The following is a 72089-nucleotide window of genomic DNA, read 5'->3' as shown; positions in this document are numbered from 1 at the left end:
CTTTCTGGAATTTTTAGTGGCTACCTGAAGCCAGCTGGTTATCCTTAGCCAGTGAGCGGGGTCAGGAATTTCTCTCTCTCTCTCTCTCTCCATTGGCATCTGAGAATGTGGGCTCCCAAATGTCAATTCTGGGGTAAGAGTCAAGAAGTAAGAGACCACCATCTTGTCCCAAGCTTGAGAACTCTCTTTCTGTCCAGATATCACCTGCACACTGCACTGGGATAGTGGGTTCTTCTTCTTTTTTTTTTTTTAATATATTTTTATTGATTTCAGAGAGAGGAAGGGAGAGGGGGAGCGGGTTGAAATATCAACGATGAGAGAGTCATTGATCAGCCGCCTCCTGCACGCCCCTGACCGGGGATCGAGCCCACAACCCAGGCATGTGTCCTGACCGAGAATCGAACCGCGATCTCCTGGATCCTAGAGCGATGCTCAACCGCTGAGCCACGCCAGCTGGGCAGGGATAGTGGATTCATAATCGGTGTACCCATAGCCCATTGAAAAGGAAGCATGAAAACAAAAATCTTTCTTTGCTGCTGAGTGAAACCTATGTATAAACCCCACCAGGAGGAGAGAATGGCCCTGCAAACCACTGTTCATGCAGTGGTAAAAGAGTCAGGAGGTCAAAGGAGGGGCATAAACAAACTATTTGGGCAGCTCTTGCAACAAAGGACAACATAAGACCAGTTGGGGATGATGAGAGGGAAGTTGTCTGATAGAGTGGGGGGAGGTCGGGTTCTCTGCAGACCATAAGCTTGGACCTTTCCAGCTTGTCCCCTCTCACTGAGAATCAGAGGTAAGGTTTTCTGTAGTATCTGTCCCTAGGGATACAGAGTTCTGCTTATGTTGTTTTTCCAGGTCACCCAACACAGGACGTCGGGGCCTACGAGCTGCCTCCCACCTGAATACTTCACTGAAAAACAGCCTGCACTTAATTTGCTGGTAGATGACCTTCCCAGCCCACCCGCCCAATGGGAAACACTTCTTGTTGAAGACGGTAGAGAATGGGGAACATTTTCCAGTCAAGTTTTACTAAATATATAAATGAGCCGGCCTGACTCATTTAAGCCCTGTTTTATTTTCTTGGCAAATTATTCTTTTTAAAAATTCATACATTTTTGTTGCCTCTGTTCTTTTGTGTTAAATCTCAAGTTCACACACAAAAAATAATCAATGTCTTAAAAGTGGTTTGTTAAAGAATGAGTGTAATTAAAACAGTTATATAAATACTACAGTTCAAAATAACATCATAAATATAAATAGGCAAGAAGACTCGAGTGGTGTTCAAATATAGAGTATAATCTGCATGTGCTGGAACAAGTGATAGGCAAGTAGGTTTTCCACAAACTACCCCAACCAGAAAGTCAGATGGAAAGGCTGACCATGGAGCTTTAACTCAGATCTCATTGAACCTAGGAATTTGTCTCTACTCTGCAATGATTTGTCTGTTCAGAAACTTAAATAAAAATATGAAGATTTTGCATAATTTCCCCACAGTGACCTTTTTAATAAACCTACTGAGAATGTTTTTTAAGCACAAGTACAAAATATTGCTTTCCAGTTTTAAGTTAAATATTTTTATCTAAGAGTCTAAAACTTCAAAGCCTTCTCAAAGGCATGAACAGGTTTGAGTCCAAATATTTTCCCAAAGTTTATAAAACCAGTTTCATGGTTTTTGACACTCGTGCTGAGGGAGAAAGTGGACCAAGCATGTGGAAGTCATTAGGGCGGTTCACTGCTGATTTCCAGCCTGTCACCTTCACCTTCTGTGTGCGTGGCAGTGAGGCATCTCCCAGCCGCCTTTGAGGTCAGGCACAGCCACCTGACCTGCCTCAGCCAGAGAAGCGAAAGTGGAAAAACAACTCTAAGAGCCAGTGCGCGCCAGCCATGCTCTCTCCCCTGGCGGCCTCGACAGCTTGTCCATGTTCCAACACTGGCTGTCCTGCCGATGAGGGAGACGTGCTGCTGAGCCTGCAGCTGACCCGCGCTGCACGCGGGCTTTACCGAGTGGGGCTTGGGGGCCATTTGTTACTGCAGCATAACTTAGCCCGTCCCAAGTGATCCTTAGTGATGGAATTCTCTAACCGGTGGACCCAAGTCGGGTGAGGCAGAGTATTAATAGCATAGAATATGGAAGAGCAAGGTCATGGGGTTGATAGCAGGGCTTGTGTTCGGTTTTGGTTTGTGGTTAGATTACACCACTGATGCACCAACTTTTGAAGCCCCTCTTGGAAGATGAGTGGCATATATTCAAGGAAGAAGAAGCTGGAGATGTTTTTCTGTGGGAATCTTATAGTACGGGGGAGAGGTGTTTATTTTAATTAGCACTTACTGTGAGTCACGGTGAGACCTGGAAAATGTGTGTCAGGGTCAAGGTACATGGAACACTAGCTCAGTTGGCACCGAAGAAGGCAGTTGCCATGAAAATAGAAGAAGTTGCTCCTAAATGTCATTCTGCTCTATGTTCAGCATTATACATACTAATCCTGTTGCGGTAACACAGGAAATACACTAAAATTGGGGGCATTAAAATTGAGTGGTGCCATGGCCATTTTTCTCAGTGGTTAGAGCATCGGCCCATGGACTGAAGGGTTCCAGGTTCGACTCTGGCCAAGGGCACGTACCTCGGTTCCAGGCTCACCCCCAGCCCGGTTCGAGGAGAGTGCAGGAAGCAACCAATCGATGTGTCTCTCTCACATCTATGTTTCTCTCCCTCTCTCTCTCTCTCCCCCCCCCCCCACTCTCTCTGAAAAGCAATGGGGAAAAAATATCCTTGGGTGAGGCTAAAAGAAAAAAAAATTGAGTGGTGCCCATTGGTATATTTCTTTTCAACACGTGGTGTGAAGGTATTGACAGAAAGTACAAGACTTTATTTCCCACACTTGCTGGGTTGGATAAAAGACTCAAATGGGTATTTGAAATAGAAATGAGTTTTGGTTTTGTGTTTTTGGTGTTGTTTTAAGCATTACTCATGGCACATATAATGTCAGTTAAGGCCATTTCACTGATATCAAGTGATTTGCCTGGGTGGTACGTGGAATATCTAACTATATATTTGGCAATTTATGGAGATTCTTAAAGAGACAGACGCGGCACAAATGACTTAACCACGAAGAATTTGAATCCTCCCTGATATTTGATGACTTTCTTCAGTCCCTACAGGGAGAAATAGGTGACAGTATCTTAGACCTGTAACTAAGAGGTTCCATGGAACTTTTAAAATTCCAGAGCTCAAGTGAAACTAAAAGTGCATTAGTATCTATCACCTCCCAGCTTTTGAGCCTGATGTACCCCATACTGTGCTTCCAGACGCTTTAGTTGATACAGAGAGTGGGGAGGGCTTCTCCCGAGCTGTTTGTTTGTCCATCAGGTGCTTCCTGACAGAGCTGCCTAGAATTTGCTTCGAGTTTCATTGGCCAATAACTGTAAGTTAGAATTTTGTGCTTTTTGATATCTTTATGTTATTATTACATATCCTACATTTTCTTTTTGTACAGTCATGTTTTTGTTAAAACCTGTAATCATCTAGAATTACATAAAATTACATTTTAAATTTAATTTTTTTGCAAATAGCCATTTATTGACTACCCCACCCTTTCTCCAACTATTATGAAGCCTTGGTTTTATTAGATTCACATATATCTGTGGACCTATTTTTGGATTTTCTGTTTCATTGACCTGCCTGCCTATCCCAGTTTTAATTACTATAGTTTGAAAGTATTGATTCTGAAAAAGGAAACAGGTAAGAATGGCTGAATGATATTTTTAAGGATACCGAGAGGTCTTACCTTGCAATAAACGGTTACCAAATCATTTGTCTATCACCAGAAGATAGCATGTACAGTATGACTCTTCCAAGGTGTGTCATTTCTCACTCTCCCCATCTCGGGTTCTTTCCCTGCTTGCAAACGTGAGCACATTTTTTCCTGTGTAGGAGAAGCTGGGAAAAAGCATTGGCTTTCTTGTTTTCCTGGCTGCTGCGTTTCTGTCCTTCCTTTCACTTCCGCTGCCCATGGGGCACATTCCTCTTGCCCTTAAATCCCTGTTATCTGGCTACACTGTGCTCCCCAAAGAGAACTATTCAGCGTTCTCAGCAACTCCTTCAGGTCCTTCAGGTCCTTCGAGCCTATTTCTGAGCTTCACCGCCCTGTACCCCTCGCTGACGCTGCACCTCTCAGCACATGGCCGGGACCCCCCCACCCTCTCGGGCCGCTGCCCTGGCCCGCACCTCCTCTCACTTTGGGGGCAGCTTCCCTACCTCCTCCCCTGCCTCCTGCTCTTCCTGTGCTTCTGTACACACTCTTTTTTTTTTTTTTTTTTTAATGTATCTTTATTGATTTCAGAGAGAGGAAAGGAGAGGGAAAGAGAGAAACATCAGTGATGAGAGAGCCATTGATCGGCTGCCTCCTGCACGCCCCCAACCGAGCCCACAACCCGGGCATGTGCCCTGACCAGGAATCAAACCCCGATCACCTGGATCCTAGGTCGATGCTCAACTGCTGGGCCACGCCTGGCCGGGCTGTACACACTCTTTTATAAGCATGGATGGGTGGCCCCCCACAAGTTGCTTAACTTTTCTCTCCCCTAAATCCTAAGAGCATGAGATAGCTTAGCTCGCATGGTTCAGCTCACATAGCTCGTGTTCATCAGGCACAGCCGAACATTTTCACAACTCAGCGCACTATCAGTTAGCATCTCCCCATCTTCCCGGCCTAAAAATGAGCTGCTGCCTTCCCTGGGCTCCGGGACAGCTCCTCTCCCTCACATTCCAATGGCCCTTGTCCCCGCTACCTCTGAGACTCCTGGGTGTGGGAGAAAGGGGCCTCTGAGTTACCTTGAAACCTGGTTTTTCTTGGAGCCCTCCCTTCTTTCCACTCAACACCACCCCCAGCGTAGTCTTCCTGTCTCCTACTTCCTCAGTGGCTTCCGCCGAGAAGTCCATTAGAGGCTTCTCTGGCCAGTGGATCAAATCCAAATTTCTTAGCCTGGCACTCAAGACCACCAAGGCCAGGCACACACTTTGCAGCATCTGCACCCACCGCTACTGTAATTAAGGTTCAGGTCGAAAGCATCTGGTCTTCTCTGGACTCAGTCTCTTAGTAGCTGTGCGGGCTCTGGCAAGTTGTTACCCTCACTCCCACCAAACCCAAGGACCTTGGAGCGGCGTAAGGGGTGAGATCTAGCAGCCTGTGTGTGTCAAGCAGCAACACACCTCCAGAGCTCAAGAGCATGTAACGCATAGAGGCAGAGCCTGACTCACCTTGTGCAACAGTAGTGGGGACACCTCAGACTCCTGCTGGGAACACAGGGACCCCCTTTTCCTCCCTTGGTGCTCTAGGAGGTCCAAAGAGCTCTCCCTTCTCTGCTCTTAGGGGTCAATAAGTTGATTTTCTTTTCTTATTGCTCACCCCTTTGACCCTATTTTATTTCTTGGCATCCCCAAAATAATCATTACACTTAACAGATGCTCTATAAACTTTGAAAATAAATAAATAGAGACACCCCATTTATAATATAGAGAAGGGATCACTGAGAGCCACACAACCTGGGTTTATATCTTTACTTGCCCTATTCTGGCTCTGTGACATTGAACCACTAAATAGCTTTCCAGAGCTTTGGTGCCAACATCCTCACGTGAGCTCTAGCCAGTGTCCAGTAGCCACCCTTGGCTGGTCGCTGCCATTCTGGACAGAGGAGACAGAGAGCGTTTCCATCGTCGCAGAAGGATTTCCATCGTTGCAGAAGGATTTCCATCATTGCAGAAGGCCCCAGAGGACAGTGCCCGCAGGGAAAGCACCACAGGAAGACTGGCGTGAGTCTCAGCAGTGTCATAAAATAGTGTTTATGGGAAATGCCTAGAACAGGAGCTTCTCTGACAACAGAGCAGGCCACGGTAAGTGGAAGAGATGGCCGAGCGTGTCTGGGATGTGCACCAGTGTATCCGAGGAATTCGATTAGTGGAGATTCAGACAAGCAACTGAAAACGCTCATCCTGATTGTACGGGAGTTATCAGGGCTTATTCAATAATAGGAAGGAAGAAGGAAGAGTAGCCCCCACCTTATGTGGGAGTGTCTAGCCTTAAGCCAAAGATAAGAGGCAATTCCAAAAGTTACTACGAGGCTTCAAATGTGATGTGGTAGTTTTCAGATCTTTAAGCTTCTTAATTGATTTAAGAAATTGAGCCTTGAGTTGAAGAGGCAGAGGGAATTGGCATTTAACTCAGAGAAAAAGAGACTGGGAGAAACCGTGTACAAGATTACAGCTTTTCTTAGCTAGGAAATGTCATTAGATGGCCGTCCCCTCACTTTCCCAGGGTCTTCTTCAATATATTTCTATATCGTGTTAACTTTTAATAATACCCCTTGGCCAGGTGTACTACAAATTTCTAAAGGGCAGTGATAATGTCCGCCCTTCTGTTCTTTACATCATAAGCAGAGGGTCCTGCAAGGATGAGATTATGTCCCTTCTTGCCTAAACCCTCCTGCGGCTACAGACAGGGTCAAGCTCCCACATCCAGGACCACCTACATACTTTGAAGGGCCCAGTGCAAAATAAAAATACAGGGTTCCTTGTCCAAAAATGGTTAAGAATTTAAAGATGGTGACCACAGAGCATTCAACCCCGCATGAGCCCTCTGAGCCCAGGGTCCTGAGTGCCCGCTCAGGGCTCGTGTGCGTGCAGCCGGCCCTATCGGACCCGACCTAGCTTCTGCATACAGGGGGAGCAAAAGTAGGTTTACAGTTGTGAGTACACAAAACACCGAGTTTATTCTTGTATTACTATTTATTAATTATTATTTTCCATACAAACAACTGTAAACCTCCTTTTTCCCCACCCTGTATAGCTCCTCAAATTTTTAGTCTTTTAAAATGTGATTGTCTCGACCTAGAACACCCTTGGGGGCTCTCCCACCCCCACTGCATTACGTATATTGATTTTTTACCTATTCGGACACTTGCTTAATTGTAACAACTTCAAGAAAGCCTTCCGAGGTCTAATCCCTCTCCTGCGTTTTCATAACTAACTTAGTGCTTTGTGCGATTATTAGGTTGTCAGCCTAATCCACTGGACTGCAACCCCTGAGGGCAGAGGCCGTGTCTGTCACAACATCTCCAGCGTCGGATGCAGCTGCCAGAGGGCAGGCTTGCAATAAACTTCTGTTTGTTCAGCAAGTGAACAAATGAATGAATTGCAGCTTCCGTATGCTGTGTCTTGAGAGAGCTGGCTGGGGGGGTGAAAGGCGGCCTGGGGGAGGGCCTAGCCCAGCATCCAGCAGTGTCACCCGCACCGTGTCCGGCCAGACAGCGGGCAGGGACGCCGAAGAGCAAAAAGCCAGGATCCGCTTTACTTACGACTGAACCCTCCCGCCAGCCCTCCGCACCTGCCAGCGGATGTCACTCATTTATATTTTGTTTAGGCATTTTATTGGTTACATAAAGTACTTAATTTCGTAAAGTCCTATAGGTTGTTTTAAACTCCTGCTTTAAAGGGCATAGAAATGGCTTCCAAAAGGTCAGACAAAGCAGTCTTTCCAACCAAAACCACCAGGACGTCTCAAACCCCCGAGACTCTCCTCTGAGGACAGAGAGGTAATGTTTTATTTTTAAAGAATAACGTTTTCTATGTTATATAATTTTAAGTAATATTAAAACATGAATATAAGTCCTTCACTGAACTGGCCATAAAAATTTAAACTCAAATCCTTAAAAGCTAGGATGCCCTTGGCCTATGTGCATACATTTACATCGCTTAAATTTAAAAAGGAAACAGCAGCTTCCTTTTAGTGACTTTACTGAGCTTTTCGTCACTGGATTGATTTGTTGACTAGTTTAATTTTGTAGTTGTTTTGATCTTTTTACTGAGCCAGTGTGATTTTAGTAACACCAATTTGGTTTTCAAATTTTTATTTGGTGTTTCTGCATCTCCAAGTTATACTCTAACCATGAAGCCTTCTGTAATTCATGCAAGAATAGGTGCCACCAGCTCCTTCAGCATGACCAGCTTGGGGTTTGTACAGAGTCCCTCAGTGGCGTGTGGCCTACATGTGCCTCTCCCTGTCGCTGTCCCTTTGCCACCTCAAACTTCACACTGGAGAGCATCGGGCTCCTTTTATTCTCATAAATAAAATCAAACTTCATTGTCACACTGCTGTGTATACAGGATGGATATGTTTGTACTCTGGGGTAGGCCAGGCTGATTTCTATCAACTGTGGACTTTTAAAGCTATTTTATAGGTCCTGGTTCTCCTGAATGATTGTGATCCAGCTTCTCGTGTTCAGTGGAACTGTACCCTAGAGCAATAAATTAAAACTACTTAATGTTACCTGTCTCTGTTGGTGCATTCAGGGGTTGGTTCATCTCAGGGCCAGTGTGGCCACCAGCGATAGAATTTCCAGTGTGAATATAATAAACCTGCGTTCCAGGCCTGAATGAGAGTTCCACCCCCACCATCACCCTTATTATTAAGTTGCTTTGTAAAACAATCATCTGAACATGTTATAGTGTTATTCCAGTCTCACACTCTCTCACTTCCCCAAGCCAAAGCCTCTTGACTCTTACAGGGTTTAAATAACCTCAGCAGCAGGCACCACAGAGCCAGCCACAGGGAACCACGGCCTGCTCGGCAACACTGGCCAGAGCACAGTGCGGGCTCCCCTATGAGATGAGCACCCCCTGTTCAGTGCACCCCAGGTCTGCCTTCCAGCTCCAAACACTCTGTTGTTTCCCCAGCACAGAAGTGGAATTTCAACCACCATTTATCCTCAGGACTGCACTGTGGTCTCCTTACGGCAAAGGTATAGCAAGAGGCTTAAATAACCTTCATTTGTGTGTCTTGCCTGGCCCAGCAGGGTTTGAGCTGGCCACCCAGCTCTAGAGCCCCTGAGAGTTTTGACCGTGAAGGGTCCTGGATAGTGTTGGCTCCTCTGTAGGCTTGTAAACCCCTGTCCTCCAGGCTGGCTGCCCCTTGGCTCGGAAGGCCTGCCATGCCCCACATCCAACCCTAAGTAAGTGCAAGAGGTTTTGTCATAGCAGCCGTTTCTAGGGATGGAGTGGGCACGTGCCCATTGCTTAGTCAGCACCACTGCTTGTCTGGGAGGGTAAGGAGTCTGAATCCCACAGTGAGAAGTGACAGGTCTCTGCATCAGCTGTTCCCTGCACTGCTTTACTGCATCACGGGAGTCGCTCAGGCTGGGCTGGGATCAGCTGTAGTAACAGACAACGCAAAAGTGTCATGGCTTTGAATTGCATAAATATATTTCTTACACATGGAATGCGGCTGCCATGGGTGAGCAGCTCAGCTCGGTTTAGTGTAGCTGCTCCAGGAATTGGTATTTGAATTGGTGGACAGAGTGAAGATCGCCCTCCCCAATGCAGTGGGCCTCGTCCGACATGGTGAGGGCCTGCACAGAGCAAAACGCTGAGGAAGAGCAAAGCCGCTCTTGCTTGAGCTGGGCCATCCATCTGCTCCGTCCCCTGGACATCAGTGCTCCTGCTTCTCAGGCCTTTTGCTGGGGCCGAATCACACCCCTGGCTTTGCTGGCTCTCCACCTTGCAGAAGGCAGGTCATGGAACGTCCTGGCCACTGTAGTTACGTGAGCCAATGCTTATTCCATGTGTTCAGCAGTATAACTTCATATATATTGGTTCTGCTTCTCTGGAGCACCCTGACTACTACGTCATGGGAGTCTCGTGCTGGCTATGAAATTCTCAAGCCTAAAGTGATTCCCGTGCCTCCTACTTGTGACTCGCTGTCCAGAGCTAGTCCCGTGGATGCATCGTCTCTGGGAGCCAGGGAGGAGGAAGGAGGGAAATTACTGATGTATTATTGATGTCCCTGGGTACTTGTTCCCAAGGACAGTGGCTAAGGGAAGGGCATTACTGTCCTCGATTCTTCCCTGGTTACAGGTTTGCCGCACATGCAGACCAAACGATTATGCGACTGTCTCATGTCCACATTTTGCCCTGTGGGGTTTTTTGTCTCAAACTTATATTTTATATTTTTGTCTCAAACTTTATATTTTACCAATAGCTCTATCTTAGTCTAATTCATACTAAAATTCTTTCCTATGGAAGCTAGTCATTTGTCTGTCTTCAAAATACTTCTCGCATAGGTAGCCTGGAAAACAAATCAAGCAGCTCAGCAGCATGCCCCGGTGGGTGACTATTGCTCAGGCTTCTCTTCTGTAAAGCAGGGACAAAACTCCTGCCAATAATCACTTCATAATGTTGAAACTCTCAAATAAAAACAGAAATCAAACTATTCTTTGCTGTATGTCTAACCATGTCGTCAGCCAGTGGGATCCTTTCCAAGGAATAGGTCTGATAATCTTTTTGTCTTTAACGATTGCAGTCATTCAAAACCATTATAAATTTTGAATGAACTCATATTTTCTAATTTTTGAACAGAGATCTCTTTAAAAGCAAATCCAAACTCCTGATAATAGTCCGCTGGTTTAGACTAACCATTTCTTACCAACATGCCACCTTCGCACACTTGTAGGTGGGGTGGTGGGTTGGCTCCCTCAGTGTCTGCTCAAACCTGTCTGCTCTGAAAGTGTGCCCCACTGTAGCGCCTCTTTTTAAAAACTACACTGCCCAGGCTGTCTTGCGGCTCAGATCTGGATGTGCTTTGGGTTCCACTGATCAGATTGCAGTTGTGTGAGGCTTGACTTCGGAACTCAGCTATGTGGGAAGAGGAGAGGGTGTGAGGGGTGGGTTCTGCTCCTGCAGACGACAGCGGTCGTGTTCCTGGGCTCGGTAGCTGTGTCACCGCTTCCTGATTGGCAAAGGTGGCCTTCTGATCCCAGCGCGAGTGGCACAGCTCTGGGTCTGGGAGCTGCGGTGGCTCCTCAGCTGGGTGGGGAGCGTCTCTTCCTGATGAAAGGACCTTCCTTGGTGGCCGACTTCAGCAACGCGGTTTGGGAGCCACTCGGGAAAGTCTGTTTCTTCAGCTTCAGCAGTGACGCTCGGAACCATTTACTACCCCACAGCCCTGGGGCGTAGCTGGGGGACATTCCTCTCGCGAGGCTGAGCAGTAGAGGTGGCCCTGATGCACCACTCGAGGGGTTTTGTTTCATTCCCGAGCCCCTGAGCTTCCCTTCCCAAGAGAGACGCTTCCTCCTCTCCTTGAAGGCCCAACAACTGTCACATCTCAAAACTTCCATCCTTTGTGGAGGTTGTTTAATACCAAACCACTGGAACTCAAATGGCTCTTGGGATTCTCACTAGACAGCTCTGTGTCTGCAGATTTGGGGATTTCATTCACCCCCCATCTCTCCTTTTACAGCCGGGCTCCTTCCCACACTCCCTAGCACTGCCCCCCGCAAGGCCTGGCACTCACTTTCCTGAACATTCCTGTACCCCGAGCTCCCTGTGAGCAAAGAAGTAAAGGGCCTTGACGTCCACGTGATAAAATGAAGAGACTAAGCCAAAGTGAAAAAGGAAAGAACTTAGTTCTCCATTGTCTTTCCTCTCTAGAGGAAGTCAGCTATTTTTGCAGCCATAACTCCAGCTCAGACGACAACCTAAAATGCACACATACGGGATAGGGCCTGTTCTGGCTGCCCCGCGCCATAACGTTCCTGTGGCGTCACCGCACACCAAGGCCTCGCGCTGGGGACCGAGCGCTGCTTGGGAGAAGCGCGCAGCCCGCAGCCCGGGGCCTGGGCGCGGAGGGAAGGCCTGCGGCTCCTCGGTGCCAACGGCCACTGCCAGCAGGATGCCAGAAGGGGCTGAGTGAAGAGTACTATTGGATTTCTAGAATTAAGCACCTATTAAATTGTTCAAAATTTTTTCTTCTGACAAAACAATTAGCGACAGAATCCAAGAAGTTCAGAGCTAAGACTTTGCAATACTGTAATAAAATTATTGTGTTGATGAGACTGATTATTCAAAATATCACACCTTCTTGGATATCTGTTGACAAAAATAAGACATTGGTTTTAAAATAATTTTCTTTTCAAAAAACACAGAACCTTTGAGAATGTCCAATTCCTTCTAAATAGCTTAGAAAGTGACAATGAAAGTTTGGAGAAAACGGAGTTCAGCATCTGAGCCTTAAAACTTACTAGTGATCTGACTCTGGATTAGTCCACTTCTTTTAACCCTTAATTTCCTCAGTTTTTAAATGTACATAAGTAAATGTACGCACCCTAGGGAGTAGCTGTGATGATGAAATAACACATGTAAAGTTCCTCTGCTCAGGAGACCTTAACTGTCATTGTCATCATATGTATCGACCTCAAGATGTGATCAATGGCCCAGAATCTGGATCCCACTCCTACTTTAATTTTATACAAATTTTCCAAAATTGAAAGTTTATCAGTGTTCCTGCCCTCAAATCCAGATCCATCCATGCAATTGTTTTGCACATTTTGATGCTGCTGGTTAAGAGCTCAGACACAGTGTCAGATGAGGGGGCTGACCCTAAACCCACCAGGACCTATCTGAGTAACCAAGAACGGCTGCTTAGCCGCTGTGGGACACTTAACCTCTCTGAGTCTCCAATTCCCCATCTGCAGAATGGCAATAATAGCTATCACATGAGATTGTCATGTTATATGATGGAAACATAGTAATAAGCACTCAACAAATATTAGAGTCCCTTTCTCTCCTGGTATTTGATGTCTGAAAAGCCAATGAAAACGTGTTGCCTATAATTGCATAAAAAGTATCCAAAAACTTAGTAGTAGTTAAGACAATTTATTATTTTGTATGATTTTGTGGATCAGCTGGATAGTTCTGCTTCACATGGTGTGAGCTGAGGCGCTGAGAGAGCGGGAAGATTCCCGTCTCCTTTGCCCGGCTGATAGTGGCAGCACATCTGTGGCTTTCAGCTGAGGACCCAGTTCTCTTGCACATAAGCCTCCGCCTGTGGCTGCTTGGGCTTCCTCACAGCATGGCGATCTCAGGGGAGACAGAGTTCTTACATGGCACCTAGCTTTCAAGAGCATGAAAGCAGAAGCTGCCGGGCCTTCTAGGCTGGGGGAAGGGAGTGGATTTTGCAGGAACTAGAATATTTGGAGGCATGGTTATTTCTCCTCAAAACCCTGAGAAACATCTATTACATTTCCCTTAGGAGACTGGGAAAGTTGGTCGCCCCATCCAGCATTATGTTAAGCAACAGAGCTTTACTCTTTCATAGTGTATATGTGTGATACTCTGGGGTCTTACCTGTGGCCTTGGATTGTTATTTTCCTCTCCAGTTGCTGGCCTCATCTCTCTTAAGGAGCCTCTTCCTTTGCTACACACATTAAGTGGACCAGGGTTGGAAGGTGAAACCCACCAGCTTGTTGCAGATAAATGAATATTCCCCAATAGATATGTAGACTTTTATTACCAGTAAATACATAGGTTTTCATGAAGAGCAGGGTCTCAGGCAACAGAGCACCATCTGGGGGAAGTAGAGCAAGTCCTTGTGTCTGAGTGACCGCGGGGCTAAAATACCCAACATGTGAACTTTGAAACTGAGTCCAATGATATAACTTGGTCTTACAGGGAGAAAGCAATTACTTGAGAAATAAAAGTAATCTCATGGTCCCCACAGCCTTACACATATACAATGAAATACCACTTAGGATAGAAGTGACAGGCTTCCTGTCCCCAAGAAGCTTCCTCCTCACTCTACCAGAACACCACTGGAGTTGCTGTTTGGGTCATAGTGAGCTCTTTAGAAGGTCCTTGCTAACAGAATAATCTGGCAGCAGAAAGCGTTTCCCATTAGCTCCCACAGCAAAATAGCCTACAGCAAGGTCTTCTGAAGTTGAAAGATGAAGATCACAGCCAAAGGAGACTCAGGGACATTTGGAGCAGGAATGGCAGTATTTGTGCTGCCACTTCTCCATCCTGGACCCCCTGCGGGTAAAACTACCCTCTGGGGCTTCTGGGTTCTTACCTGGCTGAGCTCACACATGGCCTCAGATTCCTTCTCCATTCAACACTCCAAATAAGCACTACCGCGGTCAAGAGCTAGTCTTCAAGGTGAAACAGATTTTGCGTCCCTGATAAAGAGATTGCGCACTGTTTCTTTTCCCTGTGAACACATGTGTCCTAGTCTAGGATTCAGAGAATACCCTCAGGCACTGCACCGAAGGCTGGTGTTGGCCGTCACGACGGCGGTGAGGCCGGCACTGCTGGGAGCAGCGGGGGGGCCAGAGCTGGAAGAGTGGAGACGGGTGGGGAAGATTTGGCACAACACTGAGCAGCAGCTTCACTCCCTCCTCTGGCTTTGGGTCAGCCCTGCACAAAGGGAAGGAAACCATCCCTGTTTTCAGAGCAAAACAAAAATTATAACCTAAAACCAGACCCCACCTCAGCTATTTACAGTGTGAACTCAGGATTCAGAAGTGCCAGGTGAGGTGTTTATGACAGCACTCTCCAGAGACAGAAATGGAAATGACTAAAATTATAGGTGACTCGGCTATTTAGGGGCAGTTACACACATTTCTAAATCGGAATGTGCTTGGGCAGGTGGAGCCTGGGACACTCCAGCGGCCCTTCTTAAAGCCACACAATATTAAAGATAGATGGGGCTGGATATAGAGCCAGGTCACCTGTTGGTCTTCGCAGGCCTGTGGGGCGTAAACAGGACCCACTCTGTGAGTCTTGGCCACTCATGGACTTCAGCATTAGACTATTCGCCCCCGCCCCAAGTAGCTGCAACATCTTAGACTAGAAACCAAATGTTTATTTGCGGAATTTAGCCTTGCCCACAGTTTACCAAAATAACCGGAAAACTAGCCTTTTTCTATGTTTGAACTGCATTTTCTTCCCACTACATTCTTGTAATGCCGGGAACATATGTTTAAGGAAAAAGACTCCACCAGCATATATTCCTCAAAAAAGATTAAAAAAAATTATAATTCATGGAAAAAGTCAGCAAGATTTGCCCTGAAAAATGTAACAGAGGAGAGACGTGCGCAGTTTGTTTATCCTTACTATTGTCTAAAAATGAGAGCTATCAACGCGTGACCACTGTAATTGCTAAGTTTCCAGTGGCACTGACAGCTTTGTTTCCATTAGAAGCCAAGAGAGAAGAACAAACCTACAATTTTATTTCTAAGATGACTTACTGAGACCACAAAGATAACCCTAGTAGAGCTTATCATGTTTATGTCAGCTCTACCAGCATTTGGAGGTATTTTGCAAAGTTGACTAACCAAGGCCTGAAAAAACTTTTAAGAAGCAGACGGAGGGGGAGCGATGGGACGTGGGGTTCCCAGGCAGTGCTGAGGGCTGGGAGCAGGGGGACACGGGTGACAGGGAGAGGCCCTGGGGGGGGGGGCGTGCAAAGAGCAAGAAATGTGAAAAAAGAGGGAAACCCTTTCCCTCTGGTGATCTCATCTTCCCATTTCAGAGTCTAGGTCGAAGGCTTCAAAGCTAAATGTATCCACATCCTATCAAATCGAACTCTGGATGGTTCGTCTAAGTTAAGAAGTCATTAAAAGAATTAGAAGAAATTACAAGTAAATAGCCTTGGGAAGAGGAAGAGCTTTCCTGGCAACTCCAGAGGCATAAATCATGAAGGAAACACTTATGCCTTGTATCCTCTATGTTAAAACCATCAACAAAATGCAAAGGCAAGTGGCATTTGTCAGTGTCTGTGATGAAAGTGTCGTGTGACTGAGATACAGGGAGCTCAAAAATAAATGACAGATAAATACTGGGGGAGACAGGCAAGTCACAAGGACAAGCGGTGGCCAAGAGAAACTCGCAAGCCCAATGAACAGAGTTCACAGCACTAGCTCCCAAAGAAAGGTGTTAACACACTAAGACCGTCTTCACACTGTCAGCCAGCGACGGAGGAGAGCACGGGCTCTCGGAAGCGCACCAGGCCTCTCCCGGGCCGCTGGCAGGGGGGCGGTGGCGCAGCTCCTGGAGGGCGACTTGGCGACACGCCGTAAGCCTTTAAAAAGTGTGTATAACTTCTGATCCAGTGATTCCACACCTAGGAACTTACCTAAGGAAAAGATTCAAGATGTTTGCAAACACTTAGCTAACAAGAATAAGTCATGGCTACATTGTTTATCATCGAGTAAAGCATGAGATCAATATCCAGTGATGGGAAATTGATTAAAGAACATTCTAGAACCTTGGTACAATGAAATATTAAAAAGCCACTAAAATAAAGTTGTGAAAAGATGTTTAAATACATGGAAAGAGTGCACATAACAAGGACAAACGGTGCAAATGCGTTGAGGTGAGGAGGGCTCTGAAAATGGTCTGACACACGGTGCTCGAGTACCGGCTGCTCTCCTAAGAACAATTCCATTCCTGAGAGAAAGCTATGTACATAAGCAAAGAAACAACATCTGTCCAGATCAAAAGATCTAGTTAGTTTAGAGACATGGAAGGTATTTATTTTCTTTTTTTCTTATCTGTATTTTCTAAAATTTCTACTGAAATAAGTGATGTTTATTGTTTTTAGAGATAAAGAGGGAAGGTTTTAAAAAATCATGTTGTGTATTAATAGTTAATGCAATGGAACCCACTTATAATATTTGAATAGGAAAAGGGGAATTATAAATCATCAGTGTAGTCCCAAATATGTTATTAATTAAGTATTTAGATATGAACATTATATATTATACATATATATAAACATTATAATCACCTATATATGTAATAGCTATTATATACATACATAGTCATAGAAAAGAGATTGAACGCATATACAATAAAATGTTGAAAACTATGATCATTTTGGGGTGTTGTAATAACGAGGGCTTTTTGGGAGTTTTGTGTGCGTGTATCTTCTCTATTTTCCAAAATATTTGTGTCATGCAAATGCTTTCTGTTGTAAAAAAGAAACATTATTAAACACCCCGAGAGACTGCAGAACGTCTGAGAAGTCCAGCCCAGCCAGGGTCAAGGCCGCCTCTCTCAGGCCCCTCCGCACTCCCTCCACGTGTGGTTTCCAAGTCCGTCCATTTGTTACAATATGTTTGCGTTTCTGCTGTTTCTACTGCCATCGGTACAGTTCGGACTTTCATTGCTCACCCGTCGCTTCCACAGGCCATTTCCCTGCTGGGAGAGACCCATCAGTGCCCCCACTCCTTAGCCTGAGCAAAGGCCCCACTGTTCCAGGCACCTCACCGTTGCATCTAGTCCCGTACGCCCTGCCTTACGAACCGGCCAGACAGCTCTACTCAGCGCGGCTCCAAATGCACTCTGCGCCTCTCCACCTTCGTTTTCGCTCAGACTACCCCAAACTACCACATCCCCGGGGGCCGTGCCCGCCTCTCCGTGTTTCCTCTGAGGCATCGCTCAGAATCCACCGTCTGTGATTCCTGCTCCTGCCTCCCCGGGAAATGCTTTTTTCCTTCCCAGACCATTCAGGTTACACCGGGACCAGAAAGCGTAACGCGAATAAGTTTCTATGCTCTCTACTAGATCGATTATATTTCCCTATATCCTGCCCTTAGCTCAGAAACCTAGTAAACAGAAAATTAAGGTTTGGATGCAAACCAAAGGCTTTCCAAGACAGGAGACTGGTACGTTTCCATCAACACAATCCTTTAATGAACACACACATTGGCACTGCGGGCCGCCGCAGGGCCCTGCCGCTGCTCTCCCAGGGGCCGCGCACCAGCCCCTGGGGTCCCTAACAGAAGCCCACCAGCCGGAGGGTGCTGGGGAAGCTCTTGCGCATGCCCATGCACTTCTCCCGGTCGATGTACAGAGTATTGGCTTTGACGGCCAGGTCGTGCTCCAGGGTGGCTTTGGTGTGGACCAGAGACTGCAGGGTGTCCTCGGCCTCCCTCAGGCGCTTCTGCAGGGCCTGGATGGTGTCATCCACCTCGCGCACCTCATTGACAAGGCTGCAAGGGAGAAGCGCCGGTCAGGTTAGCAGAAGTCACGGTCCCAACCATGATCATTAGCTGAACTAAGGGCTTGCGTGGTAGGTGAATTCCTGCTGGAGGTGTGGCTGTGCGGGGCTCAGGTGGAGCCCCAGCCACACACGTTGCACCAGCCTCAGAGCTGCTTCACACTGTGAGGCTGCAAAGGAAGCAGAGCTGGTGTGTGGTTCTAGTGTCAGGCCAGGGCCAGTCCCATTAACTACACCCAGGACCCCAAAGGCAAACTAAGCACAGTTTGGGGACACTAGCAAATTTTTACCCGACACACACACACACACACACACACACACTATTTAATTATTTCTTTTTAAAAACAGTGAAGCTTTTAATCATTTGATTTTTTTAAATTAGTAAAAATGGGAAAAATCAAAACTTAGCTGGACTTTCTTACATTTATTTTATCATTGAAATTCTTTTTGTAGTTGGATACCCAACTTGATTCAGTGACTAGAATTCAGCCCCACCTCACCATGTGCTGGTGGGGCAGAGAGAGGGATTAGTTAGTGGGGCGCTCCTCCAATTATAATGCGCCTCTCCCCTCAACCTCGTCCCAAGGTAATCCTTCACGGTCCCAGAGTAAGTATACTTGTAATTGTCGAAAACTTAATAGAACATGAAAATGATCATGTGTAAAATCAGCTACACAAACTGTGAAATAAATTGTAGTTCTGATGATGCTGTGATGGTTTCTTTAAATGACACATTTTTCATTAAAACAAAAAGGAAAACGTTTTTTACTTCACAGATAAATCTAGCATTTCCTCAAGTTATATGAATTGATATCGTTATAATTTTTATTTCTTTATTAGTGGACCTTTCCTAAATATCTGTTGGTCATTTTGCATTTCTTCTGTGAATTGCCTCCCTCTGTCCTGGGCTCCTTTCTCTATTGAGATATTTCTATTTATCTTAGCCATTTGTAAAGAGCTTTTACAGTTATGAAGCAAATCGATTTTTTTAATCTGTTATGCTTGTGGCAAATGTTCCCCCAATTTGTTTTTTGCCTTTTAACTTTATGATGTTCTTGTTATATGTAAGCGTTCAGTTTTTACTAAGCCAAATTTTTCTCTTTTTTCCTTTCTGATTTCTTCTATTGTGTTTATATTTAGAAAGTATTTCTCTTCCTGAAGAGCAATTAAGCAAGGGCTCCTTTGCCCACTGATTTGGCCAATAGTATCAAAGGGAGATGACCACATGGTCACTCAAGAGAAAAAAATAGGAAATAGGTTATAAAAAGATAATAATAGCAACTCATTAACTACATTATTATATGTATAATATAGTGCATATTATATGCAAATATGTAGGAAATACATAGACTATCCTAAGTACTTTACATGATCAGACAATTTAATCCTAATAACAACCCTCTGAAGTAGATACTGTGGTTATTCTCATTTCACAGATGAGGAAACTGAGGTACAAGGACCTTAGGTTAACTCTCCTTACAGTTTTGCATGGAACCGCCCATCCACTGCTTTTAATCACCCTTCTTGACTCTGGACAATTGAAAACCACAACTTCAAATTTACCAAATTGTAACCAGTTATTCAAAGTTAAGGTTTTCTTTATTTTGGGGTTCATTTATCAGCGGACTGGAGGTACATTAAAATATACAGTAATAATTAAAATATACAGTGATATAAAGAGGACAGTGACAATGAACAAAAAGGGATGTGGACATCCCTAGAGACAGAAGAAGATTTTGTGATCATAGAAAAATACTCAGACTACATTAAAATCATTGTACCAAGGCAATTTTATAGCTTCGCAGAACTTTGCAGCTGGAGATCAATGTCAAAGGTCATCAAGCCCAGCTTCCTGTTTTACAGACAAGGAAATCGGGCCCAGAGGACTGTAAACTGCCTTCTCAGGGGTCCAGGGCCCATGTGTGTTATAAGCTGCACGTGGTTGTCCAGGAAGCTAAGAAGGAAGTAAGGAGGCTCAGTGGCCAGAATGAAGAACGAGGCCCCACCTCCTGCCCTGCTTGGTGGCAAATGCGGCAAATGCTAACGCTGCTGATCCTTCGACCGCAAAGAATTGAGGATGGTTTTGATTTCTTACTCCATTTTCTAACTGTTCTATCCTGAACTGATGCTACTCTCACAGGCAGATAGGAAACAATAAATATTGTTCAAAAAGGAAACACAATTTTGAGGGCCTGACCTCTGTTTGACCTTCAGGGAGGTCTCTGGACTGGCTGGCTGAGCGACACACCTGGAAGCACCACCTCTCACCTGGACACACAGCCATCCCATGGTGACTGCTCACAGACTCCCCAATGGCTCCACCACGCCCGTGTTCTGGGCACACCCTTCCTGTGGCCCACGCCAGTACGTGGCTGACCCAGGCCCAGGCAGGGTTTGGAGCAGGGGAGCCACCAGCACCCCAGGCCCCCTGTGTGTCCCATCTCAGGCAATGGAAAGGTAATGGGGAGGATGCTGAAACCAAAACCTTCTGCTGGCCTTGGCCCCGCCCTCTTCCTCATGGTCCCACCCCTGGGTCATAGAGTCCCCTGTTCTGTCTCCCAAAGAGCCTGACCATGCGCCAGGGTCCCCCCCCCCCCCCCCCCCGCTGCTCCGCAGGCACGTCCTGGAACGCACTCGCTCAGTCTCTGCCATCAGGCCTCGCCCTTCCCATCCCCTCAGCCCAACACTCTACTCACCACCCGCCCTCCCACCCGCTAATTTATGCCTCAGAGCCCAGGGGAACAGGTGTCTTCCTCAAGTCTCTCCCTGAACCCTGGACCAGGCAGCTGCCCAAAGTTCACAACAGCACTGTTCCAAGAGCCCCAGCCTCCTGCGGCCCGGGGAGCCTGTCGCTGCCTGGTCACTGTGTGGGCCCTGCAGCTTGGCAGCTCCCAGAAGCACAGCGCCCTGAGCCGAACTTGCTTGAGGCTGAACCCAGCAGCCCCTCCCGACATTGACGGCCACCAAAAATGCTTGTTGTATGAAGACCAATGTCAATTTCCTCGGTTAGGGAGGTCACTGTGGGAGGGGGGCGTTACCCACAGGGCCAAGTCCACAGGGTGTTTCAAGAACTAGGACCGGACCCCAAGGAAGGGAGACTGTGCCAGAAAGAGCCTGGAGGGAGCCTTCAGCTTCACTCAGACCTGCTCTCCCGCCCCCACCCCTGCCCCTCCAGAGGCTCACAGAAGCCATGAGAAGCATCCAGACCATATATCTTCTTTCATCCTAGAACCTGTATCTGTTTTCTTACTCTCAACGGGCACAGAAGGAATGGAAACTTAAGAGAAAAGTTTCCCTTGGTCTGGGATTGCTAAACACAAAATCTGAGAACTGATATAAAGCATATTTTGTTGTTCTTTAGATCAAGTGGGATTAAAAATAAGTCTTTTTTGATGATCCCAGGGCATAAAATATCACTAGGAAAGAAACAGATCTCCAGGGAGGCTGCTGTCCCTGGCCGGGGATGGGATCTACGCCCAGGGCTGTTAGCAGTCACACGGGGCCTGCCTCCCGTCTCCCACCACCCCGTGCCCCTCCCGCTGGCTTCAAAAGAAACAGCAAACCCAAAGGTAGGAAAAGGAGCGGAAGATAGATGTCTTTGCTCCTCACAGTCAAACGATAGTCTACTGGAAGATTTCTCTGAGGGGACTTCTGAAAATATACACATTAAAACATCAGTGTTTTCTCAAGAAAAGAATTCAAGGCCCACAGAATGCAGGCAGTTACCATGCTGCTTCCATTGCTGCGTGGACTCAGCAGGGAGATAGATGCTCCCCTTCCCTCCACTTGTTCCCTTAGAAATATGTTTCCTCCTCTCGGCCGCACGTCACTCTGGTCTCCTTGTTCTTGGCAGATCAGGGAGGGTCATTCTGCTGAAACCACTCATTTTTGGGGGATTACAGAATTGGAAAACATTTTGCATTCAAATGCAAATAAAGCTGCCATAGTTGAAAAATGTATCCAGATTATTTAAGTCAAGCGGAGCCTGGTCTGGCCTGCCACCAAAGATGCCAAGAATGTTTAGAATTACTTTTGAAAGGACCCATTTAGAAAATTTTAAATGAAAATAAAAGTCTTGCAAGGAAAACAGCAATTTTTCTCAGCCCCCACTCCCTTGCGTCTGTGGGCTTGTTTTTTCTTCACCTAGCGGCCAAAGGGCTGCTTTCAGAGTGATCAGTTGAAGAGGAAAAGCAGCCCCTCCCCCAATAATAATCCTAAATTCCCCTGTTGCTACTCTGGGACCATATTTTTGGCAACGCTATTTTAACAAGAAATCTTTATAGAAACAAAAGTAGGTTTTGTCCTGAAGTCGATGAAGGAGCAGAGGAAATAGACATACTACAAAGTGGACAGGAAGTCAAGGAAAAGCCACTTCTGTTTAGCTGTGAAGGAAGAAAAGAGTGAGAACCATTCAGCTGTTCAGAAGCGGCCGTGAATGCCCCATTGTCTGATCGCTCCAAAGCCAGACAAGACCGAGGCTCTCCTCAGACCCTTTTAGGGAGCCCCCTGGGTTTCTCTCGTGGCAGTCTGAGTTCCTGTCCCTCTCGTGAAGACTCGGGACACTTCTTCAGAGCGTGAAACTTCAGTTCAGCTTGTCTTAATCACATTCGCAGAGAGCCACAACCTGTGAGCCAATCCTAACTGGCCAAATGCGTGCGCTCTCCCTGTCCGGCTCCTCAGGAGCGCACAGACACTGCAGACTGGCCAGCCGGGGCCCACCTGGCCTCTGGGGGGAGCGCAGCGTGCCCCAAATAATGGGCTCTGTGTGAGCAGGCGCTCTGTGGAACTCACTTTGAGAAACACGGCCTAAGACAGCAGCTCCACTGGGAGAAACGCAGCTACCCCGCTCTCATGCGTTCTGAAGCGTGCTTCTTAGCATCCGAGGCGGGCAATCCCGCGCCGCGCGCTGCAGTGTGGGGCAGGAACGGCCTCTGGGGGCCCGCGGTCTCGCCCTCTGAGACAGAGTGGAGGATGCAGCACCTGCTTCGCTGGCTCATCCCACGTGGGCATCAAGGTCGGACGAGATCAGACACGTGGCGGGGAATGGTGAAAGAGCACCGTGTGGAAGGTGGGGAGCAGAGGGGCGCGGCTGGCCTCCCCTCCACCAGGGGCCACACGGGCCAGGCCACTCGGCCCCCTTCCGCCTCAGCTCCCTCACTGTAAACCGCAGACGCGCAGGCGGCCAGGTGAGTGCTCGGGGCGGCGGCCGCACAGAGCGAGCCCGCTGAATGGCGGCAGCTGTCTCCTTACCTCCGCCATTACCTGTACTACCACTTTCATCACCGTGGGCCCCACAAAGGTCACCTTTTCCTCTCCCTCCAGAACACCTGCACTTGTTTCTTTGGTGAACCAGTCGTTTTACCCCTCGGATAAAGCCTTTGTGATGATTCGGGAATTGCCCCAGGGACCAGGGAGACGGACTGGTGGCATCTCCCCCCAGAACACGTTTGGATTTTCACTGCTGCCCCTTTGTTCCTGCAGCTGCTCTGCCTCTGCGAAGAGGCATCTACGCCCTAAGAGCAGCAATGAGGAAAGGCAGGCAGGACAGGCAGAAGCAGGCACTGGGAAATCAGGAATAAAGCCAGAACTGGAACGGGGATGGGGACCCTGGCCAGTTACTTACAAGCCCATCCTAAAAGGAATCTTCAAAGTTAAAACAGTAATAAAATACGTGCAGTGCTTAGTAGATAAACTGTGGTGTCAGATTCCTCCTGCCATGTGTGTGCTGGAGACGTACTTGACGAAGACCAGCTGTCCTCAATTTCTACTGAGAGCAGAACACACTGAAATGACCCTAAAAGTCCATTAGGGCTTTAGGGGATCTCGAGGATGCTCTTAACGACAAGAGCAGATATATTAACCACCAACGGGGCCAATGAGAGCGAACGGATGTGAGCAGATAGACGGGTCAGCGGATTGTAACGCAGTCCCTTTTCTGACAAGCCCCGGGCCCTGGGAAATGCGCAGCCGAGCCAGCGCGCCCTACCCTGCCTTGCAGAGAGGGGGTCCAACACGCCGAAGACCCCAGGGGAGGCTGAGGAGCCCAAATCCACCTTGGCCTCACTGAAGGAGGCCAAATGGCTATCGGTTTTTTGTGTGTAGTGTTGATGTCATTTCCTTTTTTAAAAAACTATGGTAAAATATATATAACAAAATACACCATCTCCACTACTTCTAAGTGCACAGCTCAGTGGATTAAGTGCACCCACATGTGCGTCCACCAACATCCGTCTCAGAGCTTTTTTCATTGCGAGCCTGATCCGTGCCCATGAGCACCAGCTCCCCACTACCGGTACTTTCAGAGATCCTCACGGAGAGCGTCACCGTGCTCCTCCTCATCGCCAGCGTGCTGGCCGAGCACTTTCATAAAGAACATGCGCCAGGCAGGCCGGTGGACTGTCCCAAAGGGGCCCCACATCCCCCCTGCCCAGGGCGCGCCCCTCACCGCAACTGCGCCATGTCTCTGCACAGCTCTATGTTCGGCCTCCTGGTCCGCTCGTCCAGCCTGGTCTGGGCCACCTTCAGGAAGGCGGATTTCTCCTTGATGGCCTTCCGGATGGATTCTATGGTCATCTCCGTCTGGAAAATCTCCTGCAGTGTCTGTGGAGAGAAGCAGATGCCGGCAGTCACGCTGTGCCGGCTTCCCACCTGTTCCTTCCTCCTGCCTGCCATGCAGGGCCGGCCCCTGCCTCCGGGGGGGGGGGTCCCCTGAGCAGGCTCTGCTCCTTCCCAGCCCCAGCGCCTCCCAGGGAGCCTCAATGCGAGGCCCCAGCTCTCCCGCTGCCCCGGGGAGCGGACTGCACACGGCTTCCCTCCTGACTCCCAGTGAGGGGACATCAGCCAGGCTGGGAGTTTACAGCAGAGGGACAAACGCTACAAATTGGAGTGTGTCTGTCTGTTTGTTTGTTTGTCCAGATCACCAGTTGTTCAATATTTACCAGCACACGTTTGTGTGTAACTGAGAAAAGTGATGCCGTGAGGCTGGCGGGGCCCTAACCTCCCTCCTCACGTCAATGCTCCCTCGCCTCTTCTCTTCTGCTCTCTCCTCACTAGCCTCCCAGAGATGTCTTCCTGCCAGTGGAGGGGTTGCCTTGAAGCAAATCAAGGTGAAGCTGGGGGGGGCTCACTTGCAGGGGAGGAGCACTGGCAGTTTTAGAGCCCTGGTTCTATACCCTTTATTCTTACAGAGGTCCCCCAAATTGCGCACGGCTGGACCTCTCCTGGTGTCCCCCTGTGAGCCCGTCCTCTGTGCTCTGAAAACCCTTCCTTCTCCTCTGAACTTGACCTCTGCCCTCCTGATTCTCCGCATCCCCTTTCCATCGCTCTCCCTCTTCCCCTGCCCCTCTCCTTTGGCCTGGAGACACACCCAAGCCAAATGCCTTTAAAACCATGTGCCTTCCCCACCACTCCCTCACCCAGCGCCATCCGGGAGCTTCCACTTGGTGCTCTCTCAAGTGCACTGCAAATGTGCTCTCCAGGGGCCTTGCTCACTCCTGCACTCCCGCTCGCCTAATCTCTCAGTGGCCTCTACTGTCTCTGGCCCTCGCTGCCCTCACAAGACTGTGCTCTCAAAGCCAACGACAAGGCCCCTCTGACATCTCCCCTCCTGGAATCCCTCGCCTGCTTAGTTTCTCTGGCCAATTGCTGTCCTAATTAAGTGCCTCTCTAACTCCTGCTCACTTCCAGGCAAGGGGCTATCCCCAGACCATTCTCTAGCCCTCTGCCGAGCTCTCATGTAGCGCACAGATTCAGCGCTCGAGTGAGCCAGGAACTCAAATCTGTCCCCTAACCTTTGACCTCTCCTGCGCTCCAACAATCTGCTTCTACAGTCACTACACTGTCCCTACCACCCAGGCCAGGCTCTGGAGCTTCCTGTCTCTCTCGGCCTTGGAAACAACTGCTTCTTCTGTTAAACAATCAACACAGTGTCCGTAGCTCCCGGGTTTATCCTGCACCTTTCCGATGGAACTCACCGTTTTCTACAGATGTCGTCTCACTGCGAGATACAAGACAGCGAGGTCACCGTGTCGTCATGTGTGCACACCCCAAAGGGCCTACCTGGAGTGTAGCTTTGAGAAGCTGAATTCTACCCTCTTGTCCACCCCCCAAACTCATGTCTAACCCCTAGTACCTCAGAATTTGACTGTATTTGGAGATATAACTAAGTTAAAATGAGGTTATTAGGCTAAGTTCTAAGCCAATATATATGATTGCTATCCTTATGAGAAGAGATTAGGACAGACACATGCAGAGGGAAGACCGCATGAGACACAGGGAGAAGATGGCCATCTACAAGCCAAGGAGAGGGGGCGGAAGAAACCACCCCCACTGACACCTTGACCTCCAGCCTCCAGACTGTGGGACAACGATTTCCTGCTGTGTAGGCCCCTTAGTCTGTAATGCGTTGTTTGGCAGCCCCAGCAAACGAATACAGTAGTAAATAAAATTGGGGGGAACAAAGGGACTCTGTCACGTCAATCTTCCCAGAGGCCTTTAAGCAGCCTCTTGCTGCCTCCAGGATACCTTTCCATAAATGTGCCCTATAGTCTGGCTCCAACCTACCTTCCCAAGCTTCTCTGCCAGAGCACACCGTCCGTGCCAGCGATGGGTCCCTTCACAAAGCCGAATTCAGGGCTGACTGGCTACCCCCCGAGGCTTCCTTCAAGATGCTGCTCACCTGTCACCTTCACTCCCTCTTCCAGATTCCAACACACTTCCCACATTTGTTATTTATTTCGCAACCACAATTTGTAATTTTTCTGTCGTTATTAATTATTCACAAGCTTTTCCTATGTATGCACCTCTTCTCTACAAATATAAGCTTCCTGGGAACAAACACTGCATTTTATACTTTGCTCTGCCCCTCACAGTAAGCGGCGCACTGTCTGACTCAATAGTCTTGCCCGAAGGAGGCGCCATGAGAGGGAAGGACAGACCGCTGCACCCCGAGAAAACATGGTGCCCTCGACTGGCTAGTATCACCTTCGAGGGACGTGACTGACTTGTAAGATTCTTAAAAATAAACGCTAAACACATGCAGCATAATCCACAGAAATAGCAAGAGCTCCAATACTAAGGAAAGAAGAACTCCTCGTGACCTTGACACACGGATTCTGATCGAAGCCTTCATTTTATTGTCCTTGTGAAACTCCTACTTAGAGCACTAGAAAAGCTTAACATCAGAAACACTTTGAACTACCTAATAGTTTGCAGGATTTGGCTTGTATTCCAGAAAAACAAAGTGCCTGAAATAATTTAACAGAAAACATTCCTGCCATATGTTCTAATAATAAATTCACTTCCTAGTTACATACAGTGACTCATTAAACTTTAATAATATTTTTGTTTCTGTTAAAAATACTAGGAAGCTTTTATTACATAGTGCATTCTTTGTGTTCCCAAAACCAGTGGATTCCAATTTCAATTTGACACCTGGCTACCTTGCTAAAATAAACGGTGCAATTTGTACTGTTTTTCATTTCTCTTGGTCGGTACGGCCAGGAGGTCGTGTGCCTCATGACGGCTCTCGGGAGTGGTGAGAGACCTGTGTCCCAGCACCCTGCTCTACCCATCCGGGTCGGCGAAGGGGACCGCCGGCGCTTGACTCACCTTTGCCAAGTGAACCTGAATCTTGTTCTTAGCGTCCGCAGTCTCAGCAATGCGATTAGTGAAGGCCAAGTTCACTTTGTTGAACTGATTCCACATCTCATTGGCTGTCACCACCAAGAGGTTCTGAATGTCGTCCCTTAGTTTGGCTGAGGCCGTGCGTTCGCTCTGAGAGCGGAGAATGTTGTCATCTGTGAACTTGGCCCAGGTCTCGGGCACTGAGACCCTGGAAAAAGGATATGGAACCAGGCAAGGTGACAATGATGAATCGACAGTCACTCGTCCCGTTCAAGAGAACCCACGCCGCTGACCCTGACTTTAGTGCACAAAGAGCAAACATCGGAGCAAAGCTTATTTTAAATGTTTCTAATTGCTCCCCATTTTACTGCTGACCAATTTTCTCTAAGTCCGAAGCATAAAGGGCCTCCTCTGCCAGTGTGGGGAGGAAAAATGGATTGGCGAAGGGTAAGGGTGGTGGGTTGGTTACAAAGGTGTCCCACCAGCTTAATAAGCACGTGAAAGCACTTGACCTCAGGAATAATCAGAGACGAATGAAAACAGCAGCACAAAGCACGGAGTGATGAGAACACGGACTCGCTGGTGAGCGCGTGCAGGGAAAGATCCCCACCTCCTGCGGTCGGAGCGCTGAACCCGCACCACGCGGAGGGTGCAGTCAGCGGTCACCAAGGCCCTCTGCATCCTCCAGTGCTCACCCCAAATGTCACCTCGAGCAATATTTTCATTCAGACATAACGGACTATAACATTGTATTGGTTTTAGGCAGATGATATATTGATCTGATATCTGTATATATTGCAAAATAATCAGCACAATGATCACCTCATATGATTATACACTTTTTCTTGTGATGAGAACTTTGAAGAGTCACTCTCTTAGCAACTTTCAAATATACACACAGTGTTAACTGCAGTCTCTCTGCTGTCCAGCATCCCCAGGGCTGGAAGCACGACGCTCCCCGCAGGCCCGCGATGTCCTCGCCCGCGGGCCGGGCTGACGCCTGCCTTCCAGCACTAAGCGTGCTGACCGAGCAGGCAGGTGAGCTTTACCCCGAGGACACAGTGCTCCAAAGATGTATATGTGAAGGTTCTCCTTTTCAGCAGTATTTATGCCAATCCCTGAAAAACCGGAACAGCCCGACGCTCAAAGGCAAAACTGAGTAAATTAGGGCGCACTTTAAAAAGGAGCCCATAGCGCGGGCAAACGCGTGTTGCAGAAGAACACTCCCACCAGCCATGGCTACGTCGCGAGGGCAACAGGCAGACACGCTCCTCAGGCAGCAGGCGCCAGAAAGCCTGAGTCCGTGTCCGCACGATCGGCATGGCATCCGAAGGACGGATGGCTAATTGTTAACACCGAGCATCTCCAGTGGCAGGCTCACGGGTGACACTTCTTTGCTTGTTGGTGTAATAAGGTATCAAACAAGACCCCTACTGCTGGCCAGAGGTTTTAGCTCAGGCCCCAATGATCCCAAGTGGCGCCCTGTCTACTCCATACCCTGTCATTCTGAGAGGCGGCGAAGAGTTTGTGCTGCAGACAGAGGAGGCCCCGTATGGAGGGCTCCATGGGCAGAGTGTGTGGCTCCACCATGCCCACCCAGCCCCTGAGGGACGGAGGAAGGTGCCTCCTGCTCACCTTGGGCCAAGGAAGAGGCACCGCCTGGGGACCACTTAGAACGTGTGGCGTCTGGTCTGACTCACACCTGCAGAATCTAAGTCACACTGCTCCGGCTACAGAGGCGCTGAGAGGGGGCTGCTCTGGGGTGACCAGCCCCACAGGACAGAATCCATTTGGGGTTTTTATAAGGGGGAGGGGGCATGAGTGTGGAAAAGAGCACAAGGGAACTTTTTGGGGTGATAAAAACATTCTTTATCTTAACTGTGGTCGTGGCTACATAGGCATAGAACCTGGTCAACATCTATCAAAATGTACACTCCTACCAAATGCATTCAGTGTGGTGAGCTTCATCTTAATCGAGTCGATTATTTTAAAAGGGAATGACTGGAAAACACCATGAACCCAGGATTGCGCGCCAGGCCGGGCGAAGCAGCCTTAGACAGAGTGAGTTTACCCCTCAGTGGTACCAAAACCAACAGCTGTTTTCGACCCGCCCCCCACTGAGTCCAGGCCATGGGGCACAGGTGGCACTTTTCTTTACGTTTATCTGTGCTTTCTAGGTTTTCTACATCAAGCAGGTGTTACTTTCACAGGTAGAAATATGAATAACAAGCACTCTTTTCCAAAAGAGCACAGGATGCAAGCGCCAAGGCCTGACTGCGAACCGGCGAGCTGGCGGGAGGCCCTGCCAGGCAGGCGCGGCGGCCACCTTTCCGCACCCCCCCCCGTCTTCTGGTTTAGCCTGTACGCTGCACCATTTAGAAAGAAAGGAGAGCAGATTAAACAGCATCAAATCCCAGAAGGCGTGCGCTGACTTACGTGGCGTCAACCCGCTCCACTCCACGGAAGTAGCTGACGCCATCCGACGTGTTCCGCAGGTGGTGGCACTTGTCGTCGATACGGTGAGCCACCTGTTTATCGTGCAGGTCCTTCTCCAGCTCGTGCTGGGACGCTCTGTTGGCTCTGCGACACGGAGGGAGGAACGGAGCTTCAAGGTCAGGTAATGATTCTCTAAGAGGAAGGGTGACTGCCCTTCTGTGTTGAGACCCCCCTATTACTGCTCTCCAGGTCTCTCCTTTTAACAGTGTTCAACTTCTCATTAAAGGGAGCCTTCCCTGGAGATGGCCATACATGTGAGCAATTAGAACCCTGCCCGTAAGGCCCCTTCCACAGGGCTTGGAGAGGAGAGGCTCAGGTTAACAGAAGCCAGGTATCTGGAGCCCCAGGACCGGAGCCCGTCTTCCTAAAACACAAATTGTTCCAGATAGGACACTGGTTTAGAGTAATCTGCCCACATCTGTGCTTCTCTTTCTGTCTCCCTTCCGACCTCTACATCCTAGCCCCTTTCTGCTCCATTCCTTATGAGAAATTACAAGGCATTTACAGCCCAGCCCCTCTCTATCTGCAATCTGTGGCCATGAAGGCCTGAGAAGTTGTCTAGGAGAGAGAAACCAAGCGTCAAAATTAACACCCAGGGCAGTAGTCAGAGTGCTTAGAAAAGGTCGGGGTGGGTGGGCTCCCAGGCTTGTGTGCCTCCCCAACCACACTCCTGGGAGGGAGGCCTCGCTGGGCTCTGGGATGCATGGTGCTTCCTGCCATGGGGAGCAGAAAGGAGCCTGGCAGAGGCAGGCCCAGGGCTGGCCATCAGCGACAGGTGAGCGGTATCTTCACCCAGGGAGTAGGTCATTCAACAAACACCCAATTAGTATTTGTTGAATGAACTACCACATTGCAGACACTGTGTGAACCACAATTCATTACTCTTCCAACTGTTGGGCTGAACATACACAAGTTAATCTCTTCTCAAAAAATAAGTCTTTTGAGTTCAAAGAAATCTTAGCCACACTCCAAGTTACGGAAGAGATCCTTTCTATGAAATCTCAAATTATTTTTTTAAATAAAAATTTAAAGCAAGTACTCCAAGTACTCATTTTTACCTCTAAATAAAAATGTGTGTGCATGTATGTGTGTGTTTGTGTATCCATATATAAGAAATCCTTTCGTAAGAAGCTAAGAGAAGTCTGAATGGGAGGCACGGAAGCAGTTTCCTAACAGATTCCACACTGTAGAGAGGGGCAAAGTGCTTACGCGAGCTGGGCAACGGCCTTGTCCAAGTGCAGCTTCATCCTTTCTTGACAACACAGAATACTATCAACTTCCTACTCAATTGAAAAAACACACATTAATGTCTGTTATTGGGCACAGCATTCAAAGTCAAGAGTGTAATAAAACATCGATAAAGGAAAACTCTGTTTCTGGTAAAACAGTCAAGTAAAACAAGCAAACAGCTTCACATCCACTTATTTACCTATATGCCCTGTACTACTGCGATCTAAATATCCCACTGAGATTCCTCCTTCGTGGGGCTATAGGGAAATTATATTATGGAGAAAGTTGGGACAGGGGTAAAATTTTAGGGTTTTTAAAATCCCTGGTTCTAAACAAACAAAATTCTGGCGATGTGCAAGGTTGAATATAAACTATTTTTCCAAGACACGGTAAATCAGGAAGTGGAAAAGGGCAGTGAGAAGGGACTTGCCTCTGGCAGTGCGTGTAACCCCAACTCGCCCAGCTCTTCGGCCCAGACAGAGGTGGCCTCCCCGCCCCTCTGTCCCGCCTGAGCCCCGCAGCCCGGCTTGCAGCCTTCTGCAAACACCTTTGCTAGCCACGCGCTCTGCCTGACCACACACGTGGCGTTTTGATGCTGCTGTGATGTCAGAGCTTTTTAAATAAACATTCAGTTTCTTCTGAAATTCGTATTCATGTTAGAAGATCTAGGAACTCAAAATAGTACCAAGAAGACATTTAAAGAGTGCACAAAATTGTTACAACTTCTTCAAGTGAAAAGTGAGCATATTATGCATACTCCTTTGTGGTTTGCTTTTTAATTTTAAACTTGAACATTTCCCCATGGCGTCAAACAGCATTGTGATGAAAAACTTCAATAAATATTTAGACATTGCCGAAAGACCCTTTCCAGGTCTCAACAAGTACAGCCAAACTGCCCTTCAGAAAAGCTGTGCCCATTTACAATACATGAGTGTGCGTTTCCTGAGCTCGCACACTGAGCAGCCATCAGGACTCCTCTCGGTCTCCGCTAAGGTGACAGGACACCCTCCAGAAAGCACGTTTGCCCGATTTGTGGGTTACTTCTAGGACTATGCATCTGTCCATCGTTGGCTTTCTTCTTTTGTGCTTGTTTACTTCTTCTGTTGTGTTTTTTATTAACTTATGTGTTCATATACTTAAAGTCAATCCTTTCCCATCATATATGTCATGTATGTGTTATATATATGGTTGTGTTTGGTATGGGGTTTTTTTTTACAGTTTGGCCTTTGTCTTTATATTCTGTGCATGGTATTTTTGATATATAGACATTTATGATTTCTATGGTGTTAAAATATCAAGTAAGTATCTCCTTTTGGTTTCTGCCTTTGTTAATTTGATTATAAAGTCCTTCATTCCAATATTAATTATTACTCAACTATATAGTCTTATCTTTGTTTAATTTTTTTAACATAAAAATATTGAATAAGCCTATAGTTATTTCAGCAATTTACTGTCTGACTTCTTGATACTCTAAATTAATGAAGTAAATGAAATACTAAATCCCCAGCACATTCAGATCCTCCTGCCCTTACAGGCAGCGAAGGTTTCTCCCCCATTCTCACAGCAGGTTGTGCATCAGTCTTCATTTTTAGTGTTGTCAGTCTTCATCTTTATCCCTTGGGGAGGGGGCGGTGTGCATATGCGTGTGTGTGTGTGTGTGTGTGTGTGTGTGGCTATTTCACTGAGATGGGTCTTGACAGAAGATGCATGGAGTAATTCTTTAAAAATGCCACTTAACCCCCAAATCCTAGCGAGCTTTTATACTATGTGTACACAATGCACACAGTGGGCATTCCTAGGACTTTTAGTGGGCACTTAATGAGACTTTATTACAAAAAATACTTCAACAATAATTTTTATAGCTAAATTTAAATAATGTCATATGGTGAATGTCAGATGATTAGACACAGAAAGATCTAACTGTCTAAAACCAAAGATCTTTGACACTGTCCCCATTGTTAATTTATTTATTAAAGGTTTATTTGGCCTCAAAGTCCAAGAGTTAGCATGGCCTGGGAATACCATCACTACAGTATCCTGATCAATTCCCCAAGAGGAGCCATAAGGTAAGAATTTGGTGACTACCGCTGACTGTAACAGTTATCGGAATTCATGAGAAAATACTTCATTCTACTCACATGTCTCAAAAGCAGGCCTTGTAAAGCTATCTTTTTCTTTTGTGATTATTATATTCATTTAGTTATTTTAAAAATTGAGACCTGTTTTGGTAATATAAGAGATGTGCCAATATCATTACCTTGAGTGGGTACAAGACACATTCACTACATGAATTAATTGGCAAAGACTATGGCACCCCCTCAACTGATGAACCATCACTCTAACTGCAGACTCAGTCATGCTGGGGTAAAGCAGTGTCTGCTACTGACCTAGGAAATATTTACCTCTAGGCCCTGATTCTTGTTGGGTTTTTTTGTGTGTGTTTTTAAATATATCTTATTGATTTCAGAGAGAGGAACGGAAAGGGAAGAGAGAGAGAGAGAGAGAGAGAGAGAGAGAGAGAGAGAGAGAGAGAGAGAGACGTCAATGATGAGAGTCATTGATCGGCTGCCTCCCGCACACCCCACAACGGGGATCGAGCCCGAAACTCAGACATGTGCCCCGACCGGGAATCAAACTGCAATCTCCCGGATCCAAGGTCCATGCTCAACCACTAAGCCATGCCTGGCTGGTGGTTGTTGTTTTTTTTAATAGTTTTATTAAGATACTGTTCACATACAGCAGAATTCACGTATTTTACTGTACAATTCAATGGTTTTTAGTATATTTACAGAGTTGTGTAACTATCACTAGAACCAGTTTTAAAGCATTTTCATTACCCACCAAAGAGGCAACAAACCCCTTAGCAGCTCTCCCCAATTTCCAATCCCTCAAGCCTCCTCCTGGGCACCCACTAATCTACTTTCAGTCCCTCTAGATCTCCCTAATCTGGGCATTTCGTGTAAAGGGAGTCGCATGATGTGGTCCTTTGAGGCAGCTCCTTCGCTTAGCACACTTCGCTCAAGGATCACTCATTAGGATGTGGCCCCACTTCACTCCTCATTACGGCTGAGTCACATCCCATTGTGTGGAGAGGCCACACTTACTTAATCATTCACCAGCCGATGGGCATTTGGGCTATTTCCAAATGGCTGTTATGAGTGATGCTGCCGTGAACATTCATGTACAAGTTTTCGTGCGGCCAGGTACTTTCTTTTCTCTTGGGTTAATACAAAGGAGCAGAGTTACTGAGCCACACGACAACTCTGTTCAACCATTTTCCAGCAGCTACATCACTTGACACTCCCACCAGCTATGTATGAGGTTCCACTTTCTCTAAGACCTTCTCACCAACACTTGCTATTACCAGCGTTTTATTGTAGCCATCCTAGTGGGTGTGAAGTAGTATTTTATTGTGGTTTTATCTGAATTTCCCTGATGACTCATGTGGCTGAGTATTTTTTAATGCTTATTAGGCATTTTTATACCCTCTTCAGAGAACTCTCTATTCAGGTCCTTTTTTGAACTGAGCTATTTATTGTTGTTGTTGTTTTAGTCGTAAGAGTTCTTTATATTTTCTAGATACAAGTCTCTTATCAGATATATGATTTGCAAAGATTTCCTTCTTCCATTTTGTGATTATCTTTTCACTTTGCTAATGATGTTCTTTGAATCATCAAAATTTTTCATTTTGATGATGTCCAGTTTATCTATTTATGTTGTTTGTGCTGTTGGTGTCAGATTTAAAAAACTACTGTCCATTCCAATGTCACAAATATTTATGCCTGTGTTTTCTTCTTAGAGTTTTACAGTTTTAGCTCTTAAATTTAAGTCTTTCATCCATTTTGACTCAACTTTTTTATATGGCGTGAGCTAAGGGCCCAACTTTAGTCCTTTGCATGTAGATATCCAATTGTTCAAGCCCCATTTGTTGAAGAAAATAGCCCTTTCCCATTTGACTAGTCTTGGAACCCTGGTTGAAGATTAATTGATCATAAATGTGAGGATTTATTTCTAGATTCCCAAATGCTATTCCACTAATTGGTTATGTCCACCCTAGTGCCAGTACTACCCTGTCTCATGTATTGCAGCTTTGTAGTAAATTTTGAAGTCAAGAAGTATAAGACCTACCACTTTCTTCTTTTTAAATTTTTTTATTTTGACTATGCTGCATCCTTTGAAGTTCCAGGTAAGTTTTAGGGTGTGCTTGTCAATGTCTAAAGAGAAGTCAGCTGGAGACTTTGAAAGGAATTGGGTTGAATATACTGATCATTTGGGGAAGTATTGCCATCTTAATACTGTTTAAGTCTTCCAATATATGGACATAGTACAATAATTTATTTAGATAATCATTAATTTCTATCAATAATATTTTATAATTTTAAAGAAGTGTTTCTCAACTCTGGCTGTTAATTAAAATTATTTGGGGAACATTTTTAAATGTCCCCACTCCAGATCTGAATCAGAATCTCTGGAAGTGGGACCTAATCACTGATAATTTAAGAGCCTTCACTGGGTACAGGTGTGAGAAACACTGAAGTAGCCAAGTTTCAAATTAAATCTCTTAGAAATGCCAGAGTGTGTTTGTGGGCAAGCTGATGAAGCTGAGCTGTTAGAAGTGGCTTATAGTTTACTGTGTAGAGAACATGTCAGTGACAGCAAGTTATTTGGGGATTTTACATTCACCAGCTAAGAGGGAGGAAAGGATGATTTAGAACAATGGTAGGGAGAATGAAATGGGAAAGAGAGGCGAGAAACAAATCGGAGGAGCAGTGTGCAGGAGCTGGAAACTGACTACAGAGGTGGGGAGACGATGGGCAGCAAGGCATGCCGAGGACTGGAGGACCCCGGTACCATTAACGGAAGGGGGAGCAGAAGGCACCAGGAGAGAGGACAGGGCACTTTTAGGCTTCATGAATGTGAAACAAAAAAATGAGTCACACTGTAAGTATGTTTGAAAGGTACTTAGGGGTATGGAACTGATGCTTAAGAGAGGATATGGCTGGAAGGGGGGGAGATTAGGAAGGACCCCAGGCACATATGGCAGAGGTCTGGTGGAGCGAGGCTAGGAAGTGAAGACGAGAGAACTTGGAACTAAATCCTGCTTAATCGGGGGAGGGGAGCAAGGCGGGAGAATCCGATGGGAAGGAGCGCAGGTAGAACTACAAGATTCTGGACGGCAATTTGGCTACATACCAAAAGCTTTCTGAATGCCTAGGCCCTTTGTCACATCAATTGTGTTCTAATGCAATAATAAAAAATATGTACAGTTATCAATAATACTTTTTTACACTGTAATGTTATTAAAATAGGAAAAAAATTAAATTAAAGATAGGGAAATAACTATTCAAAAAGAAAGGATTGGTTTTTTAAAAACATGGTGGTGAAACACTGTAACCATTAAAGTCATGTTTTAAAGCATATATGATGCTGGGGAGAAATAACTGCCCATGTAATTTTTAAATGAATAAAGCACTATTGGGGTTGGGGGGCGGTGACTAGGCAGAGTGCAGAGGAGTCTGCGGGCAGTGAAAACGCTCTGTATGATTCCGCAGTGGTGGGTGCGTGTCATTGTTCATCCGTTCATACCCACAGGATCTACACCACCACGAGTGACCCCCAAGGGCAAACTATGGACTTTGGGTGATGATGATACATCCATGGAGGGTCATCAATTGTGGCAAATGCACCACTCTGGTGGGGGGGTTGCTAATGGAGGGTGTCATGCATGTGCAGCTGCGGGGGGTATATGTGCCTTCCTCTCAGTTTTGCTGCGAACCTAAAACTGCTCTAAAAAAAAAAATAAGTCTTTTTAGAAATAGCACTGCCTTCCCACATGTATATTTTAAAATAATCAGCCTCAAGCATTGATCCAGCAAAAAAAAAAAAAAAAAAAGCCAAATTCATATAATATATACTGTATATTTCTAATCCTGAAGATATGTCTGTGTGTCTTTAAGTTGGCTGGTATCTAAGTATGATTAATAAAAAAGGCCTAGCTACTCCCAAATTAGTTGTGATTTCTGTGTGAGATTCGGGTGATTTTTATCTTTCTTTATCCTTTTGTGTCCCTTTCAAATCCTCTAAGTAAACACCTACTACTTCTCTAACGGAGAGGAAGTCGCTCCTCTGAGTGCTGGAAGCCTGGCTGCCTGGCTTCTCACTGCGCAGCGGGCCCTGGAGGGCCGCTCGGCCGTGTCCCCGCCCCGCGCTCACCTGCAGCAGCTCGGCTTCCACTTCATCGTGAACCAGGTCGATGCCCATCCTCTTCTCCCGATGGAACAGGCACTCTCGAGCCACCTACAGACACACAAACTGTAACCACCACGAACACGAACTGACTAAAGTCAGTGGCTAGGTGTCTAATGACCTGTTTCTAAAACAGGTCCACAAATACTCCCAATAACCAACTTTTCAAGCCCTTTTGTTGGAAACACAGCGTGAAACCGACCGTGACAACTACGTGACCCCCGCTCCTAGTGAGAAGGTAAAGAGCTAGCTCCTCAAAGTAGTTTGAAAACATCCCTAATGTGGAGAGTTGACCAGATGAAGCAGATGCATCTACTTGATCTCCACAAATTAGCATCTGAGAAAATTACTTGGCCTTAATTTCTCCTACAGAAATACTTCAATAACCAGAGTCTTTCAGATATTATTTCCAAACAGTTTCCACTGAGAAGAGTAAAGAAAAACACCAACATATTTTTGTCGCCAAAATCTTAGTGATTAGTTTTAAAATACCAATTATAAAAATAAAATTGCCTTATCCACTAAAAAAAAAAACCCACAGAAAAATGGAAGACGATTTAGCCATACACCTATCACTGTTTTGTTTATTTGTTTTTAACAAAACAGAGATTATAATGTCCTTATAATTTTATATTATGCTTTTGAGGGTTGACATTAAATGATAGGCCCTGTTCATGAAATATTCTTTCAGACAAAGTATATTAATGACACCAATGGAAAACAGCTTAGATTGCTAACAATAAGGTAAGTATAAAAGAACATTATGTAATTGTTAAAATACTTCTTCAAAGACCATTTCATGATATGGGACAATTTTATAATGCTACATTATTTAAAAATTTAAAAATAATAGTATGCATATTATAATCCAGATATAATATCATTGAACAAAACCTTTGAGTGAATTTAATTTTTTTAATAGTACAATTTACATTTACTAGAAGATGATTGATGGTAGAGAGGGCCTCTGATTATTCTAACATGTGTTACTGAATCACTTCCCAGGAGTTTCTACTTTCCAAGACCTAATAGCAATATATGAAAGTGTCCATTTTCTGCACTTTTGCCAAGCCTACATGTTATCAATTCTTTTGATAATTTGATAGACCAAAGATGGTTACTTCATTGATTTAATTTGCATGTTTATTGAGTTTTAACATTTTTTATATGAGTTTATCAATGTATTTTCTTTTTTGAGAGGTATCTGTTTATGTGACTAATTTTAATCAGGACCTTCTGATACTGTGTTTATAGTAAATGTTCAAGCACACAAGAACAACTGGACAAAAATTACAGAAAAAATTTCAACCTAGAACCATCTCACTGAAAGCAGTCATCATTGAAAGGAGTTCTTTTCAGGATAATTTAAAGGAAGTGGGGGTTAGGATGGGGTGCGGAATAGAACAGACCAGATGCCCGGTCGGACGTGGCTCAGCAGTTGAGCGTTGACCTAGGATACAGGCGATCGGGGTTCGATTCCCAGACAGGGCACATGCCTGGGTTGCAGGCCCGATCCCTAGTCGGGGGCGTGCAGAAGGCAGCCGATCAATGATTTTCATCATTGATATTTCTCTCTCTCTCCCCCTCTCCTTCCCTCTCTCTGAAATCAATAAAAATATATTTTTTTAAAAAATAGAATAGACCAGAAATCCTCAAAGTAAGCAGAGCACAGAGAAAGTCTGAAAGGGCTGGCTTTCAGTCCCAAAAAGCAATTCATGATGAGTTTATTTAAAATGGCGTCATTAGTGTTTATCAGCCTCTCTAAAATTTCTGATGGGTCTATGTATTTGTGTGTGCTTGTTTTTAGTAGGGAGGGGGCACAAAAAGAAGTAACTGTGCAGGGGTCTCCAACAAACTCATCCACCCACTAGACGCCAGCTCCTGGATTCTCTAACTCTGCCACCGCCAAATAAACAACTGTGGCAAATGCTTATCACATGGCAACTAAGGCATGCGAACATGAAGAGACAGGTATGAGCTCTGCTCTCACACACACACACACACACACACACACACAGCGGTGGCGGATAGAGTGAGGTTGGGGGGCCCTCACACACTCTGAAGCTTGGAGGCGATTTGAGCCACTTAGAAGCGTGGTCGGAGACCAGCAAGCAACAGCAGTGCGGCCTCCATGGCCCCAGCTGGCTTAACCGCAGTCCCGTTTCTGTCGTCAACCAAACTCCATCTCCTAAGAAGTCTCGTTTGATCATTTCAATGTGCCCTGAAAGGGAATCATAACATGCACAGGGGGCATTTCATGACCCAGACTAAACAAATAGTTGGTTTCATGTATGTTCCACCTCCCCCAACATTGTTTACGTTAATCCAGAGACAGGGATGAGCAAGAGGAAAGTTTCCTCTCCCCCTCTCTTAAGTACATTGTGTCCTAAGGTGTGTCTGCAATTAGCCTCCTTTGCTTTGCATTCAGAATTCCTTCGGCTTAAATGGTTGTTCCGTATAGTGTGTAAAAATGGCCATCGTCTTACCATTACTAACACCAGTTACAAATTTTTATTGATGCTGGTTAACTTCTACAGGTGAAATAAAACACATTTCAGCCAATGAATAACCTCAGAAATTCAACCAGTGGGTTATAACCATAACAATGCAGTGTCATTTATCATGAGGTCTATTTACCTGAAGAGGGGCTTCCGTCTCCATCAAAGCCCTCTCCAATTTTTTCTTAACATCAGTTAGTTCATTTGTCTCTCCAATCATTTCATCCAACTCATGAATGATTTCAGATTTCCAAAATCCTATGTCATTGACTCGTTCTCCCAAATTTTGGGTGGAGTCCGCCTGGGTTTTTCTCGTTTGTTGATATTTGTCTTGAATCAGGCGAGATGTATCTACCCTTAGTCTCTCTGAATTATGACGGGAAGTGTTGGATTCTTGATAGTTGGTTAAGTTGGACCTATACCAGTCATCAGGGGTGTACCGCGTGAAGAGAGTGGTTCTGTTGGAAACGAAGGGGAGCATGGTGCTCTCGGACACCTTCTGCGATCTGGTGCTGTAGGGGCCCAAGTTCGGCGAGTCAGAGGCTACTTTGTAGTAGGTACTTGGTCTCCAAGGAAGGCTCAAGCTATGAGTCATATTGTAGTGGGGGAAATGGTCCCTATAGCTTGATGTCATGGTACTGATGGCCGGTAGGAAGTTGGTTGGTGTTGGCCTAGGGTGGGCATAAGTCGCCGTTAAAGTAGAACCTAAACAATCCATGATGCTCAAACACTACTTGTAAATCTCTCCTGTTTTAAAGGGGGAAAAAAGATAAAAATAGACAGTCACATAATTTAATCTTTGGTGAAAATTTACAAATAAAAATCCACATCTGACTTAGTATTAGTAGCAGTGCTCTTAATACAGATTTGTTTTAATTTGTCACCCACCTTTACAAGTGATAATATAGTCCAAATATATATTTTTTCATCTCTGTGTCTCCCAATGTATTAAAAATCATACTTTTTAGATTGGCTATTTGAATTCTTAAAATATTTTTTAAATTATAGGTAATATTATCTTACAAAAAATTCAAATTAAGAGCCTGAAGTATGCACTTAACAGATAGGAGTTCAAATCTTGGCTCTTTTATTTACTATGTGGCACTGGGCAAATTACTTAACCCCATTGTGCCTCAGTTTCCTCACCTTTAAATTGGGAATAATAGTACTTACTACTTTGGATTGTTATGAGCAGTATTAGCAGCAAGAGGTTGCTTGGCAGCACCCCAGCCCCCAAGTCATCCTAAATAAACACACAATATGGGTTGCAATGGTGTAGTCAGTATGCAAACATAGCTCAAGGCAAGTACTAGATTCCTTCCCTGGCAACTTGCCACCCATCAGCATCTCCACTATAGACAGTCGAGGGCAGCCACTCAGGTATGAGGTTTGAGTAAGACAAAGCAAAGTATGTGGAATGCTTAGCACAGTTCCGGGCACATAGTAAATGCTCAACAAATGTCCACTTCTAAAATTACTAATACAGAGGAATATATAAAATAAAAGATAAATATCCATTCTGCCCCCAAAAACTGAACTAGACACTGTGAATATTAATAGTTGTATCTCTCCACATTTTTCCTCTTCATATGACAACATATGTACTGTTTTTAAACCTATGTACATATACCATTTATACATATGCAGAGATTTTTAATACAAAAAGATAAATTATCTTAATCATTATAAGTATTGTTCTAGAACATGCATTTTTAAAGATACATATTTTAGACGTCTCCCGCTAGAACACATAGATCTACTTTGTCATTTTTACCAGGTAAAAGTATTTTATTATTTGAAAATGTCGGTCATTATTAGACCAGAAAGCCAAGGTTGCCATAGAGTAGGACATACTTTCAGCGTCTAAATACCATTCTGTTTGGGGTTAATGTCTATGGCCCCATTTACTAATAAAGGGAAACTCAAACCAGACCCAAGTCCCACAGCCTGCTCAGAACAAACACCAGTTATTTAAATAGCTATGTCTTTAAGCCTTTGGTATCTAAACCACGAAAGGATCTATTTGTACAACTGTGGTCAAATAAAAATCCTCTCGGACCACATGTGATGAAACAGCTGCCCCCTGCCAGGGGGGTGCCCACCGCCCTAGGTCCCGGGCCTGCCCCTTCCCGGCCGCGCTTCCTCCTTTAGCCTCCAGGCCCCGGCGCTGGGAGCGCGGGGTAAAAGCGAAGCCTCAATAACCACTTGCAGCTCTTCACTTAAGTTTGAAGCTTAAACACTGCCTCTTGAAGTACCCAATTCAAAGCAACTTGAGACCTTAGGGTGCTCATAGTGAACCTTAGGCTACTCTTAGTCCCAAGCCCCTCGCCAAGTCAAATCTAGAAATAATCCAGTCAGTTTTCTTTCAGCAAGAAGCTTCACAAGGCTCTTCTCAGTCCGTGACAGTCAAGATCTAAAAGCCAAGGCCTCATTTGATCCTCCAGCCAAGGACTTCCCTGCGTGGGACAGCCACGTGTGTTTGCCCAACACCTATTATGCTGAGATCTTGAGGGACCTATGCTTGTCCAATATTGACCCGTGGTCCTCTCTCCACAGGGTGATGTGCGAAGACCCAGAGGTTCATAAGCCACGGGAGACATATGAATTAAGAAAATCAGCACAGTTTACAAAAGTACCCAGTGATATTTCTTTTAATTAGGGATGAGATGTAATTTAGAATCTAGAACCTGAAGCATAAGGCTCAGGTGTTTAAAGTTCACAGGTTTAGATCTCTGTGTAGATGGTGGTAGGTGTCACATGGAGACATTCCCAGCCACACTGAAGTTCCAGATCCAGCCAGCCTCTCACATGGCACTCAGGAAGACCAAATAGAAGACAACAGCGTAGCAATGCCTTGTATTTTTGGTCATTACTGATCAAAAATATTGAGTGTCATGGCCCAAGAAATACTCGAAAACTCAAGACAGGCTCTGCCTCCAGCCAGGGTAGAGAAATGAAAACTAGACCTAGCCTCTTACATCTAAAAAATTAAACAAAATATATGAAACAGTTTTCAGTTATTGGACAAAAAGCATCACAAGACTCTGATCCCTGAAAGAAGAGAAACAAGTAAGGTGGACCCTCTGACGGGAAAAACAGATGAAAACCGAGCAGAGCCTGGCAGTGCCGGCGAGTTGAGATCGGAATTGGGGCAGTGAACCAGCTTGAAGTTGTGAAGCGGGACTCTGGCGTAGAGGAAGCTTTGCAGGAAAATAGCCCCATGAATCCACACAGGGGTCTGCTGGAGTCTTCGCTGAGTGACAGGCTGCCCATACGCTGGACACTCCACAGACCTTGGCAGGAGTGATGGCAGGACTGTCAGCTGAACAGTTTCCAGAGCCCACAGAGAGTGGAGAATCATTTTGAACTTGCACCAGTCAGTGGAGAGTTCTTGGTAATCACCTGGAGCTTTCCATGGAGACCCCAGAGAGGTCGCACATTAGAGATGGGGCTGAACTCTCCCTAGAATGCAGGTATTGAAAACTCACTCTAGCAAAGCTTAAAAAGAGGCCTCAAAGACATCAAACTACACCACGAGAAATTAAACTGCCTCACAACATCAAGACACTCAAATATAGAACATCATGATGTCCAGCATCTGATCAAAAATTTCCAGACACGCTAAGAAGCAGACATTTCTCCATAATCAGGAGAAAACTCAGTCAACAGAAACAAGCCTATGAACAGCAAATATATTATGGCATTAGCAAACTATGCCCAAGCATTTAAAGGACAAGAACATAATAGAGACATGGGAGAGTGAAAAAGAGCCAAATGGAGTTTATGGATAAAATATACAATATATATTTATACAATATATACTTGCATAATTTCACTAGATGGGATTAACAGCACATTAGACACAGGAGAAGTAAAGATTAGTGAGCTCCAAGCTAACCTAGTCAAAGCAGACTTTTTAAACTAAAAAAATAAAATAAAGAGCCTCAGTAATCTATGGTACAGTGTCAAATGGTCTAACATCACGTACTTGGAGTGTCTTAAAAAGAAGGGAGGAAAACAAAACTTTTGAAGAAATAATGGCTGAGTATTTCTCAAATTTAATGAAAACTATAAATTCCTAGCTCCAGGAAGTCCCACACAGTTCAAGAGGATGAATGCCCACTCATGTGCTCATTCGCACATGCACTGCCATCCCCTCAAATCCCATCCTAATCAAACTGCTAAAAATCCACAATACAGAGAAACACTTTAAATCAGAGTTTAAAAGACACAGTAGCTAGAAAGGAACAAAAATAAGAATAAGCGTGGGATTCTGGCCAGAAATTATGCAAGCCAGGAGATAATCAAACAACATCTTTAAAAGCTGGAAGAAAGTGTAAGCCCAGAATTCTATAGCTGGTGAAAATATCCTTCAAAGATGAAGGTAAAATAAATTTTTTTCATAAAAACAAAAGCCAAGAGAATTCATCAGCAGCCAAACTGCTTTAAAAGAATTGTTAAAGGAAATTCTTCAGGCAAAATGAAATTATATCAGATGGGAACTTGGATCTAAACAAACAAATAAAGTGTGAAAATGGTAAGTATGTGTTCTAATATAAAATAAAAAAATTTAACTTTCAAATTTCTTTAAAATATGGTTGTTCAAAGTAAAAATAATAAAAATTTATTGTGGAGTTTATTTTAAAAATAGAAGTAATTATATGGTAATAATAGCATAAATGATGACAGGGCCAAAGTGGAATGTATTACTGTAGGGTCTTATTTTTTAACTAACATGGAACAATGTAATTTAAGTATATACTGCAATAAGTTAGAAATGCATATTGTGAGCTTTACAGCAGTGTTTCTCAAGATGGAAGGCAGGGATACACCAGCTTGTCTCAAACCTTCCCGGGGTGACAGGGTCAAAACATTTTTGTAGTAAACACTTAGGTACCATGTGCATTTTCACCCTCATTCTCTCACAGATTTGCAATAGTTTCCCAGAAGTGATGTGATATATCACAACGGAGTGATAGAAATTTAAAACTTTGCCGCCCGGCCGGGCGTGACTCAGCGGTTGAGAGTTGAGCTACGATCCAGGAGATCGGGGTTCGATTCCCAGTCAGGGCAGATGCCCGGGTTGCAGGCTCAATCCCCAGTCGGGGGCTTGCAGGAGGCGGCCATCACTGACTCTCATCATTGACGTTTCTATCTCTCTCTCTCCCTCTCCTTTCCTCTCACTGAAATCAATGAAGATATAAAGAAACAAAAAACAAAAAAACTTTGCCAAAAATGTAAAACAATGTGACTCTTCTAATTTTTTGTTTCAGAAAATATATTTTTAAATTAAAAATGTTATTTCTATTACTGTACAATGAGTTTTTATGGTTATTTTTCAAATAATTAATATTTCAAATTTCTAATTTAATAAATATCAAGAGATGTGATCCATTTAAACTAAAGCTCTTTGAGGTTCTCAACGTGAAGTCTTTTGAATATAAAGAGGTTCTAAGACCAACAAGTTTTGAACCACTGACCTTGAGCAATCTCTAAGAAAAAAATAGAACAGAGTTAAAGCTAAGCCAATAGTGGAGGGGGAAAAATGGGAGACTTACCAAAGGCATAGAAGAGAAAAGAGACAAAAATAAGACAAAGAGAAAACAAACAACAAGATGACAGACACAAGCCCAATCATATTGACAATGACATTTGCAATAAATGGTTTAGCAATCAAAGTAAAAGGCACAGATTCTTAAACTGAATTTTCAAAGCGATATTGAGCTATATGCTGTGCAGGGAAAAATAAAATTTAAAGTACAAAATACAGATATCTTAAGAAGAAACGCATGAGCAAAGATATACTATGTAAACACTGATAAAAATAATACTGAAGTGCTGCCCTGGCTGGTGTGGCTCAGTGGTTAGAGCACCGGCCCCACACCAAAGGGTCGTGGGTTCAGTTCTGGTCAAAGGCACGTACCAGGGTTGTAGGTTCCATCCTGTGTACAGGAGGCAACCAACTGATGTGAGCGCATTGATTTCCCTCCCTGTCTCCCACCACTTCCTCCCTTCCACTCTCTCTAAAAATCAATGGAAAAAATATCTTCAAGTCAGCCAGTGTGGCTCAGTGGTTGCGTGTCAAGCCATGAACCAGCAGGTCACAGTTCAATTCCCAGTCAGGGCATATGCCCGGGTTGTGGGCTCAATCCCCAGTAGGGGACATGCAGGAGGCAGCCAATCAATGATTCTCTCTCATTGATGTTTCTCTCTCTCTCCCTTCCTCTCTCTGAAATCTATAAAAACATTTTTTAAAAAATATCTTCGAGTGAGGATTAATAACAAAAATACTGAAGTGGCTATATTACTATCAAACCAAATAGATTTTAGAACAAGCAATATTACCAAAGATAAAGAGAGAAATAGGATAAAAGATAAATGATCTTAAATGTCTGCGTAAACATTATAGAATTTTAAACACATGAAGCATAACTGACAGAACTAAAATAAAAATAGACAAGTCCACCGTCATAGGTGGATATTTCAACATTCATCTGTCAGTAAGTGATAGAACAAAAAGAAAGTAGTTAATAGATAGGACATTTGAATACTACAATTAACTGGACCTAATACATGTATACAACACCCCACCCAAAACATCAGACTACACAACATTTCCAACTCCGTGAAGAACATTCAGCAAGGCAGACTCTATTCTGAACCATAAAACAAGCCTAAACAAATTTAAATTATTGAAATCATGCGGAGTATTTTCTCTCACCCTATCAGAATTTAAATAGAAATCAGTAATGGAAAGGTATCTGGAAAATCCTCAAATAGCAGGAACTTAAACAACACACTTCTAAATATCTCCTGGGTCAATGAAGAAATCACACAGGAAATTGGAAAATATTTTGAACTGAATGAGAATGAAAACCTAGCTGTCAAAATTGTGAAATGCAGCTAAAATCGTGTTGAGAGGCAAGTTCATAGCTCTAAATGCTTAGATTAGAAAATAAGAATGAGCTAACATCAATAATCTACTCTTTCATTTTAATGGCTAGGAGGAAAAGAAAACAAAGTAAATCCAAAGTAGAAGGAAGGAAATAATAAAGAGACAAAAATCAATAAAGTAAGCAAAGGACAAGTGGGGAGGGGTGCAGCAATAAGACCCTAATAGTAAAACTGATAAACCTCTTGATTTTTTAAAAAGAGGAAAGAAGAGAAGACAAAATAATAATATCAGGAGTAAGCGAGGGAATATTACTACAGACCCTGCAAGCATTAGAAAGTTAATGAAGCCCAGCCCGGCGTGGCTCAGCGGTTGAACATCGACCTAGGATCCAGGCAATCAGGGTTCGATTCCCGGTCAGGGGCATGCAGGAGGCAGCCGATCAATGACTCTCTCTTCACTGATGTTTCTGTCTCTCTCTCTCTCTCTCTCCCTCTCTCTTACTCCCTCTGAAATCAATAAAAAGAAAGTTAATGAAGCAGTATTACCAACAACGTTATGCCAAGAAATTTGACAACATAGATGAGATGGACGAATTTCTTTCAAGACCTAAATAACCAACACTAACTAAAGAAGAAAACAGATAACCTGAATGACTTCATAGTAATTAAAGAAGTTGAATCTACAGTTTAAAATCTTTCTTCAAAAAAAGCTTCAGGCCCGGATGGGTTCACTGATGAAATCTACCAAACTTTTAAGGAGGAAGTAATCCTTCAGCTTTTAAAAGCCTCTAGTGTACTTTGATGCTTTGCCTTTTCCAATGCTTAAATTATTCTCTAAATTCTAACGCAGTCACTTCCTAAGGGGGTATGTGTGACATATACTAAAATCATTAACTGTTATTATAAACACCTCATATTTGCAAATAAACTGAACAAATTCTTTGGGGAAATAAATGAAAATAGCTGTGGAAAAACCCATCCTCTAAATCATGCAATTGTTTTTTTATTATACTTTTTGTCATGACCAAGAAGCATTTTATGAAAGGAGACATGTGCTGCTAAGTCAAATACAATGTTTGGCTGTGTTCATTTAATGTGGGGTCAATAATTATTTATACATTGGAAAATGCTACAATGGTCTCATAAATATTAACATGATAAAAGTATAGTCAATCACACAGAGATTTTAAGTACTAGAAAATTTCATTTACAATCCAAAGGGTAGCCTCAAGTTGGATCAACGTATTTTATTAGCAAATTTAGACAAGACTTTAAGATCATAAATATTTTAAGGTATAAAAATCTATAGATCAATTTCCTCAAAAAACCTGCCAAGTGCAGAGGGCTTCCACGACTTGTACCACACCCTGCCTCAGATAAGTGACAAGCATCTTGAAATGATCACATACGACCCCCATTCTTTTGGTCAGATTCATTTAATACTCACAGTTTTAAACTGGAGCCAAAATAAAACACTGCCCCAAAGTATTAATAAGTAACAGAATCAGAAGAAGAAATTTTATTGGACTTCAATGTTTAAGTAACTTATCTCTGTGCATGTATTAAATAAGAATGCAGAAAAAGTTGAATAACCCCTCTCTCCCCCAAAAAGAAGGTTTGATGAGAAACTCTCTTCACTGACGGTGGAAGTATAAATTGCTCTACATTAGAGAGCCCTGTGGCCAGTCTAGTAAAGTTGAAACAGCACGTTCCCCATGATTCAGCAATTCGTTTTCATATCCACCTAGAGAAACTTGAGTATGTATACAATTACAATGTACAAGGATGTGTTTCTAATAAGTTTTAAAAGGAAGCAACCAGAAAAAGTCCATCAACAGGAGTACGCATGCCTAACCTGTGACAAATTCACACAAAATGTTTCAGGTTAAAAAGAATGACCTGGAGCATGGTATCAGTGTGTAAACTGAAACCCTAAGTTCTGGAGCCGGGGTTCAGGGGGGAAGGGGGGAGGGGAGCAGGGTCCCCAAGGGTCCGCAGGAGGCCTCGGGGTGCCTGCAGTTTTGTGGGGTGGTTCTTTGAAATGCAGCAGAGGTGCAAGGATGCTTGAACACTGTTGTGTGAAACGTTTCACTTTAGGTCAGAAAAAGTAGAACATTTTATCGAGACCTCAAAACACTGCCTATTAGTAAAAGCATCTGCTTGCTTTTTTCACAATCACCAGAGGAGTCATTTTACCCACTTAGAAAACGCTTCTTCCTCCGGATTCTAGAACACTGCGGGGTTCTGGGGAGGAAACACAAAGGGGCTTGGTCGGAGCTGAAATGCAAGTGGGGGCCCCCAGCCCGAGCTCCCGAGGGCAGGGCGCGGGGCACCGGCCCTGCGAACCTCAGACACGCCCAAGCGCAGGGGATCCTCCGCGCTCCCCTCGAATACACCGGGGCCCAGCTAATGAAGCGGGGGGACCTGGGGGCGCTGTCTGGGGCAGAGCGGAAAAGCACGGCGCTGCTAACAGGCCTGGGCAGTGAGCAGGGGGCCGGGGTTCGGGCGCCCCTTTTCCCGGGGCCGCCTCTACTTCTCAGTCCTTCGAAAGCCTCAGAAACGTCGGTGTCGAAGGCCCGGGGCGAGGCCTGGAGAGGGCTGCCTGCGGGTTGGGTGGTTTTATTTGGGGGTGGGAGTAGAGAGCTGAAGGTCCCCGGGGGGAGGAATTCCAGGGTTCGCACGCCCTCGCCCCGAATTCTGAGGTCGGACGTTGGAACCCCGGTTGGGGAAGGGCCTCTGGAGGGGTCGTCCCAGCGAGGAGCCGGCGAGACCACTCACCTGTCGGGGTGCCCGGCGAGGGGCGGGAAGCGCCGCGGACCCACCGCCCACAGCCCAGCCCGCGGGGGCTCGGACGCTGGCGTCAGGCCCTGGCACCGCCTTGCCGTGACGTCAGGGCCCGCGGACCAGTCAGCGCCCGCCCCCGTCGCTAGCCGGGAGCCGATTGGCCGGCGGGTGGAGAGGCGGGCGACGGCCGCCGGACGCGCTGGTTACCAGGGACGCTGTCGCGCTTAGTAACCACGGCTCCCGGGAAGACCCGCCCCCGCCCGGCGGGGAAAGGGGTGAAGGACCACCCCGGCGGGGGCGCGGGGCCCCTCCCCGCCTCTCCTCTGCGCCCAGACGCGGAACCTGCCAGCTGCGCAGAGCTTGGGGCCACCGTAAGGCGCAGACGCTGACGGGACCCCACATAACCTGCCGCCCGCAGATCCCCCCTGATGGGGTTTTCGGGTGAAGGGTCTTCCCCTCCTCCCCCACTCCAAGGAAAAGAGCTGGGGCTCTCCCTCTCGCGAGCGCCTGTTTCTGTAAACACGAGTCATTATTTCGACTAGGCCGCTGGGCCACATGTCTCTCACCTGCTCATCCATGCAGCCTCCTTGCAACCGTGCAGGAGTTTACATTTTACCCCAGGAGACTCGGGGGAGAAGCTCAGTGACTTAGGCGAGGTCCCCCAAACACCGAGTGGCAGAGCTCGTACTATCTGTCCACCTTCAAGACAGCCCTCCAGGCAGCAGGCTGAAGCGTGAACAGCGGTGCCCCTGGAGAGCCTAGTAACTGCTAATGCTGAAGGAATAGCCCCCTAGTAACTGCTAATGCTGAAGGAATAGCCCCCTAGTAACTGCTAATGCTGAAGGAATAGCCCCCTAGTAACTGCTAATGCTGAAGGAATAGCCCCCTAGTAACTGCTAATGCTGAAGGAATAGCCCCCTAGTAACTGCTAATGAGAAAGGAATAGCCCCCTAGTAACTGCTAATGCTGAAGGAATAGCCCCCTAGTAACTGCTAATGCTGAAGGAATAGCCCCCTAGTAACTGCTAATGCGAAAGGAATAGCCCCCTAGTAACTGCTAATGCTGAAGGAATAGCCCCCTAGTAACTGCTAATGAGAAAGGAATAGCCCCCTAGTAACTGCTAATGCTGAAGGAATAGCCCCCTAGTAACTGCTAATGCTGAAGGAATAGCCCCCTAGTAACTGCTAATGCTGAAGGAATAGCCCCCTAGTAACTGCTAATGCGAAAGGAATAGCCCCCTAGTAACTGCTAATGCTGAAGGAATAGCCCCCTAGTAACTGCTAATGCTGAAGGAATAGCCCTCCGTCAATTCTCTCGGTGTGCCTGGGGACTCCTGTGTCACCGTCCAGGGAAGGGAGATGCTGGGGACGTGCTGCAGGTGGGGCAGCCTGGCCATCCACTACCAGACCCTAGCGAAGGAACCAGGGCTGAGGGCCTCAGCCTTGCCAACCAGAAACTCGGTTCTGTGTGTGTTTTCGGGGCTTATCAGAGGCTAACTCAGGCCAACTGAACTCAGGGAAATGGGTTTGCGTGAGCAGCAGCACCTCTGACAACGGAGACAACACCCAGGATCAGAAGCCACTTGGGAGCCTGAACACACTCTGGACAAGTCCCAGACTCTGCTCCCAGCCCAGGGCGCTGCCGACCTTGTCCTTCTGTTTTATGTTCCTTGGACATCTCTTTCTTTTCTGGCCTGGCCAAAAAATCATTTCACCCTGTTATCTTTTTTTTTCTTTTTTTTTTCACTTTTTCTCATGCAAAGAGTATTACCTTTTGTATTACCTTTTGGAATTCTAAATGGGTCTTGCTGGTGCCTGTAGGCTGTAGACACAGTAAATGCTACCAGCCAAAGGCTGCAACTGCTCTAAAATAGATTTAATTTCCTGCAAACTCCTTGAAGATGATGCACACTTTTTGTGCTTTTGATTTAGCCACTGACTAGGCATGTGGCTTTTTTTTTTTTTTTAATATACCTTTATTGATTTCAGAGAGAGGAAAGGAGAGGGAGAGAGAGAGAGAAACATCAATGATGAGAGAGTCATTGATCGGCTGCAGCCCGCAACTCGGGCGTGTGCCCTGACCGGGAATCAAACCCTGATCGCCTGGATCCTAGGTCGACGCTCAACCACTGAGCCACGCCCAGCAGGGCGGCTCTTGCACACATCAAAATGCCCAGTACCACTGCTAATTGAATATCAAATTTATTCAATTTGTGATTTAGAAGTACACAGGTGAAACTGTAGTGGAACTTAGTCTTTTCAATGATACATTGAGTCAGTGAAATTTTAAAATATCCTGATTAAAATTTTAGGGTAAATTGATCAATTCTGGTTTCCACAGAAAGAATTGAATGTTTTTAAAGAATAATTTGGATACCCTCTCCAAAAAGTTGTCCCATGACTAGCAAGTCTTTGCCAGAGCTGAGACGTCGCCTCAGCCTTCAGCTTTCTTCTGCAGCGGAGGCCTCCTGCAATGCTTACTTGCGCCTGCTCATGAGAGGGTAAAGCAAACCTCCCTGCGTTCGGCGGTTTGATCTCCCACTTCTCAGCGGCTCCATAGTTCTGCGCTGCTCAGTGCACCTTTGTCCAGAGTATGTGCCTTAGTAACCTGCCGCCAAAGAGGTGCTCAGTGAACATTTGTTAAATGGAGGAATGTGTGATGATTAGTGATAGGAGATCAACGGCATGGAAGCGAAGAGGCAGTAAAGCAGGCTGCGCCTGTGTTATAATGCTGCCTGAGGAGCTCAAGGCATCTTTACTCTCTAATTCCTGATCTGCTACATTTTCATTCCCCTTGTCCTACGTCAACAAACCTCCTCTCCAGTCTCTCTAGGACTTCCCACCACTCAACCCATCGCCCTTCAGGAGGGACGCCCTCAGCCCCTTCCCAGCTACGCTTCCTCATCAGCAACCAAGCGTGGCCCTGTCCGCCCTCGCCCCTGACTCCCGCCCACGGTTCCCATCCCCGTGGCCGCCTCATGCCCACAGCCTGCCTCCGCCATTCCTCCTCCCAGACTGAAAGCTGTGCTGCCCTTCAGCAGATGCTGCTCTCATCAGTGGCACGTATTCGGTCTAAGCCCTGGTGCTACTCTTCAGAAATCTGCTTACTCAGCTCTGTACATGTCCTTCATTCACAAAGGACCATCTCCCCTAAAACTCCCATTGCATCCCTAAATGCAGAAGACTGCAGGTGAATGGAAAACTTAACCTCCGACCATATGAGGCCCAAGCCATCACCCACGCCTGTGTTACCCGAGTCTCTTCTCTTACTCATCCTTAGAAAAAGATTGTTTCATTAGTGCTCTCGCACCACATTGCACCCTGCCATCCAGATGCCTAAAATATTTCCTTTACTCTCCAGCACCTTCTCTTCCTCCCTAGGGACCTTCCCTTCTACCTCCCAACATGCCTCAACCACTGCTGTTATTGAATTAAGCCGCTAGGCTTTCCCACTTCTTCAGGTAACTGACCGACACCTCCCTCCCTTTTCCTGTCTAATCCCACATAAATTACCTGTGCCCGTGGCTTCTGCATGGATTCCTGCCGAATCTCAGGACTACGCCTGTGCCCAAGGAGTCCGTTTCCATGTCTAAGTTGTTAGCTCCCCTGTCGGCATCTCCCACGCAGCGTGCCAACCTGATTTGACACCCTCTGTGCAGGACGGCCTGTTGCCACCTTCCTCCACTATGACTTTCCTGTATTATAAGCTCCTTGGGCTGGAGGAGCATCTCATCCACCCACATTATGCCCCGTAATGTTCAGCACAATCTCCTTATGTGCGGCAGGGACACGAATGTTCAAAGCAGAACACTGAAGCCCTGCTGTCCCTCTGCTTCCCCGTTCCCGGCTGTGACATACTCACAGGCTAGAAATCTTTTGATCACGCATTCAGCTATTACTGCAGTGCCTGCTGCAATGTTCCAGGCCCTGGAGAGAAGAAAACAAAAACACGTGCTCCCTGCCCTAAAGAAGCTGCCAACTTAGGAAAGGTAGGAAAGTGAAAAGTGGGTGCACCCATGAGTGAGGTCACTCTTCCGGGGACGTCTTTCAGAGCATAGTAACTGTGCCACGGAACCCACTCTTCTTTGCTACAGGGAAATTGGACGTTGATGGGAAAGGGCATTCCAGGTGGCAGCAGAAGCAAAGGCCCAAAGAGAGGGGGCGGCTGGGAAGGCCAACAGGTCCCTCCGGGGCTCTCTGACCTGGCCACGTGCGTTTGTGCCTCTCTCTGGGATGTGGTCTATGCTGCTCTTCGCACTCCCCAAGCTCCCTCCCCTCCTCACCACCTGCCCCAAAGCTGGCCTCCCTCCCCTTTCCAGAAGCTCTCTGATGACTCCCACTCCCCCCTGTCTTTCTGTTGTCTGACCAACGGTGATACTAAATGACCAAGTTTGGCTTTAGGTTCTCGGGTGCCGTCTGGGCTCTCCAGCTTCATGGTGCCTTCCCTGAGAGCAGGGCGCATGTCTCAGTCTTCTCGTAAATGTTCTACTGTAAAGAGCACAGTGTTGAGCCTGCTGTCCTGCCAGGGCTCCCCTTTCCCATAAATAAAAACCACCAGCAGCTCAAACAGAAACTCCGGGGTCCTCATTAGTGCCCCCTATTCCCTCATCCACACTTTCAACCCATCACCAACTCCTGCCAACTCTATCTCCAAAAAATAGTGTAAATATGTCCATTTCTCTCAGTCTCCAATGTCATTTTCCTAGGTGAAGCCTTACACCTCTTGCCTGAATTATGGGATTAACCCTCTAACTGGGGTTCTAATTCCTAATCTTGCTCCACTATAGCAGCCAAAGTGATCCCTTTAAAAGGTAAGATTATGGCCCGGCCGGGCGTGGCTCAGCGGTTGAGCGTCGACCTAGGATCCAGGTGATCAGGGTTCTATTCCAGACCAGGGCACATGCCCGGGTTGTGGGCTCCATGAATGACTCTCTCATCATTGATGTTTCTATCTCTCTCTCCCTCTCCTTTCCTCTCTCTGAAAGCAATAAAGATATATTTAAAAAATAAAAATAAATAAAAGGTAAGATTATGTTGCAGCTTCCCATGATAAATGCATATCATGAAATCCACACTCCTTAATATGGCCAGTATCCGGGATGCGTGCATCCTTCCTGTTGCCCCTGATCTCAGATATACCTCTCTCTTCCTCACTCACTGTGTGCTGGCCACACTGGTGTTTGCTTAGGTTTTCCAATGCTCCATGCTGTTTCCTACCTCAGGGCCTTGGTATATGCTTTTCCCTCTTCCTGGACTGCTTTCCCTCTCAAATGTCCCTGTCTTCGGGGCAGTCCCCCTGCTCAATTAGCTCACCCTCCTATACTCCCCAGCTCCTTTCCTTCACAGCATTTATCACACTTTCCAGTTATTTATTTATACAATTATTTCATTAACATATGAGTTCCCTTCCAGAATGTAACTATCAGGAGGGGAGAAACCAGGTCTCTTGCTCACCACTGAACACGCACAGTAAGTCTGGCACCTGGCACTGGAAAGGATGCAGCCCTACCTCTAGAAAGTTCTATGGGGCAAGAAAACACCCCCACAACTGAGCTCAGTTTCACTGAAAGGTTGAAAGACAGACTGTTTCTGATTCCTACTGTGATGTGAATGGTGAGAGAACCCCCGGGCACCTACATGGCTGCTCCAATGTTCATAAAGCACAAAGGTTCTGAGAGAAGCTCTGTGTACATTTATTTATGTGCTTATTACATGTGTGGTCTCCACCATGCACTGTAGCAGAAGCAGAAGCAGAAACGGGAGCCGTGGCCTCGGGAGCGGAACAAGGCCCACCAAATTCTGCCGAAGACACAGGGCATCTGCGTCCGCTGGGAAGCAACCGCTGCAGAGATGCGTTTAACACACTGTTAGCCGGCTCGTAAAGCTTCACTGGTTCCTCAGAGTCCATAAAACAAAGTCTAAACCCCCTAGACTGGCATCCAAGGTGTCCAAGGCCTCCATGTCCCAGTCTGGCTTTGCGCCACCCCCTCACTGGGCAAACGCGGTGAACACGCAGCCCTGCTCTTGCCCAGCCTCCAGGGGCCCGGGTCCACCTGCAGCTCCCTCCCTCCCAGCTCCGCCGGTATAAACGCTACTCCTTCCTTCACGTCAAGGCAAGTGCTCCCTCCAAAGCAATATTGATTTTGCTTGTCGTGACTAACTTCTCCTTCCCTGTGCTATTTGTATCACATGTATCGTATAATCTATTTGATGCTATGTTTATTTACTGATGTTTTAGCATTATTCCACAGGCTGTAAACTCCTTGTGTCTGCGCGCGCGCACACACACACACACACACACACACCACTGTTGCCTGCAATAATACAAATCGTGAATATTTAATGAACCCACACTCTGTGCCTTACACCGTATTTTATGCTAGCGCTTTAGGTACGTCACCTGATTTATCGCTCCCAGTCTCAGTGTGGGACAGACTATTATCGCTCCTAAATGAGGTGAAAGAGGCTTGGTTAGCGGTTGGGTAGCGTGCCCAAGGCCCACAAACAGCAAGAGGAAAGCCAGGTTCGGAAGCCAGCTCCGCCTGTTTTTGATCTCCATACTATACACAAATAAAAGTGAAAAAGGCCACAAATCAGAAACGCACTACCAACCACGAGGAAGGAGCTAGGAGTGATCACGTGTGCCAGGTGCCACCCTCACATCCGTGACTCCTTGGACTCGCCACGCTCCTGTGAGAAAGACCCACCTCGGCCCCACTCCACGTCAGTCCACGCTGAGCCTGGTGACAGCAAATCGGGCTGGCACTGGGCAGAGGGCCCCTGCTGGGAGCTTTTAATGTCAGCTTTCCTAGGGATAACACCTTCCATCAGTCAGTCTAAGTCATTAGACGCCCTAGAGAAGGGAGGGTGCATGGCCCACAGCAGGGTGCAAAGGCTAATCCCGGAGAATTTAAACTCACCCCCCTCAAGGTTCTGGGACTGGCCTCCTTGACAAGGTCTTTGCTTTCAGCACAGAATCCAGTGGGACCACAGGGCACGGGCTCAGATGGCTGACGGTGGCTCACAGCTACTGTATGAAATCCTGTAAAGGGCTACAAGACTGTAACAGGCTGAAGGCTGAGCAGGAGTCACGAGTGGGAAGCTGGTCTAATGTGGCTGGGAAAGTGAGCAGGCAGCCTGCTCCCATCACGGAGGAGCAGCCTCGGAGGCCAGAGGGAGGCAGAGAAGGCCCTTCCCCGGCTGTGGACGCAGGGAAAGCGCGTCCTCACTGCCTCAGATGGGTGCTTCCCCAAGTGGCTCCTGGGCCATCGAAGAGACTACTCAATCAATCAATCAATAATAGTTCTACATCAAATACACTTGTGAATTCTGGCACAAAGTTCAATGTGTTCCTTTAACGCAAAAATTCTTAGAGTCTATAATGTGCCAGTTTGTATTTTTCATAGGATTCAACCCCCGTTATAAAAACTCGGGACACAGTTTGGAAAACCCTGGTTTAGAATAAAACGTGTCCTAAAAATATGTGTCAGTAAGAAAAAGAAAAATGTATATCCATGTCTAGCTAATTGCAGACATTCTCCCAACCCATATAAAAATAGTTATTTGTGCATTCAACAAGGATTCTAATCCAGTTATAATTTGATGATGAGTCCCCTTCTAAGTGGCCTGTCTATGAGTGTAGGGTGGGGGAGGACTGGGTTAAAGGGTGGCTCATGGGAAACAAGGAAGGAGGGAAAAGGAGAGGAAGGTGGAAGAGGCATATGGGAGTGGGAGTGGGAATGATTAGGAACGGAAATAGGAAATGCTGCTTTATAACCAACTGTCTCTCATCTACTTGTTTCTTCTAAATTCTCTTAATTCCATCATTTCATTTGTTATGGCTCTTCATACAAGAAAATTGGAAATGTTTGCTTTGCCAAAGGTGAGAGAGATAAGAGAAATGTTCGCCGTCTAAATTTTGGAACAGTGTACAATCTTGAACTGTGTTTCTTCTCGGCAATTACTTGGAAACAGATGGAGGCATTTGCTCCGATCTGCCCCATCCATATCAAGGGCTTTCCTTTCCCTGGGTGCTGTGCTAGGAAACAGCAAGGTCAGTATATAACTGGGCATGGAATCCGAAGAGACTGAATGCACAGGAACTCAGTGGAGTGTGTGATGCATTCATTGAGAATTTTGTCATTTACAACAGGGAGGCGATAGCTGTATTGTTGTTTTGCTGTGTTACTAAGCTATTTATTGGGGCGTGTATCACTGTCAGCTCTTTTCATTGAATAGACTTTTATAGCATGAGATTGCAGGGCACACCTTGCTGGGAGCACCTCCAGGGAGCCAAAGTGCACAGACTCAGTCAAGTTTAGCTGTCATCTCTGGCTCCCTTGTTTGGCATGTGAGGAACTGTGAGTCTAGAGGCTAAAAGACAAGCTCCAGGTTGCAGTTTTGCTCGCGGCCTCCTGATCAAGTAGAGAAGGGTGGGCTTCCACAGTGCTCTCTCTTTTTGTTTCCATCAGAGCCGTTATCTCAGCGTCACAGATTTTCACATGCTGTCTCCCCCGGTAGACTACGAGCCCTGTGAGGTCAGGGGCAACGTTGTTCCAGCCTTGGTAACAGGAACCATTTTGTAAGTACTTGCTCTGTCCCAGCTTCATATACATCACCAGTGACTCTCACAATAACCCCACAAGGTTGATACAATGATTCCCCTTTTACAGGTACTTTTATAGGGTACTTACGGGCTGTGTAACTTGACAGAGGTTACATCAGCCAGGAGGTTAGACTGCTAGGGCCCAACCTAGGCCTGTCTAACCCCAAAGCCCATGGTCTTTCCCCCACACCAATACCTCCACATCCTACTTGTACACGCTCCTGTTTATCTTCCCACCTACCATCGACCTTGGTCTATGGCATAGCCCTCGTACATGCTTGCTGAGTTAGTGAATGAATGAGCCCTTGGGAAAAGAGGGATCGGCTTCCCTTCTTGGCACTTTCGGGGGAATCTGACATTGGGTAAATCCTGAAGTCACCCCTGGTCAGTTGGATCTCTGCATAAAATAGGGACATTGATGCTTGACTGGACCATAGAAGAGAAGTTTAATCAGATGTTTTATTGAAGTTCTTCCTGGAAAATAGATTGAAATTTGGATGCTCACATGTGAGTGATTCTAGAAATGCTAAAAGTATAAATAGAATGGCCCCCACTTCTACAGGGGTGGCAGTGGGACCACTTCTCTTTTTCCCCCAAAGAAATAAAACTCAAGGGGAAAAATCCAGATCGGAGTTATCGGGTGAAGAGCCTTGTGGTGTAATTAGTCAGCAACCCTCCCAGCAGCTGAGATGGCTAGAGAATTAATTGGTCTTCATGACCTTAAGGCTTTTCTTACATGATCTGAGGCTCCTCAGGAAATTAATCATAAAGTTCCATTTAGAAGTTCCTAGTATTTATTGACAGTCCAATGTCATCAATTAATCATCACTAAAAACAAAATGACTCATCAAGTGCTATAGAAAGATCCTGACACTCTAAAGGAAGAGATCAACCAAGACACAAACAAGATACTAGGGGTGGGAGTGAGGACTGGTTTGATGTTATTAAGAGTCATACAATGCTAAATGTTGGGCTATGGACAGTATCAAGCTATGGATTATACTTCATACTATGCATAAAAAAAACAGGAGACTATATCAAGGCTACTTAAAGATCTGACATTTTAGGATCCGAGGCCCCTTTGTGGTGTTCTTGCTAAGACCGTGCATTGTTAAGAAAATATGAGTGGTACGAGCAGAGAAAGACGAATGGGTCTGAGTAGGCTAGTCTTTATGAGAGTTACACCGTATTTCATCCAGATAAGCCAATAGGACCTTTAATCATTAAGAAAAATAGCTTCTAGACTCAGCTACCATTGGGAGAATCTTAGAATTTTATCTATGAGATAGAACACATCAGAGTCAGAGAGTCAACACCTCAAATGTACTGGACTCAGATCACTCTTGAAACCACTGAATGATTTTACCCCTCAGCATGCAAGGCAATGAGTCACGACAGGTGGTGGCAATGGCCCGCCGAAAGTGGGTTATAGGGCTTTCAAGGGCCCATTGTTCAAGCCACAGGAACTCTCCAGCTGGTTGTTAAACCCAGTCGCTATAAAAAACTAAGTTAGATAACTTTATAATTAAATAAATCGCATTCAAACCATGGTAATACTCAAAAATGGTAACACTCATTAGAAATGGTAATACTTTCTGATTTTTTACAACATTTTACTGTTTGTTATCCTTCTGAGTTATTTTCCTCGGTCACCTCTCTAAGGTGGAAGGACTGCACCATGATGGCATCCCTGCCCAGCTTTAAGTTCCGCAGCACTGTACCAGTAAACAGAAACATTTCTCCCCAGAGAGCCAGCTGCTAAACGTTTACAGGGCCGAGTGTGGGCCCTGCTCTCGTCCCGAAAGAGACTGTCCCTGGTGGGACGGGGCGGCGCACCGTGGGGCTGGTCCCCGCAGGGCGGGAGCCCCAGCAGGAGCCCAGTGTCTCGGGAGCTCCGGGGAGGAGCCAGCACCATCAGCAGGGGCCACTGAAAGCTTGGTTTCCATGTTGGAAGGAAAATCATGGAGCCATCTGCAGCCATGAGAGTGTGTGGAAGTAAAAATGGACTAGAATATAGGTAGATGTGCTATGTTTTTAAAGATATTTAAAATGACATTTCTGGGTGATTTAATAAGAAAATTAATTTATTTTCGTTGACACGGTTGAAAATCGTTTATCTCTTCTTCAGAAACTGGAAATAGCCGGGGTCTGGCTGGTGTTAACTTCAGTTGGCTTTGCGTTGCCTTTGACTGACTCTGCCTTCAGCTGGCTGTTTCCAAAGATGCCACACTGTGGGCAAAGGGACTGGGCAACTGGCTGCACCGTTTACAACCTGAGCTGAAGTTTCCAAGCCGATGCGGTGTTGTCACCGGCAGGCAATGCGGAGAAGGCCTGTCCGCGTGTGGCGGCGGCCAGGGCCGCGGGCCGCAGGCGAGGAAGCGCCACTAGCCGATTCTTTCGGTGGCTGCAGCGGGCGCTGTCAGTGCCCAGCCCCCCCCAGATCCTTCGGTGTTTCTGGAGCACAGGCTCCCGTGCGCTTTCCCTCCCAGCAGTGGACGGCTTACCTCCTGGGCCGCTGCCTTCAGACGGCCGCAGTTACTCTGCCTACAGAAGAAAAGCTGGAAGTGTCTGGGAATTTGTGCTCCAGGCCAACGTTTAGCCAAGTACCAGTGAGTTCAGGGGTGTGTATACCCCAGTTCCCGGGCCCTGATTGGGACCACTCTGAGGTGTGACATACTCTCTCCAGAGCTGCTTCTATGGCGTTGAACCCAAGCTACCTTCCTGGGGAGTTTGCCTGATACCACACTCCTGCTTCTCCTGACTTCCCTTCTAGATCACACGTCTTCATTTCTCCACTAGTTTTCCAGGGGGTCTGCTTCTAGGGAACCCAAACTAAGACAGTAGCCACGTTTCACATGACGTGCCCCTCATCCTCACCTCCAGCCAGCACTCCCTGGCCACAGCTCATTGGACCCAGGTGGACCCCTAACGCAGAGGCCTAGCACTAAAGCCAGCCTAGGCTGACCCTCTCTGGGGAAGTCTGACCTTGAGTCATACAGAGACTAACCAAGTCATATTCAATATTACAAAAGTCTCTGTGAGAGTCGTAGACTTGGAATGCTAGGGAGCAGCAAGATAGCCCTGTCCCTGGAGCCCTATTGCATCCTCGATGATTTTCCAGCTTCTAAACATTTTCCCCTGCACATGGCATTTCTTATTTCCACACATCTCCTTCCTATAACCCTCGCTACTCAAGGTAATTGGGTATCTCTGTTTCTCAAAGAGCCTGAAACCCAAGGTAGGAACCACCTCATCAGTGGACCCAGTTTTCTGGTCACTCTTTGTCACATGCTTCAGGGAAAGATTCCTGAAAATTATCAAGGAGGCCATAATGATTTGAGTACCAGCAACATGAAGCCAAATTAGTATTTAAATAATTGAATAATGAAGATGGAAAGAAATTGGTGTGAGATGCTAAACAGCCGAAAAGAGGCAGACTAGTGCTCTTGCTTGACCTAGAAAAAGCAGCTGACCCCCCTTCTTCCCTGCCCCTTTCTCTCACAGGGAGGAGCCTGGGAGCAGGAAGAGTGAAAAGACTACAAAGTGGGGGTGCATAAACCATGAATGCTGGGCCTTGCGATTCTGGGTTCTTTTTGTTCAAGAAAGCACTTAGTTCTGGAGATGAAAGGGCCAGGCTAGAATGGAAACTGAGGAATGTCGTCTGGGGCTTGTTCCAGGCCTGCTCTAAAACTAGATTAAAAATGAGCTTTCTGACCTCACCCAGCTCACTGGGGCCCAAAGAGAGACAGGAGCTCAGGGCAGACACCTTTGTTCAGAAATGGAAATTGAAGGATCGCTGTGGTATCAGGGCAGGTAGGGTGTGGAGATGAGACGTATCAACACTACAACCCTCTGTATTGAAAATGGAAAGTCAGAATTTTACAGACACAAGCAAATGCAAATAAAATTCATCCTTGCCTGGAATCAACATCATCTTCCAGTCGACACCCCTCACATCTCTAGAATGCTCATAAAAATACTAAGTGCTCCTCACAGGCCAATAATTAGCTCATCAGAGTCCCAATACATAGCCGTCTTTGCTCTAAGGGAACGTTCCAAGTGCAGAGCATGACACAGCAGCGCTGTCCAGAGAAGTTTGAAATGCAGATTTCAGGGACTCATCCCAAGAGGATCTGGCTCAATAAGTCTAGGCTGGGGGCCTAGGAATCGAACCAAGAAGGCATTTACTTGGATTTGAGCAATGAAACCAGTTCTTACATTTTGCTCAGCTGCCCCTCACTCTAATCTTGGGGACTTTTAAAGGCTAAGAAGGCACCCTGTATTCTGATTTCCTTTGTTTAAGAAGAGTATTTCTGAACTTAATAATCTACATTGTAAACAAGTTACCAAATTTTTGCTTGTGAGTGAGATTTTTTTCAATAGTTACTTATATTCTGAAGTTTAATGTTTTAAGTATCCAAGAAGAATTTAAATTTAAGTTTCTCCTGTTTGTCCCATGAGCACACATTGTCTTTTGAAAGGGGTTTTAGGTAGCTGGATTGAAGTTAGTTAAGTCGCAGAAAGTGAAGTCCAGAAAGATCTTATTAGCAAGTCCAGTTCACCCCCCTTTATTAGATGAGAAAATTAAAGCCAACAAGTTTGATTAAGTTGCCCAATGTCACCCAAGTGACTTGGGAGACCTGTCACCAACATCCTTCGATATCTCCCCTGCACCTGTGAGGCCTGATGTGAGTCTTCTCATTAGAACTTAATTCCTAATCTTGTTCTGTGAACAGCACTTCAGTCCTCATGGCGGGAGTGGGGGGGTGGCATGCTGTCTGTGAGCTCGCCCCACCCAGGCAGTTCCACTCCTCTCTGCTGGATTGACCCTCGCTACGCAGGCTCCATCCATCACTGCCTTGAGGCTTCTCTAAGGAAGAACCTTCAAGATTTAAAAAAAATTATTTTAAAAAAAAAGGAAATTGTATTATGCCTCAAGATACTCTGTCTTTTCATTTACCTAAATTGCAAGAGCTTGCTTACACACACACACACACACCCCTATATATTCACTCTCTCTATACATACTTACATGTATATGTATAAACACATGCACATATACACATACATGCGTACATTTTGTGTGTGTGTGTATATATACATATATATATACATTCTCCACTTCCCTGGAAATTACTTTTGTCCATGGTGAGAGTCATAAACTCCACACTGTGTTATTTCTTCTTAACCCATTCACCACAACCTTTGGACTGTCATCCAATCAAGAGGAGACAACACAGTGAGTAATGTCATGACCTGTAGGCCATCTCCTGCCATCTCTCCACTCCCAAGACAAGATGCATCACTCAGAGCTGCCCATAAACAGTGTCCTTTTACTTTCTTCCACCCATCATTCAAAGTCACCAGCCCTTCCAGGACATTGGATGTGTCATCACTGTGAATTAGAAAAGGGATCTATTGCTCATCCCGTGAAGGGACGCAGTTCCGCAGGGGTCCAGCTGTGACAGTGGCGTTCCTTAAGCAGTTTGATTTGCGCCCGCACACTGTGTGTCGGAGCACCCAGAGCCCATGACTCCGAGCGTGCTGCCTGCAGCAGCCGGTGAGTGAGGCAGGGCCCTTGGCCTCCAGCCCTAGACAGCTCTGCTCTAACCAAACTGCCCGCTACCTGGCTTCCTCCCCCTGCGTGCCGCGGTGTGGAAAGGGTTGGGGGCGCTGCTCTGGGCACACATCTGCTAGCATTTGTGAAGACCAGCATCTCCATTAGCCGGTTCCCACACCCTGGCTGCAGGTCGGGAGCTGGTGTCCCTGCCAGAAGAGCATGGGAGACATTCCTCTGTCAAGGGTGGCCCCTGGCATGTTGGAAAGGACATGGGCTCAGTAAGGAGGTGACCTGGACTGGTGGGCTTGGTATTGCTGCCTACTGATGTAAGACAGTGACCAAGTCATTTACCTCTCTGAGATCCAGTTTTCCTATTTATAAAGTTGGGAAAATACATATCAAACTCACAAGTCATTATATAAATTAAGAACACAGGTGAAATGATAGCTCACTCCCACACGGTAGAGCATATGGAACAGCTGTCCCCCCTCACGGCAACGGGAAGAGAGAGGCCTTCCATGCCCCCAGCAGAAGCCCAGCAAGACAGGCCTTAATTACACGTGGCTGCCAGCTAGCCGCAGCCCTGGATGAGCTCACAGTGCTTACAGAAAATGACCAAGGGCTTCTTGAAAGGTGACAACTATTTTTAAATGACTAGACTTTTTTAAAAAATGTTTCCTTTTCCTTTCTCTCAGCATCAGGCAGATTGGCCCACAACCTCATTTAAATCAGGATTAGTGTGAGCCCTGTAGCTGATCTTTCTTCTGCTTCTACATCCCTGGAGCTCAGATGTGTGTCCAAGCACATAGCTTAAAAATACTCATGGGAACATAGTACTTGATTTATATTTATACTGAAATTTTTACTTGATTTATGTTACCTGACACATACACAGGAAGCCTAAGTAATTTATCTCGAGCTGCTCTTTCTTTGGAGCAGCTGAGGGAGCCAGAAAGAGACTGCCAAGGGCAGGGGCCCAGTGAGCCACTGTGACCCTGAGTTGTCCTTAAGAGACAGAGCTGAGAGAAGACTGAGAGAGTCTCGTCTGGGCCTGAGGAGTCATCAAGATGCAGCACCGCTCCTCCTTCAGCCCAGTGGGGACCACTGGACTACCCGGCAGGCCTACTGGAGGTGCTGGAACACTTTCCCAGGAGTAAGTGGGCACTCAGTGATTTGAGGGTGTCAATTTTGGCCTTGAATTTCAGTACACAGTGTATTCAATTCTACAGCTGACCTGCCTGAGGAAGCAGGGTCAAGGGTCCTCCTGGGGCCCTGCCCTGTCACAGAGATTCTTCTCACTTTCAGTAGTGGGATGCCCTCAGGTGTAAAGCATCCCGCAGGGCCAAACAAGAGGAAAATTCGAAGACCTGGCCATTGGGTCAGGAAGTGTATCACACTATTAATTAGGCAATTAATTCTTTGGCCAATCAAGTGGTTTCCATTTTGTTACCTACAGCATTGAAGGGAGACCTCCAATAATTTTTATAATAAATGATCTTGTTATTTTAGACATATAACTCAGAAGGAGTTATATTTTTAATTAAGTAACATTGATATAAAGATTTGTATGAACAAGTTTTCTCAACACCAATATCAATGACAGTGAGACACTGGCACCAAACGGACACTGAAGCCAGCTCGGTTTAGCAGTGACATGTTTGTTAACAGTCAAATGAGTCAACCATGTCTCATCCATCTCATGGGGAGCTGCATTTCCAGTAAAATTCTGCTTTTGAGTTTAATAATAAAATAAACTTACGTATCTAGATTATCGAAAGTTTACATTTTTTTACACTTGTAGCCTTTTTAATGGGCTATAAAGAATTTAAAATTTTAAGTATTTCATTTGTATACAGATTTTTGCAGCAGAGAAATAAATATGACTGAGTGATCAATGGGAAACTTTCAAGCCTAAATATATATTACATTAAAATAAAATTCCATGGAGAAATGGAATGGGAAAATTAGTTCCAAAAATTATATAAAATTTCTGATAGCTAAGAAAACCTTGTTGACTTGTTTTTGAATGGATGATGGTGGGCATGGTGCATTATGATAGTTAACTGAATGTATTTTTAAAATAATGGAACAGATTTTGTTTTAAATATCAATATTTGCAATACATGGAAAATTATTCCTTTGCAACTACTTAAACTTGTAATAATTTTTTTAACTCATCACTTTTTGAAAGTGCAAAAAACTACAAAATTTTTCAAAATTCTCTTAAGGTTACATGAGCCCCCAGTAATTTCAAATAAATTACTGTAGTTCTAGGGGCCCCGATGGTGGTGCTTTGGCAACCCCTGGGCCTGACTTCCAGGAAACGTCTGTCCACTGTCCAGTTTTCTACCTCAGGGCTGTGATCACAGTGCTGTCACTCAGGGATAGCCCTGGAATGATTTATTCAGGAAAAGACATAGTATTATACTTTTTAGTCAATACCTTTCCACAAAAAGTAGAAATAATATAAAAGATTGTGGGACTCTTTTCAGGGAATAACCTTGAGATAAGAGAGGTGACAAAAAGGTTATCCAATGCCAGCTAAAGTAAGAGCAGTCCTTGGGGAACTTTAACTACATCTGGGACGCAAGAAAAGATTGAAGGAGTGGCAGGGTGGCCCTGACCTGTGCTTGGGCAGGAATTAAAGGGGCCGAAGCAGAGAAAGGATGTGCAGGAGACATGCCAGGACAGATCCCAATCCTCAGGTCAATGTGTCCCTCTCCCACCCATGCTCAAGGTCCCCAGCACCTGCAAAAGAACCAGCCATCTACCCAGTGTCACCAGGAGTCAACCTCCTTATTGGTAAGGACAAATGTACAGCTCTTGTAATATCCGTCTCTGACCTGATAAGGAGAGAGAAAGCTGGCCCAGGGTGGAACTTGGCAGGGGTGTGCCACGAGGTTGGACAACCCTGCCAAAAAGTGGACGCTGGAGTTAATGCAGCTGCCGGGTAGCAGGCCCATCCCTATGCTGAGGAGGGCGCAGGAAGCAGCAGGCAGGAGGCAGAGCCCCATGAGGACAGGGAGGGGCCTTCATCTTCCAAAATAGGCCGCCAAAAGCAGAAGCTGAACTCTGGAAGAAAGCTGCATCTGCTGCACAGTGCCGCCAAGGCCCGGCCCATTGCTTCCAGCTGGGCCGGGGAAGCAAGTGGAACCGCACAGGCCAGGGCTTGGATCCCGCGCGGTCACGCGCTCACCGTTCCAAAGCTCTGCTTTTCTAACTCAGGCACATTCCCAGTCCTTAAACAACTTCGGAAAAATTTTTGTTTTAACGTGACTGCCGTCGTGATTAGAGAGCTTTGTTCACAGGTAGCTCAGTAACCAAATCATGAATGGGCCCACCCCCACCTAACCCTTGGCCACGAACAGGCGGCTCAAAGCGCTGTCCACAGACTGGCAGCCGCAGGAGCCCCTCGGAGCGGACAAGAAATGCAGAGCCCGAGGCTCCGCCCCATGCAGGCCTGGGAGTCAGAAGTGTAATAACACGTCTAGGGAGACTGGAGCCTGAGGAGCACTTGGCAACTTAGCGCTAGTCTGGGCGTAGCTCACGAGGTGCAGGATGGGTACTCGATGCAGCTGCACCGACCAGAATCTTTCTTGAGAATCTTGACTGAGAAGCGGAGATGGCAGGAGCCAGATCACATGCCTGGTTGCCACCCTTCCTGGGGTGTCTTATAACCATGTACTTATTTGAACCAAAATTCTGTTTCAAGTATCTGGAGCAGTTTGGATTTTTGGTGAATCATAAATTTCTGTAAGTTTATGTGTGCACAAACACCATCGCATAAAACGCGTGTGCCCACCTCAAAAGAACTACAACCAATACCCCTTATGAATATAGAAGTAAAAATCTCAACAAAATCCTACAGCATATTAATGGGATTACACACCGTGATCAAGAGAAGTTCATCCCAGGAATTCAAAAGAGATTCAACATTAAAAAAAAAAAAAAGCAATCAATGTAATTATCACATTAATGAAACAAAGGGGAAAAGGCACACTACTTTCTCAATTTAATGCATAAAAAAAATTGACAAAGTACAATACCTTTATTGATAAAAGCATTCAGAAAGCCAGGCATTTATTCCTCAGCTGGATAAAGAGCACCTGTGAAAATCCCGTAGCTAACATCATGGTGAAAGGCTGCAAGTTTCCCTCCTAGCATCAGAAACAAGACAAAGATGCCCATTTCACCACTGCTGCTCAGCACTGCATTGAAAGCTTTAGCCCAAGAAATTAGGCAATAAAAGGAGATACAAGGCTTGCCAATAAGAAAGGAAGAAGTAAAACTATCTCTATTCACAGGTGACATGATCCTATACATAGAAAACTCCCAGGAGTCCAAAGAAAATCTATTATAACAAGTAAGTCTAGCAAGTTGTAGGGTACAAGGTCAACATACAAGAATCAGTTGCGTTTTTATATACCAGCAATGAACAATCTGGAAAAAAAATAAGAAAAAAAAAATCACTTATAAGAGCATCCAAAAAATAAAATACTAAGGAATAAATTTAACAAAGAGGTGAAAGGTTTGTACACTGAAAACTAGAAAAAAATTAAACAAGACCTAAATAAATGGAAAACAACCATGTTCATGAATTGAAAGACTAAATACTGCTAAGATGGCAATACTGCACAAAGTGATCTATGCATTCAATGCAATCCCTCTCAAAATTCCAATGACCTTTTTTTGGTGTTGTTTTTTTTTTTGCATAAATGAAAAAGTCAGCCCTCAAATTCATATGGAATTTCAAGATGCCCTGGATAGCCCAAACGATCTTGGAAATAGAGAAGAAAGTTAAAAAACACTTCTCAGTTTCAAAAGTTACTACAAAGCAACAGTAATCAAGACAGTGTGGTACAAGCATAAAGACAGAGATAAGACCAATGGAATATAATTGAGAGTCCAGAAACAAACCCATGTATGCATGGTCAATTGATTTTCAGCATGGTGTCAAGACCATTCAATGGAAAAATAAAAGTTTCTTCTACTAGGTAATACAAGGAAAATAATGAAGCTGCATCCCCACCTCATACCATATATAAAAATTAACCAAAATGCCCTAATGACCTAAATATAAAGCTAATTCAATAAAGCTCTTAGAGGAAAACACAGCGACAAATCTTTATGACCTTGGATATGGCAACGGAGTCTCAGACATGACACCCAAAGCACAAGCAACCGAAGAAAAAATTTGAGTTTATCAAAGTTAAAAACACTTGTGCATCAAGAGCCTTTTGAGAAAGTGAAAAGACACATTAAAGAATGGAAGAAAATATTTGCAAATCATACATCTGATAGGGGTCAACTGTCCAGATAATACAAAGAACTCCTACAACTCAAGAATAAAAAGACAACCCAATTTAAAAGCGGGCAAAGAATTTGAACAGACAGTTCTCCAAAGAAGGTATAGAAATGGCCAACGAGCACAGAAGATGCCCAATATTGTTAGCCTTCCGGGAAATGCAAAGCCAAAGCACAATGAGATACCACTTCACACCGGCTAGCATGACTATAATTTAAAAAATAATAAGTGTTGGTGAAAATGTTGTGGACCCTGAGAATAAAAGATCCCTTCTAAGAAGGCTCCTGGTGGCCGAGTTCAAACTGAAAACACAGAGCCTAGCAGTCATTTCTGCGCAGGGGCCTCTCATGCGGCACTGGAGGCAGAAGCCCGCACTGAACCCCTGCCTCTGCCTGAACGGCCTGCCCGCACTGCGCTCCGCCAGCCGAGCAGCCCTCACGAAGGGGGCCTGGACCCTGCTTCAGCCAAGAGAACTGAGCCTTTCCCCATCGGGTGGGAGCTCCGCAGCTGTATCTCCATCACATTCTCACCGGCCAATCAGGGCAGCTCCATTCTCACTAATCAGGACAGTGCCTTTTGGACTAATCAGGCTTCAAGGATTTGGAGCCCTCATTTGCATGAGGACGGACCAATCAGGGACCAAGGGCAGCGACTTCTGTCTAGAGAAGCTCCCCTCTGGCTCGGGAGAGCACTTTCCCTTTCCACAGAAGACTGAAGACTGCGGCTCCCTGGCTGCAGCTGAGCAGTCAGATGTGTGTCCCCAAAGCAGACCAGTGCAGGGCAGGGCTGGGTAGCTGGAGGGGGCCTCCGCACACCCTCGCCTTCCTAACTGAGCTGTTGGCAGTCCTGCTGTGTCACAGGAGAGCTGTTCGCACTAAATCAGGTTTTCTTCTTCACCGCACCCCAACCTGGGATTCCTGTTGGTGTTGAACTGGCGCCAACGATCATCACTGGGCAATGTGGAGAAATGGCGCATCGCTGGAAGGGATGCAAAGAGGTTCAGTCACTGCGAAAAACAGTATGACGGTCCCTCAAAAAAGTAATTACCATATGATCCAGCAATTCTGCTCTTAGTTACACACCCAAAAGACTTGAAAACAGGTATTCAAACAGATGCATGTATAGCCATGTTTATAGCAGCACCATTCACAACAGCCAAAAGGCGGAACAACCTACATGTATGGATGTCTGGGGAGGGGTTAACAGATAAAGAAGAGACTGTGAGATATAGATAGATGATAGATGATAGATAGATAGATAGATAGATAGATAGATAGATAGATAGATAGATAGATGGATAGACACATATACATATACATATACATATACATATACATATACATATACATATACATATACATATACATATACACACATACATATACATATACACACACACACACACATATATATATAATCAGCCATTAAAAGGAATGAAGTAAGATACATCAATGTGCATGATGAACCCTGAAAACATTACACTAGATCAAAGAGGCCAGATGCAAAAAATCACGTGTTATATGATGCCGTTTATATAAAGTACCCAGGGTAGGCAAATCCGCAGTTGCCAACGGCTGAGAGGAGAGGAGATGGTGAGACACTGCCTAATGGGTGTGCGGTTTCCTTTGGGGTGATAAAAATAACTTGGAACTAGACAGATGTGGTGGTTGCACATTTTGAATGTACTAAATGCCACTAACTGGTTCACTTTTAAAAGGGTTAATTTTACATTATGTGAATTTCATCTCAATAAAACTTTTAAACTGCTTGGTCATATATAGAGAACAATATAAGTATTATAAAACATTTATATGATTATATGATTTTATACATTACTTTGAAATAACATTAAAGTATTTATCAGAAGTCCACACAATATCTCAAATAACAGAAGCTAGAAAGTGAAAGTCCTTTTCCCTGCAGTATTTGCTGATGCACTGGCTTATCCTTGCACCAAATTGCTTTGTTCTCACACGTGTTGCAAAATGTTTCACATTTATTGAATTCTAGAGCATCTCAGGAAACTCGCATTTGCTTAAGACCAGTGCCGTACGCGCCCCAGCTAGGACACTGTGCTTCACATGCATCATGTCACTGAAACTCAACAACCCCGTACAAAGGGGTTGCATTGTTAATCCCAATTTACAGATGAGAAAACTGAGATTTAGAGAGCTAAATTAGTTTGCCCAGTTACTCTGTGATGGCACAGGAATTTGAATCTACATCTCCCTGACTTAATTTTTACTTGAACTGCCTGGGGATGCTTGGCTCTTGAATCTTGGGGCAATTCATCAGGCATAGCAAGAGAATGTATGGCATCCCTCACCCCTCATCTCTCATTGCTCATCCCTCATCGCTCATCTGGAAGTCAGAGTGGACGGATTGAATAATTGTGGACTCTTTCTTACCTGGGTTCCAAGTGGCAGCACAGTCAGCAGCACTGGCATGTGTCATGAAATAGCACAGGCGCAGAGTTTGGGTGTATAAAGTCAAAGAAGGCTTCACTTATTTTCCCACTCAGATGTTTGTTTGCCTAAAAGTAACCATAAGATTTAAGAACATGTTTTTGAATTTAAATATTAGCTAAATTTAATGGATAGTGTGTTTGGTAGAGATACCTCAGCCTCTATAGGTCTACTGAAGAGACTCAGGCCAGCACATGATAGCCATTTCAAGGCTCGAGAGAGATGACGATTCGTGCATTTTCACCTGACTTGGATCCTCTTCTCAACAGCCACACATATATACACAAAATTTACCTTCAATGGTTGCTCACACAACAGGTAGACTTTCAGAACTAGAAAGGATGTCAAGTGGCTCTATTTTTACTTGTCTTATTCTGGTATCAATGTTGTATTCCACAGGAAGTGAAAAGTACATATGCTTGCAATTTTTTTTTTCTGGAGAAATTAATCACTGACCTCTTCCTCTTGGTCTGCAAAGCAAAGAATATTAGAAATCTATGGGAACTAAAAATTACTCAGTTCAATCTCATTTATTTACAAACAAGGAGACCAAAG

At 45.6% G+C, this 72089-nt stretch overlaps 1 protein-coding gene across 1 annotated transcript; it reads right to left on the bottom strand.

Moving 5' to 3' along the window:
- Positions 1–17602: 17602 nt before the first annotated feature.
- TEKT3 (tektin 3) lies at positions 17603–40640 on the bottom strand. Its single transcript, XM_016196516.2, has 7 exons — positions 40062–40640; positions 37392–37475; positions 31158–31228; positions 29889–30032; positions 27438–27660; positions 24274–24428; positions 17603–17820 (listed from the first exon to the last, which is right to left on the bottom strand). The coding sequence occupies exons 1-7, from the start codon at positions 40638–40640 to the stop codon at positions 17604–17606; spliced, it is 1473 nt and encodes a 490-aa protein (XP_016052002.1). The 3' UTR covers position 17603.
- Positions 40641–72089: the final 31449 nt, after the last annotated feature.

Source organism: Miniopterus natalensis, chromosome 17 (assembly GCF_054644295.1).
Source record: "Miniopterus natalensis isolate mMinNat1 chromosome 17, mMinNat1.hap1, whole genome shotgun sequence".
NCBI lineage: Eukaryota > Metazoa > Chordata > Mammalia > Chiroptera > Miniopteridae > Miniopterus > Miniopterus natalensis.
Note: the sequence above shows the minus strand (reverse complement) of the source record. Positions and strands in the feature narration are given on the sequence as shown.

Coding starts and splice junctions, on each gene's coding strand:
- TEKT3 (XM_016196516.2), bottom strand. CDS start 40,640: ATGGATTGTTTAGGTTCTACTTTAACGGCGACTTATGCCCACCCTAGG. Junction 37,476..40,061: donor AGACGGAAGCCCCTCTTCAG/GTAAATAGACCT, acceptor GTGTGTCTGTAG/GTGGCTCGAGAGTGCCTGTT. Junction 24,429..27,437: donor TTCAGGTTCACTTGGCAAAG/GTGAGTCAAGCG, acceptor TTCTCTCCACAG/ACACTGCAGGAGATTTTCCA.